Source organism: Camelus ferus, chromosome 27, assembly GCF_009834535.1.
Source record: "Camelus ferus isolate YT-003-E chromosome 27, BCGSAC_Cfer_1.0, whole genome shotgun sequence".
NCBI lineage: Eukaryota > Metazoa > Chordata > Mammalia > Artiodactyla > Camelidae > Camelus > Camelus ferus.
In genome coordinates this window covers 12,347,312-12,418,261 of record NC_045722.1, presented here as the reverse complement: position 1 = coordinate 12,418,261, position 70,950 = coordinate 12,347,312, and the positions used below count along the sequence as shown (strand labels likewise).

Here is a 70,950-nt window from a genome sequence, read left to right as displayed (position 1 = left end):
TTTCATCTCATCTTCAAAGATATTATTGTTGTCACCCTGGTTTTATAGATGATGACACTGAGGCTCAGAGAGTCCATATGTCACTGCTCAAGACTGAACAGTTACTCCCTGACAGCCTGGATTTTAATACAAGTCTGTCCCCCGGCAAAGCTCAGCACACAATAGTATCTCAGTAAATGCTGAGCCCCTTCCCTCTTTTCTTGGGTCCAGGAGTCAACCCTGGACTCCTGTCTGTCCTGGTCTGACTGCAGTGTCCCACCCAGAGGTCCTGCATAGCGCCCCCATCTCAGCCAGACCACTTCCTGTTGACAAGCCAGCCAGAAAACGCCAGCCAGTGTGTGGAGAGCTTAGAAAGGGACTGATTGGAACCTCTTCACCTTCTTTTGGCCCAGTCATCTCCATACAGGGATCTTGGGACAGGAGTCAGCCACATAGATGAGGACCACATGGATTGGCAGCTGGCACTGGCCCCAGCGGCAGGCAGGCAGGTGCCTGAAGCCACAGGAGAGAAGGGCCCCTCTTCGCTCCCCTCAAAGTTGCAGTGACGAAGGCTGGATCCATGATTTTTCCAAGAAGCTGATCCAGAGCCAGAGAATGGGACCATCTGTGCCCTGGGCTCTGTTCTGGACGCAGCTCAGGCCACCGTCTGGGGTGGTGTCAGCTGGAGTCATCCCTGCGTGGAGGAGGCCCTGGCTGGCCGGCTGATGAGGGACCTGCTGACCTCCCCCCTAGAGATGGGGAGCCCGGGGCCAGCAGGGGAGAAAGGGAAGGGCCTGAGGCTTGGGCCCTGGGGATCTTCTCCATCAATGGTGTGTGCTAAAGGGTTGGGGGGAGGCCCCGGCCACTCAGGCTCTCCCTGCCCAGACCCCTGGACCCAAGGCACCTCCCTTCCCTCTGACATGTAGACAGGCATTTGAGGGCATCTCTCAGCTCCTCCCCAGCCTGCCCATGCAGGCTGCAGGGAATGTGGAGATCAGCTGGGAAACTAACCCTTCCCCTTCTTCTTCATTTGGTGTATTTCTCAAACTTAAGTTTTATTTTCTAAAGCTGGTTTGAACATCTGCAGAGAGGGCTGTGTGATGCGGAGCTCAGCACCTCAGGAGGGAGGAAGTGGGGGTGGGCAGAGAAGGAAGAAGTCTCAGGGTCTTGATTGATCAAAGAAGGAAAATAGGAACAGGTGGACAGGAAACAGGCAGATGAGAAAACAAAGATGACCATGAAAGAGCCAAAGAGATAAATGGGGAAGGACATGAGAAGTGAGGAGAGGGGACAGGAAGAGGACAGCAGAAGACAGCAGAACTCAGTAAAGATACCTGTGGTTAGAAGAGGAATCAGGAGCCCCTCGGCCCATCCTTAGTCCCTACAAAAGCCTCTCGGGCCAAGTACACTGTGTCAGCCACGTAAAGCAGCAGGTTGATGGCTGTCAAGATGGTCACAGTCAGTTGTTGGTTCCAGATGCATGCCAAGGAGGTGAATTTATCACTCTAGCTCACATCGCTGGACCGCTGGGCCTGGCCGCCCAACTCCTCATGGAACTTGTAGAGAGGCCAGAGGATCACAGAGCAGGTGTAGAGGAGGACGGAGAGCACGGCCTGCCCCACCAGGAGATGGGAAGGGGATGTGCAGCCTTTTGTTGTCACAGTCAGACCCATTCACAGGAAGTTCACGGTCCCCAGGATGAAGCAGATGGAGTACACGGCCACACACCACACCAGGGCCTACTGGTCCTGGTACAGGTAGGGGCTGCTGATGAAGGCGAAGATGACACAGGCCACATAGTTCTCCAGCCTCCTGAGCATATCTGGCAAGGTGGGCACAAAGCAGTACATATCTCCAGGCCAGAAACAGACCCAGGCCACTTCAGTGGCATAAAGCACAGAACTGATGTAGAAGAATGCGGTGGCGGCGATGGTGTGGTTCTGGGTGAGGCCCTGAGTCAAGAACTAGACGTAGGTAGTGCTGAAAATGATGGAGGCTGAGAGGCAGATGAAGGCAGAGTGAAAGGCGTAGGCACAGAGAAAGCCGTCCCAGGAGAAGGGGAGGCGGGACTGGCAGAAGCACCAGACGAACATGCACCAGTTAATTATGCCCCCCTTCAAAGTGTCCCCCCTGGCCCCCAGTGAGAAGGGCATGCAGGGGGAGAGCAGCTGCAGCAGGCAGAAGAAGAAGCCCACGATGGCCATGGATCCCAGGCCTGAGGACGAGCACATGGCGGTTGTGATGCACAGGCAGGTCACTGTCACCGGTGTTTGTTTTACAACCAAAGACTTGTTCATAGCTCAACACAGCTCCAGGGTTTGATGGGCAGATTCTGTTTTGCTTTGCCTGTTTTGCTCCAATTCTGTCTTTGATCTTGTTTTTCCAGGAATATCTGACCACTGACCCCTGGAACAGATGTGCTGATCTGCACAATGTGACGACCACACTTAGGTTTAAAAGACAGCCAGGCGCCTCGGGACTGACTTATGTGTCTGGGAAAATAGATCAGCCAGCTCCCTGCAGGGGGCCTGGAGCTGTTTCCTGCTTTACTTCTTATATAAATCCTGCCTGAAACTTGAGGAGTTGGAAGTTGCTTCTTTCACACAGTTGCCCACCTTCTCCCCAGGTTGCCTGCTTCCTTAAGATAAAGCTACTTTTCTTTTACCCAACACTTGTCTCTCAGGATTGCCTTCTTCAGTGATGAGCTGCCAAGCCTCCTCTGGGTAACAAGTGTTGGCCAGCCAGGCAGGAGTCAAATCCCAGAGGCTCCTGGCCCCTCCTCCTCCTCTTGGGGTGAGGATGAGAGTGCGGCTGGGAAGGTCGGGGAGCCAGCTGCTCCGGGAGAGGATTTACAGGTATGTCCGAACAGCTGCTGAACTTGATAGTTTCCGGAACTTTCTCTGTCTCTCCCCACTCTTTGCCGACAGCCTACTTTCACTGTCTGTTGAAAGAAGGAAACTGGTCTCTGAAGGAGCAGATGTGCTCTGGACAAAGTCCCAGCGTGTGCACACCCTAGGATCAAGAAAAGAATGGGCTTTTATTGTAATACAGCCTGGTCCATGTATGTTTTTGATTCTGAAGAACAGAATGGGTTTCTCAGGTACTCTACTGTTTTGCAGTTAGAACTGTTTTGTCAGAGATCTGGCAAGCAGGACCGATTCCACACGCACTAGACTTCACGTTACTCTGTAATAAGGATACTTCCAACGAGGGCACTAAATTAATGGTACAAAAAGGGAAACTAGACTGTGAAAAGCCTACCGCTTTTACATATGAGTCTTTGCAGGCAAGGGAGGAAGAAGAGGGGGCGTCAGCTTCTTTGGGAATTCAGTCTACCCCAGCCAGCAGTGGTTCCTATCCTGATGCCTAAAGCAGTGGCTAACCAGGGTCTGAGGCCTCGCTCGCCTCCTTTCTCTGAAGGGAGGAGGACTTCAGGTGTACTGGGTGGAGCCTCAGCACCCCCACAGTACGAGGAAGAAACAAAGTCTGAAATAGTCTCTCCCTTTAAGAGGTGGCAGGGCACTCAGTTTGGCCAGGGTGTGTCCCTTACCAGAAGGGGAAGGGCGAATACAATTTCCACTAAGAGAATTCCCACCAGGAATTTTCAATGCACAAGGACAGCCAGTTGACTATTACTGGACTTACACTCCGTGTTCCACCTCAGCCCTACTAAACTGGAAAAACCCCCAACCTCCATGCTGAGATGATCCACAAAAAACGGTGGAAATGTTCGTTAGTATTTTTTTCAACCTACCACCCAACATGGGCTGATGTACAAGCCTTGATGATGGTTATGTTGACAGCCGATGAATGGCACCTTGTTCCAGACAAAGCCAGGAAAGCAGCCAGATGCCTCCACCAGGAGGACCCGGCCAACACCCCCCACCCAGCATTAGCAGTGCCATTAATAGAACCTGAAGGGGACCCCAGTGGGGACACATTTCTGCTGGAACATGACCATTGATGTGTTTTGGCATGTCTATGGAACGGAATCCCTAAGCAGCATAGTTTGAATAAAATCCAAGAGATGCAACTGGAGGCCAATGAAAACCCAGCCACTTGATTAGAAAGAGTGTATCAGGCATATAGAAAGTATTTAGATGTACACCCTGAGGCCCTGGAAAATCCTAGAAGGGTGAACTTGACATTTACAGGACAAAGTGCTCCTGATATCTAAAAGCAGCTCCCAAAGCTGGACGGAGCATTAGGGATGTACCCCTCCCAGCGGCTGGACATAGCTTAGCAGGTGTTCGATGCCCAGGAGACAAGTGGGGGGAAGCAAGGCACTGTGTCTGTTGACAGGGTACAGAGAGGTAAGAGGAAGGCCCCCCTGGGAAGGCCCCTCGGGGAAATTGGGGATCTCTTGGGGAAGATCAGTGAACCTATTGTAAAGAAGGCCATTGGAAAAAAGATGGCCCTAAGCATAAAGGGAACAAAGAAAGTAAGAGAGAAAAAGGAAGTCAGGAGAAGCTTACAAGACAAGTATTGGAACAGGGCTATGATTCAGATAGTAAGCGAAACTTTGACCTGTCCAATCCAACACCTGTTTCCCCAGAGGAGCCCCGGGTAGAACCGACGGTGGGGAACAAGACAGTAGACTTTCTGGTGGATACTGGGGCCACTTCCCGTGTCCTGTTTCACCTGCCTGGAGACTCCCAGCATGCAGCTGCCGTAGTGGGGGTCTCCGGGAAACTGGGGCAACACCCCTCCCTCCAGCCTGTGGAATGTAACCTGGGCAATTTGTCAGTAAGTCATAGTTTTCTCTAATGCCAGACTGCCCAGTTCCTCTACTGGCTCGGGATTCGCTGTGTAAACTAAATGCTCAAGTCACTTCTAAAAAGCAAGGACTTTAGATCCAAGTTCGCCCTGAGGGGGCCTTATGTCTGCAGACTGCTCTACGCCAACCCAAGAAAGAGAAGGAGGAGGTGTCCCCACCCCACCCAGGCCTGTAACCAAATGGGCGGATGGAATACCAGGGCGGGCAAGAAATGCAACTCCTGTTCTGATCAAGCTGAAAGAACGGCTGCCAACCCCAAGAAGAAAACAACACCCACTGAAGAAGGAAGCTTCAGAGGGAATACATGCAATTTTTCACAAATGTTTGAAATATGGTGTTATTAGGGCATGCCAATCTCCATGCAATAAATCAGGCCATCCTGCTACCTGAGGACGCCCCCATTGTTCATTGCCCAGGGCGCCAGTGCACCAAGTCTCCTGTGACAAAAGGGGATCGAGTGGCTAAAGAGGCACCCGGCAGGCAGAGCAAGGATATGAAGGAGTGGCGGCCTTCATACCCTCGCCTCGCAGGACTTGTCCCGCTTTACGCCCATTTATAACGAGAAAGATAAAGGAAGGGCTCCAGAGTGGGGATTCACTAACATGGCCCTCAGTCTTGTTGCAAGGTGAACGCCCACGACATGGTATTGTCACCGGAGGCCATCGTGTACCCGGTGCTAGACATTTACAGGGAGGATCCCATTATGGCTGGGACGCCTTATTCAACTTGACGTGGCCTTACCTCAAAGGGCCCGGTCTGCAGAAAACTGCTCAACGAATGGCCGGCGGTTGCCTGACTTGTGCTAACAATCCCCAAGCTGGAAAGCACCCTCCAAGGTCTGGAGCACAATATAAAGGACTTTGTCTCTTTGAAGACTGGTAGATAGACTTTCCCTGAAAGCCAGGAGCCTCAGGGAGCGTGAGATACCTGCTGGGTTTTGTAGACACATTTTCTGGATGGGTGGAGGCCTTTCCCAGGAGAACAGAGAGAGCATCGGAAGTGACTGGGGCTCAGTTAAAGGAGATCGTCCCTTCCTTGGGGCTGCCAGGTTCCATTCAGAGGGACAGAAGCGGTGGCTTTGGCGTTACAGCTCAGGGGTAGAGCATTTGATTGCAGAGTGGTAATGGCCCAGGTTTTGTGTCCAACACTGTTCAGAAGATGGGTGAGATCTTGCAAATTAGGTGAAAACTTTGCACTGCTTGGAGACCCCAATCGACCAGGAAAACAGAGAAGATGAATCATACACTGAGAAAGACAACAGCCAGGGTAAGTGGAGAGATAAATCTAAAATGGGATAAAGTCTTATCTACCACACTTCTCCTGGTAAGGGTGGTCCCCAGAAACAGGCTAAAATTAAGCCCTTTTGAAATTGTGTGTGGGAGACCCTTTCAGACCTCAGTAGTGGACATGTCCTCTCATGTGATGGAACAGGAAGGTTTAGTAAAACAGTATGTTCAACATCGAAGCCAGATCTTAACCACTCTTCACCAGTTTGCTCTTTCCAGGTCTACGTTTCCCTCAGATGAACTTCTGCATCTGTTTAACCTGGAGATCGGGTGCTTTCGAGGACCTGGAGGAATCAGGGAACTGATCAACAACTGGCAGATAGTGGGCAGGGCCCTAGGATGTACGGGAACCACCTGTACCTTCTTGAAGCTTGCAGGTGTAAAGCCTGGGGCCCATCACACTGGAATCAAGAAAGCACCTCCAGAGGATGAGGCCCCAGAACAGTGTGGGATGCCCCCCACAGGGAGCTCTTAAGCACCTCTTTACAAAAGGGCAAAGGGAGTCAGTGCCTATTTAGAAAGATGATTTGATTATGAATCTTAGGCACTTTTAACCTTCCTTCTGATGTTTGGTTAGAGAATGCTTTAGCGAGGATACCTCAGTCTGTCACTCTCCTGATATTTCACAGGGCTGGATCTGTCATCCAAAACCCTGATTAGTTCATGATCCTTCTGATCCTTTAGTGTTGCCTCTAGACAACTTCTCTAATCAGATACATCTCTTCTCCAAGAAGAATGAGATTGGTTCTCAAATCTACTCCCCTGGACCCCTCAGGAATTATGGGTGACCACCATATGCAGATCAACCACCCAGAGAACTGATACAGAGATGTCACTCTTAGATTCAGACTTCAAAATACTCAAAAGGAATATTTTTTAATACCATGTCAGGTCCTTCCATTCTAAGACCCTGTCACCACCGACTTTCAGCCTGAAGAAGTTACAGAAGGTGGACCTTGGCCCCTGTTCCATAGAAATGGAAAGAAAAACTGGCAGTGAGGACTTGGAACCGTGTTTGTTTTACAACCAAAGTTTTGTTAATAGTTAACACTGTTCAGGGGTTTGATGGACTGATTCTGTTTTGCTCTGTTTCTGTCTTTGTTCTTGTCCCTCCCACCCCAGAAATACATGACCATTAACTCCTAGAACAGACGTGCTGATGTGGACAATGTAAGGGTCACACTCACCATCTCATGCCAGCAAGGTGCCTCGTGATTAATGCACACAACTCTGAAATAGAAGAGCAGGCCACCTCCAGCACGTGGCCCGCAGCCCTGTCCTGCTTCCCTTCTTGCGTAACTCCTGGCTAAAACTTGAGAAGTTGGGAGTTGGTTCTTACGCACACTAGTCCACTTTCTCCCCACGTTGCCGGCTTCCTTAAGATAAAGCTACTTTTCCTTTACCCAACACTTGTCACTCAGTATTGCCTTCTTCAGCGGTGAGCCACTGAGCGTGACTCTGGTAACACTGCCACAGTTAAGGGGGCCTCCAGGAGCTAAAAGATGCAAGGAAAGACCCTGCCCTGGAGTGTTCAGAGAAAGCACGGCCCTGCTGACACCTTGACTCAGAATTCTGCTCTGGAACCATTAGAGAATACATTTCTATGGTTTTAAACCATCAAGCTTGTGATAATTTGTTTCATTTTAAATTGTTGGGGGGTGTGTAATTAGGTTATTTATCTATTTTAATGGCAGTTCTGGGGATCGAACCCAGGACCTCATGAATGCTGAGCTCACACTCTACCACTGAGCTATCCCCTCCCCTGAGCTTGTGATAATTTGTTGCAGTAACTCTATGAAACCAAGATGAATTTCCAGAAATGATAAAGATAGTCATTGTCATATATATTTTTTTAAGTTTCCAGAAAAGCTTGCTGACCTCTTGCTATAGAGCGCTTTGGTCTCAATGGATCCAAGGGCCCCTTGTCACAATCCTGTGGCCCCCAGTGTCTGAGACTCATAGAGGGAGGATCCACTGATCTCGAGAAGGGTGGTCAGTCCCGTGTCCACAGGAGCTGGGAGGGAAGGGAATAAGCAAAGCGGACGGAGAGGACTGAGCCCCCTGGAGAGGACCAGCTGCATCTGCAGGGGGTGGTGGAAAAGCACGATTCAGTGTGCGTGACATAATCTCATGTTTACAAACGGGGGAAAAAGATACAAATACCCTGACAAACACCTGTGCATCTAGGTACACACATGTCTAAATATAATTTCCGAGTGTGGGAAATGTGTTCAAGGCTGAATATTAAGTGGATGCTCCCTGGAGGAGGGGGAGGAACCTGAGCACATGTGATATGATCACAGTCCTGCTTTATGTCAGTTATATACGTGAATAAGAAAAATACACAAAACTAAACAAAATGAAGGAAGGAAAACAGTATAAATAAAGGAAGTACCAGCTGCTCAGCTCCAACACCCTCCCTTAAGGGAATGAAGGCCGAGTGACGCCAGCTTCAAAAGGAGCTGGAATTCTGGAGTTTTATGTGCAATTAAAGCACTGTGCAGCTATGAAACACTTAAGGAAGAAGAAACACCATTTCTACACCATCTTTCCCACAAAACACTGTGAGGGAAAACAAACACATCTGCAAGCCACCTCCTGCATGTAAGTGGTTTGCAACCCCCGACCTGGAGCAAATCCAGCTTGCATGTGCTTCTGTGCAGAGCGGGGCCAGGGCCTCTGCGCCCTCTCTGAGGGGTGGGGGAGGGGAGCAGGTGGCTGGCATGTGCTGAGTGTGCCACATACCCTGGCCTCTGATAAGCCCTTCATGTGCTTTTATTCATTTAACTGACACAAAGTAGGTGTGAAGCCCATTGCATAGATGGGGAGACTGAGGCTCTGATGAGTAACTTGCCAGGATCATCCAGCTATGAAGTGTCTCCTCCATGCCCCACAGCCTCCTGTATCTCTGAGTGTCCATCTCAGCTCCTCCTTCTCTGCCCTTCTTGCACCTCCTCCTTCCTTGCTTTGCCCCAGCCATGACCTTCCAGACTCACTACCTTCCAAGTCCAATGTGCCCAGCTGCTGGGCAGGCAGGGCTCAGCCAAGTCTAGGAAGTGCTCTGACACTTCCCTGCTCACAGATTAGGATGGAAGAGGGGCTGTTGAGGAAACTCAGGCAAACGTTTTGCTTTACAGGTGGGAGAAATGAGGCCCAGAGAGGGCACATGCCTCACCCAGGGTCACACAGCTGGAGTCCCCAGGCCCTCCCCCTCTGGCATCAAATGGATCCAGAGTTGTCTTTTGGCCTTAGGTGGAAATCCCAGGCTGAGTTTGGGGAGGTTGGTGGGAACAACCTGGGGGACAGACAGTGTGACACCCCTAGCCCCCCTCACAACCAGTGTCCCCACCTCGCCCCCAGCAGTGCCCACTGGAAGGCCAGCAGGCTCCTGGGCTCCTTGGACAACCAGGGCTGAAGGAGCTCTGTAAATTCAGGGAGATTCTTGGGGTTTGCTCTGTGTCTCCTTCCAGCCACAGCTGTTCCCAGGGTTGATTGTCAGCCAAGGTGACAAGGGCCCTCATGGCAGGAAGCCGGCTGCTGGCTCAGGGTACTGGCCCCAAAGCCCTGGGGGTGCCTCTCAGTCAATAGCGCCTTTGAAACAGGGCAGTGTCCCTGAGGAGGGAGCAGGCTGGGGACGAGCTCTCCCCCCGACACGTGGGGACCCCTTGGAGGAGGCCCCTGTGTGAGGCGGGACTGCAGCCCTGGCTGGAGGGACTGTCTTGGGCAGGCAACCTGGGCAATTCCATCTCCATTGTCCCTGTCACTCTGGCCACGTGTCCCCTGTCACCTCTGAATCCGCTTTAGGCCCCTGTTCTTCCCTCTCAGTTCCATTCCAGGCCCCTCCTACATGGGGAAGATGGCTCCACGCCTGTGTCCCCTTCTGGATCAGGAGACTCCTCCTTGGCTGCCTCAGGGCCACCCCGACCGTGGGAGTCCCCCCAGCCATCTCCACTCTGCCGCCCCCGCCCCGGCCCCAACCAGGTGCGTCCTCAGGGCTGCAATTCCCAGAAGTCCAGCAGGTACAGATCTCTCTCAGCTCCTGCCCTTAAAAGGGGGCCTATCACTGTCTCACTCCACCCCCTCCCCTGGGACGCCCTGAAGGCTCCACATCAGCACCCAGACACAACATCCCTGTTCATTTCCAATCCCTCTGCCCAGCTTGGAAGTTCTCACTAGTTTCCCACCCGAAAATCCTCGCTTAGGTAACACCACTCCTAGATCTTTCCAGACTTGCACCTGGATGGCTGCTTTGGAGCTTAGAAGTTAAACATAATATGTTTTTCTGTGGTTCCTCCATGACGCTCCATCTTGGAGTAATGCTGGGTTGGTGTCTCCTCCCAAACGGGCAAGAGTCACATGTTAAGGCAGAATTGGGGGGAGAATTCAAACAGTTTCTGCTTCACGTATCATCTTGTCACCACTGCCTTGCTCTACCCCATGGCTTGTCCCTGTTCACATTTGAAGCTGCCCTTCCCAGGGCAGGGCTGTGTCACCTCAGATGGCAGCTCCTTCTAGTGATGGCTGCAGGAAGGACAGGACAGACACCTGTCTCTTCAGGTGGCTGTGGAAGGAGGCCATAGCCCTGAAAGCCTGTCCTGGGTTCCCAGAGCCCCGAGCTTGGGTGCTGGGCTCCCACCCACAGGCCCTGCTGAAATGCTGGGCTGTAGAGCAAAGGGTTCACACCCACAGCTTTGGGATTTTTATCCAGGTTTCCCATTTCTTATCCATGCAACCTTAGGGGAGGTACTGGCTTCCCCCAGCATTAATTTTCTTATTTGTAAATCGGGGTTAGCAGTACCATCTGCAATCCCTTTTCAGAAAACCTTGGGGTCAGATGTGCTCCAGAATTCATAATTTTTCAGACCAGACATGTAACATGGTGCATACACGACATAACACCCCACTGGGCTCTGAAAATGCTTTGTAATCGAACACATTAGCATTTCTGCAGCTGCACTTTTAACATGCACAGTAAGTGACATGAATCACAACCATAAATTGTCTCATGTCTGTTCAGATCAAATTTTGTTACCAAAAAAATTTTTTTTTTAATTCTTATTCAATTTTTAGGCCCTTGAAGGTTTGGGATTGCAGGTAAGGACCATCCTAACTTGTGTCTTCGTAGATGATGGCACATAGTTCAGAGAGATGAAAAACATTCTTGGTTTGAGGCCAGACCACACCCAGCTGTGAGATTGGAGATAAGATTAGTCTCCTGACAAGGCCAAGGTGAAGAGTGGGGAGAGTCATCCGAAGGCAGTTGTGCTGTTACCCAGGTGTCTGAGTCATTGGTTCAAACTCCACATCCTGAGTCTCAGCCTTCACAGGCTGTTAAGCTGATTCCAGGTGCCTGACTTAGTCCTCGTCCAGAGCCGGATCTGTCTCTGGTGGGTCCTCAGCGAAGACCACTGCCAAGCAGGAACAGTGACCAGCATGACCACCACGGGAAACGAATTCACTTCGTTGCGGAACTTAGACGTTGGCGTCTGGACCAGAAGGGGCTGCTGCCTCCGCTTGCTGCAGGTACTGTCCACCTGCATTGCATTCTCACTAGTGGCCAGCATGGGCACTTGGAGGGGCGACATAGGTAACTTCTCTTTGTTCATCTGGTGCTTCTGCTTTGCTGTGACCCTCATCATCATCATAGTTGAGTGCTTTGATCTCCAGCGCCGGTTCCCTTTCTTCTGGTACAACATTCCCATCACCTTCGCCTGCTATTTTGCCCTCCTCTGCCTCTCGGCCTCCATCACCTACACAACCACCTTCGTCCAGTTCTTGCCTCTCAGCCCCAACCGAGACCGTGCCATCGCCGCCATCACATTCTCCTGCATCGCTTGTGTGCTTTATGGCATGGAAGTGGCCTGGATCTGGGACTGGTATGAGCTCGGCAGCAACCCCTGCTATGTGCACACTATACCCGGCCTGCTGAAGGTGCTGGAGACCCTCGTGGCCTGTGTCATCTTTGGCTTCATCAGCAACACCAACCTGTACCTGCACCAGCCGGCCTTGGTGTGGTGCGTGGCCGTCTACTCCATCTGCTTCATCCAGGCAGCCGTGGCCATCCCGCTGAAACTGTTCAAATTGAAATACACACTGCCCATCCCATTCCCCATTTTCCAGGTGGGGCTGACCCTGCTCTCCGTCATCTTCTACTCCAGTGCTGTGGTTCTCTGGCCTCTCTACCAGTTTGATGAGAAGTTGGGTGGCCAGGCCCAGCGGTCCAGCGATGGGAGCTGCAGAGATGATCTCACATACTACGTGTGCGCCTGGGACCAACGACTGGCTGTGGCCATTTTGACAGCCATCAACCTGCTGGCTTACATGGCTGACCTGGTGTACTGGACTCGCCAGGTTTTTGTCAAGGACTGAGGGTCTGCCGAGGGTCTCCCAATTCCCTTTTCAAATAGAGTTCTGATGTCCTTTGCTGCCCTCTTACTGGACCCCTGACTCCCTTCCTCATTCATCTCACTCTTCTCTGTTTCCTTCCCTCCTCTGCTCTGTCTCCCTTTCTGTTTTCCTTGGGTGCCCACATCCTGTTTTGCCTCTTTCTCTTTCCACTCTCTTCTTTTCTACTTTTTCTGCTTTTTGCTCTTTCAGACATTCTTTGCTTTCTCATCTGCTTCTGTCCTGACCACCTCGTCCCATTTTTCTTCTTCTGATCATTCAGAAGTCTGAGACTTCTTCCTTCTCTGCCCACTGCCCCCTCCCTGCTCCTAAGGTGCTGAACTCCACATCACACAGCCCTCTCTGCAGATGCTCATACTCTGGGCCTCTGGAGGGGCCTCACTGCCAGAGCAAGCCTGTCCCCTGGCTGTGCCTTAGTTGGTGTATGTGTGGCGGTTTTGGGGATTGTGGGTGGGTAGCTAGGGACTGGGACTGCTTTTTCCTAGTGGAGTAGGATGTACAGCATGCCTCCCCTTTAAGTTAGACAAAAATCTCTGGAGATCAATAATTTCCAGTAGGCGGGAGGCTGAAAGCAGAGACCCTGGGTCCTGAGGCCCCACCTGGTGCTCAGCCCCACCAAGACTGGCTCCAGAACTTTTGCAGACTCAATAAAGCCCACTGCCTAGAGGCCACCTTAGAGGAAGCACGGGGTGGATGCCTTCCAGCCCAACTACTCTCTGGAGAATCAAAAAAGGAGCTGGCGAAGAACCACATATTCTTGAAGACAACTGTCTGAAGTGTTTGTGGGGGGCAGCGATGTGCCCCTCCTGCCTCAGTGTCCAAAGTAACATGTCCTGCCTTTGCAGGGACAAGAACATGGCCACTGCCAGCCTTAAAGGTCATGTTAGCCTGGGGTTCTTTCCTTTTCTTGTTTCTGGTCAGGGCATCAGAAATTGCTGCGTGGTCCTATTCTTAACGAAGTTTCCTTTCAAATTTTTCCGGGGCTGTGTGCTGTTGGGTAAGAATTGCCGCTGCCACAGTATAAGAAACTGCATTGCTTGACTGTGCGGTGCGCACACACGCGCTCCTGCATGGCAGTTCCCTTTTGCTGCAGCTTCCTGCCTCTCTGGGACTCACACATAATGTGATCTATTTAAGTATACATATATGTATAAAAAATGTCGCCCCAAGCCTTCTTCCTGTCTTGCTGTCAGCCACAAAGGCTCAGAGCCCGGCATCCTCTGTGTCACCAGGGCCAGAGGGGCCAGGCAAGCAGAGCTGTCGGGGAGGGGCAGGGAAGGCCCCGCACTGCTGCCACTCATTCCTGTCCTGGGATGAAGCGTCTGTTCTTCACCCAGTGTCAGACTGGGTGGATGGGGAGGGTTCCCAGAAGATGGTCCCCATGGCAGGAAAACCTTAAGAAATAGTTTAATAAAATTCTCATTTTAAGGTAAGACAAGAAAAATTTAAACAAAACTTTTCTCTGCCTGTGTAGGCCTCCTCCCTCCCCTCTAGTGTGCATTGTGCATCTGAATTATTTTTAACCAGCCCTCCCCAAGGGCAGAAATACCTGCTCTTCCATAAAGATCAGTTTTTCTTCTGGTTCTAGTCATGCTACTCCTTAGAAAATACCACTGCTTGCTTGTGACCTGATTGATGTCACCAGCTACATGACTTGTATTCTGCTCATTTTACAAGATTGTTTCTTGTGTTAACAAATGTGTGATAAAAAATAATGGAGACTATGTGACCTGAAATGACTGACATGATAAATAGTTTCATAAAATTAATGACTGTGACAGTGTGACTCTAGATATGGGAAGAAGCAACAAGTGGGACTCACACCCTGGACAGGACAGACTAGCAGGACAGGTGGTGCTGAGGTTTTTGCTACTGTTAACAGGGCCTAGATGAGTAATAGCCCTTGAGTGGCCTCTCAGGGAACCCCTTGCCTGGTTTGGGAATGACATTCTTAGCACCCTGGAACAAGTCGGTCAAAAATGCCTCCCAAATCTTAGTCTAAATTAAGACTAAAAAGGAGAAGATTGTGTGATAAAGAATGTTGCCCACCATCCAGTCCTGCAAGAATAAAGTCATTAGTCACTGCAGTCACTGACCTACAATACATCGTGAAAGGAATTCCCAGGGCGAAGATCAGGATGAGGCATTTTGTGCTCTGGGAAAAGCGCCAGAACCAGCCCTCAGATAGTTAGATATTTTAGGGAGAAATTTTTATGAACCCAGTTTCTTGTATCTTCCCATAATCAGAAAAGCACTAAAACCATTAACTGAGATAACTGTTCTTCACAAAGAGCACTCATCTTCTACCAGACTGTGTGCTTGACTGCATCTACCCCTCCTTGCAAATCGCGTGCATCCTGGCCTCCCCCCGTAACCTCTTTGGAACAGTTCGCAGAGCTTTCTGAAAGACTGTCTCCCAGCTTATAATCTTCAAGTTGGTTCGAATTTTCCATTTATTTCTTGGATTGATTGTTGATTAATATCCATGAATAGAAGCAAGTATGAATTGACCTCCTCAAGTCTGGGTGCAAGGAATTCTTATATTCTTACATTTTCCTGAATCAAGTGGAACCCAGCCCTGAGACCTAACTTCTCAGGAGGATGGAAATCCTCTGTGGCTTAGTAAAAGAATTGCCAAGGAATAGGCTCCCCTGAGCTGCTCACTGTCTAAGCCCTCGTGGTTCATGAGGACGGCAGCTCCATCCCTCCTGTCTGGTGGGGGTTAAAGGTCATTTGTCATAATTCCGAGGCAAGTTCCAGTCCCCTCACTTTGGAGCTCAAAAGAAATTGTAAAAGTCCTCTGCTTAGTCCAACCCTCTTGTCATAGATGAGGTGCACCTGGACCCAGGGAGGTGGCAGGACTTGTCCAGAGTCACTCTGTATGGCTGAGTCAAAGATAGGACCCTGGTTTCCTGGTCCCAGGCTGGCTATCTTTCCACTGCCCCAAGCTGCCTGTTACAAGTGTGGCAGCAGCATCCCCCAGGCTGAGGTTAATGCCCCATCCATCCTAGTTCTGCCACAAACCTGCCATGTGACCCCGAGGAGGTCACTCACTGCTGGTTGAGTCAGGGTCCTCAGCTACAGGATGGGGGAGGGGGTCCCATTGACCCCTGGTCCCCTTCCAACCCTGCCTCTTCCCAGTGCCCCTGGCTGCACCTGTCTTGGAGACAATGACGTGGAGATGGAAGCCGGCCTCCCTCTGCTCTGTGCTATCTGCTTGTTTTCCCTGTTGGCTTGTACAATATATAGTTTGCTATATTTTATGTAATAAAAGGGGGAGAAATAAAAATAAACTTCTGTGTCCTGTTTGTTGGTTGCATCCTTCCTGATTAGATAGACCCTCCTTCCCCACAACTTTTCCTTGCTGCTAAACACATTTTTCTTTCATATCATGTGTTTCCTCAGACACTCACCAGTGATCCAACCCTCCAGTGATTTTTTTCGAAAACACAAACTGCTTCCAGTGACTTCACAGTCTGATCTCTCCCAGATTCCCCTGTTCCTGCACATCCTTTACTTTCCTCCTTTTCAGACTCCAGCTCAGCAGCCCCAAATCTCTCGCCCTGGTTAGGGAGCTCACGTTCCCTTTAGTGAACACAGAGCCCTTTCTTCTGGGAGGACAGAGGGGCTGATCCCTAAGCAGTGGAAGAGGAAACAGAAGCCCAGAGTGAGAGAGGCAGAGCCGGTCCACAGTCACATCTGCTCCTGACTAAGGTCAGGTGGCCCCACAGTCCTTGTCGGGTCCCCCTGGGGATGAAACATGGGTAATCGGGCCAGCAGAGCCCAGGAGATCAGGTTTCTAGTTCCATTTCTGCCACAGGATATTTCATGGCCACAGATGAGTCTCGGCCCTGTTCTGAGCCTCATTCTCCCATGTATAAAATGCATGGAGTCAGATATGCTCCACTCAGAACTTTTCAACTTCAGACACGTGACACGGTGCATATTCTCTGTACGACGTAACACTCCACAGGGCTCTGAAGCACCTTGTAATCAAGCACATTAGTGTTTCTGCAACTGTATGTTTGAACATTGACACCAAGTGAAGTAAATAAAGGCCATAAATTGTCTCCTGTCCTTTCAGTTCAAATTTTGTAAGCAAAGGAATTTTATTAGAATTCTTTTTCAATTTTCAGAGTCTTGAAGTTTTGGGATTGCAGATAAGGGCCACCCTATCCTGCATCTCCACAGATGACGGCACACAGCTCAGGGAGATCAGAAACGGTCACGGTTTGAGGCCAGAACACACCCAGCTGTGAGGCTGGGGATAAGACCAGTCTCCTGACAAGGCCAAGGGTGACGGGTGGAGAGAGTCACCCTGGAGCGGCTGCACTGTTACCCAGGTGTCTGGGCCATTGGTTCAGACTCCACATCCTGAGCTTCAGCTGCCCTGGCCCTTAAGCCGATTCCAGGCATCTGACTTAATCCACCCCCTGAGTCAGATCTTTCTCTGGTGCGTCCTCAGCGAAGACCACTGCCATATCGGTGACGGTGACCTGCACGACCATACCACCTCCACGTGTTCTTTTCATACATGGATGTGGAAACCTTCTGTTTATGCTTCTTCCGCCTGATGCAGCTGCTCTCCACCTGCGTGCCCTTCTCACTGATGGCCAGCATGGGCACTGGGAGTGTTGTCGTAGGAAACTGGTCCATGTTCATCTGGGGCTTCTGCTTCACCGTGACCCTCGTCATCCTCATAGTTGAGTTCTGTCACATCAGGGACCACTTACCTTTCTCCTGGTATGGCTTCCTCACCATCCACGCCTGCTATGCCACCCTCTTCTGCCTCTTGACCTCCATCCTCTACCCCACCACCTACATCGAGTTCTTCCCTTCTGGCCCACACCGGGACTATGCCATGATCTCCACCACATTCTCCTGTATTGCTTTAGTCCTTTATGCCTTGGAACTGCTCGTTCTCTGGAATTGGTACCAGGGCAAGGGAGGCAGGATCGCTCGCTACATGTACACCACGCAGGGTCTGCTCAAGCTGCTGGAGACCTCCCTGGCCTGTGTCATCTTCGGCTTCATCAGCAACACCAACCTGTACCTGCACCAGCCGGCCCTGGTGTGGTGCGGGGCCGTCTACTCCATCTGCTTCGTCCTGTCCTCCGTGGCCATCCTGCTGAACCTGGGCAAATGCGACAACAGGCTTCTCATCCCCTTGCCCACATTCCTGTTGGGGCTGACCATGCTCTCCATCCTCCTCTACACCAGCGCTCTGGTCCTCTGGCCTCTCTACCAGTTTGTCGAGAAGCTGGGTGGCCAGCCCCAGCGGTCCAGCGATGTGAGCTGCGGCGATAGACTCACCTACTTGGTGTGCACCTGGGACCAAGGACTGGCTGTGACCATCTTGACAGTCATCAACCTGCTGATCTACATGGCTGACTTGGTGACCTTGGCCCGCCTGGTTTTTGTAAGGATAGAGGATCAGCCCACGGTCAGCTGATTCCCTCTTTTCAGTGGAGGTTTCTACATCAAGTTCTGATGTCCTCTTCCTGTCCCCGCTCTCCCCTCCTCACATCCTCCCCAATTCACTTCTCTTCTCACTCTCTTCTCTGTTTCCTTCCCTCCTTTTGCTGTGTCTTCCTTCCAGTTTTCGTTGGTTGCCCACATCCTGTTTTGCCTCTTTCTCTTTCCTCCTCTTCTTTTCTACATTTTCTGCTTTTGGGGCCTTTTCTGGTTGTCCTTTGTTTTCTCTTCTCCTGTGTCCCAGCCACCTGTTCCCATTTTCTACTTCTGATCAGTTGGGATCCTGAGACTTCTTCTGTCTCTGCCTACTACTGGTGTATGTGTGTGGGTTTGGGGGATGGGGTGCGTAGCTAGGGACTGGGACTGCTTTTTCCTAGTGGAGTAGGATGTACAGCATGCCTCCCCTTTAAGTTAGACAAAAATCTCTGGAGATCAATAATTTCCAGTAGGCGGGAGGCTGAAAGCAGAGACCCTGGGTCCTGAGGCCCCACCTGGTGCTCAGCCCCACCAAGACTGGCTCCAGAACTTTTGCAGACTCAATAAAGCCCACTGCCTAGAGGCCACCTTAGAGGAAGCACGGGGTGGATGCCTTCCAGCCCAACTACTCTCTGGAGAATCAAAAAAGGAGCTGGCGAAGAACCACATATTCTTGAAGACAACTGTCTGAAGTGTTTGTGGGGGGCAGCGATGTGGCCCCTCCTGCCTCAGTGTCCAAAGTAACATGTCCTGCCTTTGCAGGGACAAGAACATGGCCACTGCCAGCCTTAAAGGTCATGTTAGCCTGGGGTTCTTTCCTTTTCTTGTTTCTGGTCAGGGCATCAGAAATTGCTGCGTGGTCCTATTCTTAACGAAGTTTCCTTTCAAATTTTTCCGGGGCTGTGTGCTGTTGGGTAAGAATTGCCGCTGCCACAGTATAAGAAACTGCATTGCTTGACTGTGCGGTGCGCACACACGCGCTCCTGCATGGCAGTTCCCTTTTGCTGCAGCTTCCTGCCTCTCTGGGACTCACACATAATGTGATCTATTTAAGTATACATATATGTATAAAAAATGTCGCCCCAAGCCTTCTTCCTGTCTTGCTGTCAGCCACAAAGGCTCAGAGCCCGGCATCCTCTGTGTCACCAGGGCCAGAGGGGCCAGGCAAGCAGAGCTGTGGGGGAGCGGCAGGGAAGGCCCCGCACTGCTGCCACTCATTCCTGTCCTGGGATGAAGCGCGTGTTCTTCACCCAGTGTCAGACTGGGTGGATGGGGAGGGTTCCCAGAAGATGGTCCCCATGGCAGGAAAACCTTAAGAAATAGTTTAATAAAATTCTCATTTTAAGGCAAGAAAGAAAGACTTAAACATACACTTTTTTCTGCCAGTTTGGGCCTCCTCCCTCCTCTCTAGTGTGCATTGTGCATCTGAATTATTTTTAACCAGCCCTCCCCAAGGGCAGAAATACCTGCTCCACCACAATGATCAGTATTTCTATTCTGGCTCCAGTCATGTAACTCCTTAGAAGACCGTATTATTGTCACTAGCTATCTTACTTCTGTTCTGCCTATTTGACGAGATCCTGTTTCTTGCATTAACATTGTGTGATTGAGTCTCCGATAATAATATTAATGACAAGGCGACTTGAAACGATTGACATGATGTATAGTTTTATAAGATCCAGAGTGTGACTTTAGACATGGGCAGGAAGTAACAAGAGGGAAGCAGTTCCTGAACCACGACAGACTAGTAAGACAGGTGGTCCAGAGGATTGTGGCTACTGTTACCAGGACTAGGTGACCAGTAGCACTTTGAGCGGCCTATCAATGAAATCCTTGATTGATCTGGAGTGCGCATTCATAATGCGCTGGGACAAACTGATCAAAAATGTCTCCCAAATCTTGGTTGAAATTAAGACCAAAAGGGAGGGGATTGGGAAATAAAGAGGGTTGCCCACCACCCATCCACTCTACAAGAATCTAATAATTAGCCACTACAGTCACTGACCTACAGTCCACCCTGAAGGGAATTCAGGGTGAAGATCAGGATGAGGCTCTCTGGGTTCTGGGGAAACTGGCAGAACTGGCCCTCAGATAGGTATTTTCAGGTGAAATTTTTTTTTCAGGAGAAATTTTTATGAACCCAGTTTCTCGCATCTTCCCATTCTTAGAAAAGCACTAAAACCATTAACTCAGATATCTGTTCCTGGTGAGTAACAAGGATGTGTGCTTGATTGCCTGTCCCCCTTGCCCTAAGTCACATCCATCCTGGCTCCCCCATCTTACCTCTTCAGAACAGTTCTCAGAGCTTTCTGAAAGATTCTCTATTGGGTTATAAACCTCAGGTTGGCTAGAAAAACATTTTCTACTTCTTTCTTTTTAAAATTTTATTTATGACTGTGGGAGGAACAGCCTTGGTAACAAAAAGAAAAATTCCTCTTAATCAGAGTGCCGGCAATTTGGTGGACCCCGTGTCATCCCAGAACCATCAAGGTGTGGGAGACTTCAGCTTTTCTACAAACAAGAGGCAGGGGTTGGAGGAGCTGCCCCACAGGGGCCTGTGAGGTATCAAAACCAGGTGGCCGTTGTGGGCAGGATTTCAGACATGTTCCGCATGGTTGAAAACTTGAATTTTCTGAGCTGTGTCAGACTCAGGACACTACATGCCATTCTCAAAACAGTGTCTGCTGGCTGATAGCTCAAGTGGTAGAGCACATGCTTAGCATTCATGAGGTCCTTGGTTCAATCCCCAGTACCTCCTCTAAGAATAAATAAATAAATAGACCTAATTACCTCCCTTGACCCACATTTGGTAGTGTGTGTGTGTGTGTGTGTGTGTGTGATCACCAGCAATGTTGCCCTACCTGAGCATTCTCTCCATGCAGATTTCACTTCATCATCCCTCCTATCCATTTTCCCCTTTGCCACCACTTCGTTCACTTCCTTTTTTTTAAATCTTTGCTGTTTATATATTTTTGTAAACTGCTTTGTATCCTGTTTGTCTTTAATAAGGCAAGACATACATAAATTAAGCTTCTTGGTGCCTTTTTCCCTGAGCGCAGCCGCGGAGGGATGGGTAGCCCACAGGATGGGCAGAGCCCTGCCTTCAAGAGATCGGTCCTGTGAGCGAGCCTGGGGGCCTGGCCTTCCCTCCAGGACTCTAAAGTCCTCCAAAGACTCCAGAGCAAATATTTGGCCCCAAAGGCGCTCTGCCTCCCTGTCGTCCTGAGAGGCTGTGTGCTGTGAGGGGGCAGGTCTTTGCTGCGGCTTCCCCAGAAGGCGTGCAGGGAGTTTACCTGCAGGTGACCCAGGAAGCGCTGGTGGAGTGAGGGTGAGTGTGAGGAAGGGAAGGCACCAAATCAAGGCGTTTTTGTTTGTTTTAGAAATCACACCAGTTGCCCTGTGGATAACAAAGCTTAATCCACTGGCCTCACTCCAGGAAACAGTGTAGAACACAGAGCTCCGATTTATCCTGGAGCCCCAGTGTTTACACACAACTACCATCGGGCTGCAAGTGCACCTGCGACCACACCTGCAAAGCAGGTTCCCAGGGCTCCAGGAGGGGCAGGCATGTGCTGGGGCGGGGGTTCACCCAGGTGGAAGGGCCCAGGGAGGCGGGCTGGATACCAGGCGCTGCAGCTACACGTAGGCCCTTCCAGGTCAACAGATACTTGTTTAGCATCTGCCCTGGGCCAGGCTGGACCAGACGCTGAGGACATGGAGTGAGCAAGGCCCGGCCAGTCCCTGGAAAACTCCTGGTGGAAGGAGGCTGGCCCAAGTCCAGACCATCTGCATATCTGAGGGGCATGTCCGACAGAGGGGAGAGCTGATGTCCTGGAGCGGGGACCTAGGATGGGTGGCAGGCAGGCAACCAGGTCTGAATGGAGTTTGAAAGATTTGTCTTAGTGGAGGAGGGAGGGAGAGGGGGTGCCAGGGAGGGACAGCCAGAGCCCCAGTCTGAGGACTACAGGTCAGCTTAGTGGGGAGTAGGAATGTGTAGGAGGCAGGGGGTGGGCCTGAGTTTGGGCCCCTTCGTTGGCCTGTGGCAGCAGGGACTGAGGACAGAGCGGTCAGCACCTCAATTCACTGAAAGACTCTTCTCAACGTGCTGAGCAAGGAGCCCTTTAGAAACATCTTTTGTACATTTTCCTCAGTGCCCTGAAGCTCCTGTGCGAACTGCTTCAGCCCCTCTGTGCCTGAGGGCAAGTCTGCAGCGCCCCTGCCCCCACCAGGCTGTCAGCACTGCGAGGGCAGAGCCTGGCTCTCAGGATGCTGGACTTTGTGGCGGCCATGCCTGGGCCTAGTGCTAATGGGTGAGGCCAGGCCTGCTCCAGCCACCTGCTGAGTCCAGGGTGTCGGAGGCCTGGAGAGACTCACGCACTGACCCACGTTGGGCCCTGGAAGTCAGGTGTGAGCAGGGGAGGCCTGGTCCCACGGGGTGCCTGGATGCAGCCCTGCCCCGACATCCCCACTCTGTGCCTGTGTCTGCAGGACAGGTGGTTGGGTCACAACTCCATGGAGGACGCCAGGGCCACGATGGAGCTCTACCGAATCTCCCGGCGAATTCGAGAGCAGTGAGGGCTCCGCCTGGTGGTAACCAGCCCCCTCCCCACGGACTAGAGGCCTTCGTCTCTTCAGGACAGCTTTTTGTAAAATGCATCTATTTTTTTTACACTAAAAAAAAAATGAAGTACAATGTTCTGTTTATTGTTTTTGTAAATTTATTGATTTACAATGTTGTGTTAGTTTCTGGTGTACAGCATAGTGATGTAGTTATACATTTGTATACATATTCTTTTTCATTACAGGTTACTACAAGCCATTGAATATAGTCCCCTGTGTTATACAGTAGGATCTTATTGTTTATCTGTTCTGTACGTAGTAGTCTGTATCTGCCAATCCCAAACTCCCAATTTATCCCTTCCTCTCCCTTCCCCTTCAAGTAACCATAAATGTGTTTTCTATGTCTGTGAGTCTCTTTCTGTCTTGTAAATAAATTCATTTGTGTCATTTTTTAAGATTCCATATATAGGTGATACATGATGTTTGTCTTTCTCTGTCTGACTTACTTCACTTAGTATGATCATCTCTAGGTCCATCCATGTTGCTGCAAATGGCATTATTTCATTTTTTATGGCTGAGTAGTGTTCCACTGTATATATACCAAAACTTCTTTATCCAGTCAACTGATGATAGACATTTGGGTTTTTTCCCTGTCTTGACTATTGTAAATAGTGACATTGTGAACATTGGGGTGCATGTACCTTTTCAATTAGAGTTCCCTTTTGATATATGCCCAGGAGTGTGATTGCTGAATTATATGGTAACTTTTTTTTAGTTTTTAAAGGAACCCCATACTATTTTCCTTGGTGGCTGTACCAGACTACATTCTCACTAACAGTGTAGGAGGGCTCCCTTTTCTCCCCACCCTCTCCAGCATTTATTGTTTGCAGACTTTTGAATGATGGCCATTCTGACCAGTGTGAGGTGGTACCTCATAGTAGTTTTGATTTGCATTTCTCAGATAATTAGTGGTATTTTTCATGTGCCTATTGGCTATTTGTATGTCTTTATTGGAGAATCGCTTGTGTAGGTCTTCTGCTTGTTTTTGGTTTGGGTTCTTTGCTTTTTGTTATTAAGTTATATGAGCTGTTTATATAGTCTGGAAATTAAGCCCTTGTCAGTCCCATCATTCACAAATATTTTCTCCCATTTCATAGGTCATTGTTTTGTTTTGCTTATGGTTTCATTTGCTGTGCAAAAGCTTATGTTTAATTAGGTCCCATTTGTTTATTTTTGCATTTATTTCTATTGCCTGGGTAGACTGTCCTAGGAGAAAATTGCTAAGATTTATGTCAGAAAATACTTTTCTTATGTTTTCTTCTAGGAAGTTTATAATGTCCTATTTTACATTTAAGTCTTTAAGACATTTTGAGTTTATTTTTGTGAATGGTGTTAGGGAAGGTTCTAATTTTGTTGATTTACATGAGGCTGTCTAATTTTCCCAACACCACTTGCAAAGGGACTGTCTTTTCTCCATTGTACATTCTTGCCTCCTTTGTTGAAGATTAATTAACTGTAAGTCTATGGGTTTATTTCTGATATACTTTCTATTGAGCTGTAAAAGTAGGGGGACTGGACCTTGCTTTGGAATTGTGACAAATGATCTTTAACTTCCACCAAACAGGAGATGGATAGAGCCACTGCCCTCATGATACATGAAGACTTGGACAGTGAATGCCTCACGTGAGCCCATTCCTTGGCAATTATTTTATTAAACCACAGAGGCATTTCCATCCTCCTGAGAAGTGAGGCCCCTGGGTGGGGTTCCATTTGATTTAGGAAAATAGAAGAATATGAGATTCCTTGTACCCAGACTTGTGTGGGTCAATGCTTACTTGTTTTTGTTGTTGAAAAATTAATGAATAGTCAATCTAAGAAAGAAATGGGGATTTTTATTCAGCCAACGTGAGGATTATAACCAGGGAGACAGTCTTTCAGAAAACTCCAAAAACTGTTCTGAAGAGGTGAAGAGGTAAGGAGGGGAGGCCAAGATGTATGTGATTTGGGGAAAACGTTCATACAATCCAGCACACTGTTCAGTAGAAGGTTACTGCCTTTCCAGAGAAACAAGAACATTAGTTAATGATTTTAGTGCTTTTCTAAGTATGGGAAGATGCAATAAACTGGATTTATAACAATTTCTCCTGAATATATCTAACTCTGAGGGCCAGTTCTGCCAGTTTTCCCACGGCACAAAATGCCTTAACCTGATCTTTGCCCTGAATCTCTTCCAGGGTGGATTGTAGGTCAGCGACTGCAGTGACTAATGACTTGATCTCTTAGAACTGGATGGTGGGCCACATTCCTTATTTCACAGTCCCCTCCCTTTTAGTCTTAATGTTGACCAATGTTTGTGAGGCATTTGGTGACCACTTTGTCGCAGGCGCTAAGAAAGCTCATTCTCAGGTCAGGAGAGGATTTCATTGATAGGCCACTCAATGTGCTATTATTTATTCACCTAGTCCTGGTAACAGAAGCCCAGAGCATCTGGACCACCTGTCTTCCTGGTCTGTCATGGTTCAGGAAAGTCTTCCCTCTTGTTGCTTCTTCCCACACCTAGAGTCACACTCTTACAATCATTGATTTTATAGAACTATGTATTATGTCAATTGTTCCAAGTCGTCTAGTCATCATTATCTTTATCAGAGGCTCAATGACAAATTTGGTACTCAAGAAGGAATAATCTTGTAAAATGGGTAGAATAAAAATAATACAGCTAGTGACATTACGAAGGCCGTAAGTGAGCAGTATTAATCACCTAAGGAGTTACATGGCTGAAGAACAGAAAAATCGATCTTTATGGAGGAGCAGGTATTTCTGCCCCTGGGGGTCTGGTTAAAGATAACGCAGATGCACAACGCACACTAGAGGGGAGAGAGGAGCCATAAATGGGCAGAGACAATTTTTACATTAAATTTTCATGTCTTGCCTTAGAATATGAATTTTACTACATTACTTCTTAAGATTTCCCTGCCATGGGGACCGTATGCTGGGAGACTTCCCCATCCACCCAACTTGCCATCAGGTGAAGAACATGTGCTTCATCCTAAGACAGGAATGAGTGGCAGCAGTGCAGGTCCTTCCTTGCCCCTCCCCACAGCTCTGCTATCTGGCTGCTCTGGCGCTGGTGACACAGAAGATGCTGGGCTCTGAGGCTGTGTGGCTGAAAGCAGGCCAGGGAGAAGGCTTATGGTGCCTTTATAGCCACCAGTTACTGTAGAGGGCTGTTGGTCCCAATGCGGGAGTGCACACGGATACACGCATGCACATACGCACACAAACACACACTGAGCAGACACACAGGTATACATCGTTAAAGAGAGGCATCCAGAGCTGGCATGGCCCCTTTAAGAGGCAAGGCACAGGATATGGACATTTGGGTGGGGCTCAATCTCTCCCTTCCTAAGACTGGACCACTCCTTAGGCTCTGGGAGAAGTGGGAGTTGGGAGACAGTGGGAGGGGCTTGCAGAGACAGTGGTTTGGGTGAAGATGGAAATATGCTAGGCTGCTTCTGAGCTCTAGGCAAATTTGGGGCAATGATGATCTGTTGATTCTGTGTTTAAAAAAAAACTTTTATGTTTAAAAGTTAAGAAAAACATTATGGATGTGGGAGAAGGAACACGTCTTTTCTATGATTGACAGAAGCAGCTGATAGGATCCAAAGCTCTGGGAGATTTTTTAAAAATTACATACATTTATAGAAATAATGTTATTCCTGAGCCCCAGAGAAGCAGGAAGAATCTGCAGAGGGCAACTGGCACAGAGAAACACAACTGTGTGTGCACTACAAACTCAAACAATGCATTGCTTTGACTGGCAGCAGCAATCCCATTCACCCAATCCACCCCACCAAAAATAAATCAAAAAGAAACTTGCTCTATTCAGTAATTTTTGCCCTCCTGACCAGAAAAAAGGAAAAAAAAAAAAAAAACCCCAAGCTAACATAACCTTTAAAGCTGGCAGTGTCTGTTTTCTTGTCGCTGCAAAGACAGGACGTGCTATTTTGAACACTGAGGCAGAAGGGCCACAACACTGCCCCCCACAAAGGCTTCAGACTGTTGTCTTCAAAACTTGCTGTTCTTCAGCAGCTCCTTTTTTGAGTTCCCAGACAGTAGCTGGGCTGGAAGGCATCCACCCCATGCTTCCTCTAAGGTGGCCTCTAGGCAGGGATTTTAGTGAGCCTGCAAAACTTCTGGAGCCAGTCTCAGTGGGGCTGAGCACCAGGTGGGGCCTCAGGACCCAGGATTTCTGCTTTCAGCCTCCTGCCCACCGGAAATGATTGACCTCCAGAGATTTTTTTTTTCTTTTAACTTAAGGGAGAAGTGAAATGTTCATCCCCCTCCACTGCGAGGAAGGGGGCCCAAACCCGAGCTACTCACTCCCATTTCCCCATCCTCTCCTCCACCCCCAACATACACCCCCAACCGAGGCAGGGTCAGGGCCAGAAGGCATGCTCTGGCAGTGAGGCCCCTCTGGAGGCCCAGAATGTGGGCAACCAAAGAAAACAGGAAGGGAGACAGAGCAGAAGGAGGGAAGGAAACAGAAGAGCAAGATGAATGGAGAAGGATATGAGAAGGGAGAGAGCAGACAGGAAGAGGCCAGCAGGGAACATCAGAACTCGGTAAAGATACCTCTGGTTCGAAGAGGAATCGGGACTCATGTGCAGAGCCTCACCCTACAAAAACCAGGGCCAAGTATGCTGTGTCAGCCATGTAAAGCAGCAGATTGATGGCTGCCAAGGTGGTCACAGCCAGTTGCTGATTCCACATGCACGCCAAGGAGCTGAGTCTATCCCTGCAGCTCACATCGCTGGACTGCTGGGGTTGGCCTGCCCAACTCCTCATGGAACTAGTAGAGAGGCCAGAGGACCACTGCGCTGGTGTAGAGGAGGACCGAGAGCACGGTCTGCCCCACCAGGAAACGGGGGAAGGGGATGGGCAGCCTTTGGTCATTGTCACAATCACAATTGTTCACCAGGAAGTTCACGGCCCCCAGGATGAAGCAGATAGAGTAGACAGCCACGCACCACACCAGGGCTGGCTGGTCCTGATACAGGTCAGTGTTACTGATGAAAGCAAGATGACATAGGCCACGAAGCACTCCAGCCTCCTGAGGACTCCTGGCAAGGTGGACACAAAGCAGTATACATCTCCAGGCCGGACACAGACCCAGGCCACTTCGGTGGCATAAAGCACAGAAGCCAAGCAGGAGAATGCAGTGGCGGCAATGGCGTGGTCCCACGTGGAGCCATGAGGCAAGTACTGGATGTAGGCGGTGCCGATGATGATGAAGGCTGAGAGGCAGAAGAAAGTGAAGTAGGAGGCACAGATGTAGAGAAAGCCATCCTAGGAGAAGGGGAGGCGGAACTGGAGCCCAAATAACTCAACTGTAAGAATGATGAGGGTCACAGCAAAGCAGAAGCACCAGATGAACACGCACCAGTTGTTTTAGCCCCCTCTCAAAGTGTCCTTACTGGCCACCAGTGAGAAGGGCACACAGGTAGAGAGCAGCTGCAGCAGACGGAGGACAAGGCTCAGGATGGTCCCAGAGCTCAGGACAGAGGAAGAGAACATGGTGGTTATGGTGGTCCTGATGGTCACTCTCCCTGGTTGCCAGTGGTCTTCACTGAGGACCCACCAGAGAAAGATCCAGATCTGGAGGTAGATGAAGTCAGACACCTGGAAACAGCTCAAGGGCCAGGGGCGGCTGAGGCTCAGGATGTGGAGTTTGAACCAATGGCCCAGACACTTGGGTAACAGCGCGGCCGCTCCAGGATGACTCTCCCCACCCATCACCCTTGGCCTTGTCAGAAGACTAGTCTTATCTCCAATCTCACAGGTGGGTGTGGTCTGGCCTCAAATACATAAACATTTTTTATCTCTCTGAGCTGTGTGTCATCATCTAAGGAGACACAGGGTCGGATGGTCTTTATCTGCAATCCCAAGCCTTCAAGGCTTTGAAAATTGTAAAAGAACTTTTAAAAAATTGTTTGGTAACAAAATTTCACTTGAGCACACAGGAGACCATTTATGGTCTTAGTTTATTTCACTTAGTGTGACTGTTCAAAAGTGCAGTTGCCAAAATAATAATATATTTGATTACAAGGTACTTTCAGAGCCCAGTGGGGTGTTATGTCATACAGAGTATGTGCACCATGGTATGTGTCTGAAGCTGAAAAATTCTGAATTCTGGAGCATATCTGATTCCAAAGGCTTCAAAGGGATTGTGGGTAGTACTGCTAACCCCATTTTACAGATGACAAAACTAAGGCTTAGAGATTCAAGTATCTTCCCTAAGATCCCATGGATAAGATTGGAAACCCCGGATAAAAATCCCAAAGCTGTGGGTGTGAACCCTTTGCTCTACAGCCCAGCATTTCAGCAGGGGTCCTGGGTAGGAGCCCAGGACCAAAGCTCGGGGCTCTGGGAACCCAGGACAGGCCATCAGGGCCATGGCCTCCTTCCACAGCCACCTGAAGGGACAGGTGTCTGTCTTGTTCTCCCTGCAGCCATCACTAGGAGAAGCTGCCATCTGAGGTGACACAGCCCCACCTGGAGGAGGGCAGCTTCAGACGTGAACAGAGACAAGCCATGGGGTGAGAGCAAGGCAGCGATGACAAGATGATACGTGAAGTGGGAACTTTTCTGAGTCCCTCCCCTCCACTATTTTGCTTTAACATGCAACCCTTCCCTGTTTGAGAAGAGAGACACCCACCCAGCATTACTCCAAGGTGGAGCGTCATGGAGGACACAGAATAAAATAGTACAGTGTTTGGCTTTTAAACTCCAAAGCTGGCATCCAGTCTAGAAAGACCTAGGAGTACTACCTGAGTGAGGATTTTCTGGCCTCAGAGACTGGTTAACAGCTTCCAAACTGGGGAAAAAGGGATTGGAAATGAACAGGGATGTTGTGTCTGGGTGCTGTAGTGGAGCCTTCAGGGTGTCCCGGGGCGAGGGTGGAGCATGGACGGTGATAGGCCCCCTGTTGAGAGCAGGAACTGAAAGAGAATGGCCCCTGCTGAGGAAGGAGAAGGCGCAACCAGGTAAAGAAAAATTTTATGTTTAAACTTTTCTCCTCTTGCCATTAAAATATGAATTTTAGTTCATATCAGTCAGTGTGTTTCAACTGAGTAAAATCTTCCTAGTGTCTTTCAACTGAGGATAACCCAGGGACTGCTCCTTGAAACCAAGTTTGAAGGGATGCCTCCTCCTTCAGGGAAGAGTTTAGTAGCACCAAATAAAACCTAGCATCACCACCCAATAACAGGAGACCTGAGACTTGCCGAAAAGCAAGCCTCTGTACCCCGAAAACGAGATTGAGGCTTGGAGGCAGAGTTTTGGGAAAATCAGAAAAGAACAGCTTTACTGCTTTGCCAGGCAAAGGGGAGGCACAGTAGGCTCATGCCTTGGAGACTGCGAATCCATTTTGGGGTTGGGGTGTTGAGGTTTTATAGAAAAACTGGATGAACAGAAAAGATGATGATCAGGACGTTTTACAGGGTGCTACTTTCCTCTTAACTCCAACGAATTTTCCTGGTGTCATGGAGGAACCCCAAAGTGTCTGTCCATTCTTCTGGGGTTATCGGCCCATTGCCTCCTTCCTGGAGCGTGGCCTCTGGGTTAAAGCTCTCCTCCGTGGAGAATGCACAGGGGAGGGCATAATGGCAGGGAAGCCAGTTTTTTTAGTTTGTTTTCTACTCCTTCAAATCCCCACTGTTAGTTCTATGGAAATAGGGAAACAGGTGTCCTTCTCTAGCTGCTTCCTGCTGAATTGGGGCCGGATTCAAATGGAAGGAACACACACATGGTCAGTTTTGTAGATTTAAAATTATTCTAAAATTTTAAAGTTTATTTTAAAAAGTCAACTTATCATACTCTGAAACAGTCTATAGTCTGTTCATAGGGTTGTTGGGAGTGTTTTTTACTTTGAGACTTTGTTTTTCTGATTAAATAATGTGTAAAGAGATTATTCTTGCTTTGGAAAAATGAGAGAAAATCAAGATGGAAGAAGTCGATGTCCCAATGAAGCCAATATTTTATTTGGTGAAGGGTAGTGAGGAGACGCAATCAATGAGGAAATCCATAAAAGACACATACACTTAGGCAAAAATATCATGCAAATCTAAAAATTATGTTGAAATTGAAAGTCAGCGAGATGATTTTTAAAAAAAGATTTATTCCTTTGTTATACATCTTAACTCTCTAAAGCTGATGTCTTGTTTTTCTCAATCCTGAATTGCCGTCAGGCTGCACCACTGGAGGCCCGCTGCTGTGGCTGAAAGCTTAATGGCTGGCAACTTTCATCATTTACAGAAATGGCAGGCAACTTTTTTTGTCTGCATGGCAGCTAGGCAGCGGGCTGTAGTAAACCTGCAAAAATTCTGGAGAAAATCTCGGGTGGGGCTGAGCACCAGGTGGGGCCTAGGGACCCAGGGTCTGTGCTTCAAGCCTCCTGCCACTGGAAAAATCCAGAGATTTTTGTTTATCTTTAAGGAAAGTTGCATTGTACACCCCCCTCCACTAGGATAAAGGGGGCTCAATGCTTAGCAACTCACCCCCACACTCCCAAATACACACACACAGCCAGGGCAACAGGCTTGCCTTGGAAATGAGGCCCCTCTGGAGGCCCAGGGTATGTGTGTGATGTGGAGCTTGGCACCTTAGGAGTGGGGAGGGGAGGGGGGCAGAGAAGGAAGAAGTTTCAGGGCTCCCAATTCATCAGAAGAAGGGAAATGGGAAGAGGCGGTCAGGAAACAAGCAGATGAGAAAACGAAGGAGGACCAGAAAAGGGCCAAGGAGCATAAAATGTAGGAGAGAGCAGAAAGGGAAAGAGGCAAAACAAGATATGAGCCACTGAAGAAAACAGAAAGGGAGACAGAGCAGAAGAAGGGAAGGAAACAGAGAAGAGTGAATGCAAGGTGAACTGGGGAGGATGTGAGGAGGGGAGAGCGGAGACAGGAAGAGGACATCAGAACCTGGTGTAGAAACATCCACTGAAAAGAGGGAATCAGGAGACCGTGGGCTGATCCTCTATCTCTACAAAATACAGGCGGGCCAAGTTCACCAGGTCAGCCACATAAATCAGCAGGTTGACAGCTGTCAAGATGGCCACAGCCAGTCGTTGGTCCCAGGCACACACATAGTTGGTGAGCCCATCACTGCAGCTCACGTCGCTTGACCGCTGGGGCTGGCCACCGAACTTCTCATCAAACTGGTAGAGAGACCAGAGGACCAGAGCGCTGGCATAGAAGAGGATGGAGAGCAGGGTCAGTCCCAAAAGGAAAGGGGAGAAGGAGGTGGGCAGCCTGTTCTCACAGTCAACCAGGTTCAGCAGGATGACCACAGCTCCCAGGATGAAGCAGATGGAGTAGACAGCCACGCACCACATCAGGGCCGGCTGGTGCTGGTACAGGTCGGTGTTGCTGATGAAGGCGAAGATGACATAAGCCACCAAGTTCTCCAGCACCTTGAGTAGGCCTGTCACACTGCCCAAATAGCCAGAGAAATCACCAGTCCGGGGCCAGGACCAGATCCAGATTGCTTCTGCAGCATAAACCATAGAGGAAATGAAGCAGAAAGCAGAGGCGGTGATGGCTTGGTCCCAGTGGGGGCCGCAGGGGAAGAACTGGACGTAGGTGGTGGCAAAAATGATGGAGGCCGAAAGAGAGAAGAGGGTAAAGTAACAGGCCCAGGTGATGAGGAAGTTGCCCCAATGAAAGGGGAAGCGGTACTGTAGCTCACATAACTCGACTATGAAGATGATGAGAGTCACGACAAAGCAGAAGCAAAAGATGAACGTAGACCAGTTACTTGTGGTTGCCCTCCAGTTGCCCACACTGGCCATCAGCGAGAAGGCCACACAGGTGGAGAAAAGCTGCAGCAGGCGGAAGAAGTAGCCCATGATGGTCACAGAGCCCAGGCCTGAGGACGGTCATGTGGAGGTCCTGCTGGTCCTGCAGGTCACTGTCACCAATATTGCAGTGCTCTTCCCTGAGGACCCACCAGAGAAAGATGTGGGTCTGGAGGCGGATTAAGTCAGAAGCCTGGAATCATCTCAAGGGCCTGTGGTGGCTGAGGCTCAGGATGTGGTGTTTGAAACTGACACAGGGAACAGCACATCTGCTCCAGGATGACCCTCCTCACCCGTCACCCTTGGCCTTGTCAGGAGACTGGTCTTATCCCCCGCCTCACAGCTGGGTGTGGTCTGGCCTCAGAGCCATGAACTTTTGGATCTCTCTGAGCTGTGTGCCATCATCTATGGAGATACAGGGTCGGATGGTCCTTATCTGCAATCCCAAGCCTTCAAGGCTCTGAAAATTGAAAAGTATTTTACAAAATTTATTTGGTAACAAAATTTGACCTGCATGGACATGAGACAATTTATGCTCTTTATGTATTTCCCTTAGTGTGATGCTCAAAACTTCAGTTGCAGAAATAATCACTTTCAGAGCCCAAATGAGTGTTATGTCATATAGAACATATGTTACATGATTACTCAGGTGACATTTCAGCTGAGAACTGAAAGACAAGAAAGAGGTGACCTTGTCCCCGGTTAGGAAACAGCTTGTGCAAAGGCCTTGAGGTGGGAACAAGCTGGCTATCCCAAGATCATGTGTAAGAAAGTTGTGGGATTTGGAGAGTTGTATCCAAGGAACAAGGGGCACTGGTGACTGACTGTCTCAAGAAATATGGGAGCCAATGTGGGTGGTCCGCAGCTCATCAAGGCAGGCAGGCAGGACGGTGGAAGATCCAAAGGTAGGGTGCAGTTGAGGTGTGCATGAATTAGGGGAGGCGCTACTCATTTCTGTTCTACACAACTATTTACCACGTGTTTACTGTGTGCTGGGCCCCGCAGATCCCATAGCAAGGCCCAATTTCTGCCCTGAAAGTGTACCTGGCTTAATGCAGAGACATTCAGTCTGTAGGATGTGAGGACAGGAGATTCAAGGACACATGAGAATTTTTCAGAGGTCTCTCCAGAAGAGTCAAGACTGGGATTTTTCCATGCAACTCCAAATGCCCCAGGGAACTGAAGCTGTCCCAAATGAGATGCGCTTCCGTGGGAGGTGACGTTGTTGGACACATTCGAGCCAGCACTGGGTTAACCCCTTATGGGGGAGTCGGTGGACTGGTGGTTCCGGAAGGGTATTCTCAGAAACATGGAGACCAAGGTGCTCCATGAAAATAACATTTCTTTTACTGTTTTCTTTTTGAGGGGGGAGGTAATTAGGCTTACCGATTTATTTATTTTTAGAGGAGGTACTGGATATTGAACCCGGGACCTCGTGCATGCCAAGCATCCACTCTGCCACTTGAGCTATACCCTCCCCCGCCGATCGTATAAGTTTGGGAAACTCGTCCTGCTATACATCGCTTTGGTAATTTTATAGTGCACACTACTCTATGCATGTCCCCCAAAATCCTGCAATAAAGAAATCTGTTTATCTTTTAAATTCAGGTTTCAGTGTATTTGGCTATGCAACCTCTCTGTGCAGGATGACTGTTAACATCCTGTGGGACTTTTGTGCTGAGAGTTTGAGTTTCTCAAACTATCTGTGATGAAAGATTAGGGGTTTGCTTGCCTGTTTTCCGCCTATCATGGACCTATACATTTTTAAAGACATTAAAAATGAATTACTAGAAAAACGAAATAAAATAAAGACATAAAACACAACAAATCCAGATTTTTTATTAGATTTGATGAACATAAGAATTATGTTTCAACAAATATAATAAGAACAAAAATAATACATAAAAATAATCACAAAACTATACCTATTGTCCATTGAAAGTGTGTGTTTAGACAATTGCTACAGAGAATTGCTGTTCTGTTCATGCCTTTTTGTTGTTCCACAGTCACAGTGAAGCAACAGGTTTTGATAAGAGTCGCACTTACATGGTCAGTTGATTTTCTACAAAAGTGGCAATGTAATTCAATGAGGGAAGAGAAGTCTCTTCAATAAATGGTGCTGGAACAACTGGATGTTCGTATGGAAAGAAAAAACCTCAGCCCTTTCCCCATACCATACACAAAAATGAGTTCAAGATGTATGACAGAACTAAATGCAAATACCCGAACGGCAAAGCTCTCAGAAGAGATGCGAGAGAATGTACTGAGATGCAAGCGTAGGTAGAGGACGCAGACAGCAATAACCATAGAAGAAGAAAACACTGAGAGATTAGATTTCATTAAACGCGAAAGCTTCTACCCGTAAAAATACACTCTTAAGAAAATGAATAAGCAAGCCACGGACTGGAGAAAATTATCTGTAAAACATATATCTGACACCGGCTGGTATCTAGAATATAGAAAGAATGCCTGCAACTCAAATAATAAATAGACCAACAACCCAATGAAAAAATGGTCAAATGTCCTGAGATATTTTAGTATCTCTCTCTTTTTCACACCTTGGGTTTTTTTTTTTTTTAGCTATCTTTTTTAAAAAGTAAGCTATCTTGTCCTTTTTTATGTATATATATATATATATGTGTATACATATATATTTATTGAAGTATAGCCAGTTTACAATGTATCAATGTCTGGTGTACAGCACAATGCTTCAGTTATACATGAACATACATATATTGATTTTCATATTCTTTTTCACCATAAGTTACAACAAGATATTGAATATAGTTCCCTGTGCTATACAGTATGAACTTGTTTGTCAATTAGTATACCTTGCTGATTTAAATGTGACAATAATTTTTTATATTTCCTCAGCTAATATAGACTTGTAATTCTCAAATTTTAATTTGTTATTTTACCCTCTGTTCAATTTTAAGTCTTGATCCAGGGGTTCTGGGTCTATGAGAAAGGCTGCTGTTTTAGAGAAATGAAAATTAATGTAAGAGATAAATGATTTAGATGCATTAAATTTAGCTAATCAATAATTGTGCTGTTTCAGAAAAATACATAAATTGTGCCAATCAATAGTTCTGCTATATTGAAGAAATAAGAGTTGATATAAGAAATAAATGATTTAGTTTAAATGACATAGTTTGATGGGAAAAACACAGGCTGAAATATTTTGCAAAGACAGCTGCTATATCGATGATGGGTAAACACAAGGAAAACTGCTCAAAGTTATTATTATTCATAGAAATGCCAATTATAACCCCACTGAGATATCACTATACACCCAACAGAATGGCTGAAATTAATAAGACTGATAATACAAAGGGTTAGTGATCATCTGGAGTAACTCGGACGGTCCGACATTTCTTATGCGAGTGTAAAAGATACAATCACTTTAGGGTCTGACAGTTTCTTTACAATTAAGCATAAACCACTCTGTGACCCAGTAATTTCACTCCTAGGTATTTTCTTAGCAGAAATGAAAGCATACTGTACAAGACTTGAGTAAGCATGTTCATAGCAGATTTCTCACAATAACCCATAATGGCAGTGCCTCCCATTTGCACCACTGACCTCTGGGAACCTGATCTGGGAGTGCAGTGCGGTGATGTGCAGTGTCACTTCTAGGGTTCTCTCCTGTCCTGTCTCCCCTGTTGCAGGGTTCTGACCTCTGCTGTTACGAATCTTGTTAGGACTTTCATGAATCTTGGAAGCTGCTGGGTGCAGCTGTGCCTGGCAGTGACTGGCCACCAGGGGGCGTGCTAGGGCCGTCTATCCACCAGGCTACCCAGCAGACAGAAGCAGCCTGAGGGACATTCTGGTGTGAATTGTGAAGGAATGAGTCTTTAAAAACTGTTAAGAGCCTGCCCCAGGGACTCTCTAGATGCCTTCACTCAGCCACTGAGCTGAGGCTCGGAGGGGCCAGGGCAGTGGTGCAGCCTGGCCTGGAAGGTGACCCCAAGCTCCCTGACTCCCAGGGGCCCAACATTCCTTCCAGGGCTTCAGGCTTCCTTGAAAGGACAGGAACCAGATTCCCAAAAGAAAAGCATTCCCAAAGGAAATCTCTAACCCGACTTCCTGCTTCCGGCTCTAGGCCTGGATGCCCCCAGGGGAGAGAAAGCTGGGCTGTGCCCTCTACATCCCAGGTGGGCCCCTGGGTGAGGACCCCAGAGGGCAGCCTGTGCTATGCTCCAGCCCCACCCCGGGCTTCCTGCCTCCTGCACAGACAGCTTCTCAGGGAGTGAAGCATACAGTACGTGGCAGCACCGAGGTTGGGGGCTCTAGGGGGACCACCAGCTGCAGCCAGCTCACCTGGCTTGAGTGGCTCCCTCTGTGAGGCACAGGGACCCCGCCCATCACAAGGGCTGGGGCGGGGGGGTATTGAGATCTCATAGATCTCATAGGCAGGGTGCCCAGGGCTGAGGTGGGGGTTGCGGGGACCCACAGACAGCACTGTCACCACTGAGCCTAATCGAAGTGGGGAGCTGCCCTTGCTGCCCCTCTAGACCCGGCCTGCCTGGGTCCCGACACAGCTGGACTGATGTCTGCAAACGCTGGTTTTATTCACTGAGGTTGTAAGGATGGAGGACGGGAAGGTGCTGCCTTGTGACTAGTTCTGTGCTCGGGGCTTCACACACGTCATCTTACACAGTCCTCCGGTGTCCCTGCCTGGGGTGGGGGGAGTTATTTCCCGTCTTACCAAGTAGGAAACCAAGCTTGGCTTCTCAGCCCAAGCTCTGTCATCCCCAGCAGACCCTCTCCCGGTGGCCTGGAGCAGCTCCTCAGAAAGCAGAGCTGGAAAACACCCAGGAGCCCTCTGTTACCTAGCGACCCCACTCATCCCCGGCAATTCCTGCCTCAGGCTTCAACTCTGTAAAATGGGGATATTAGTCCCAACTCTCACAGCTACCATGGAAACTTATGGGACCACGATGACACCTGCCCAGCCTGCTCAGGCATCAGGTGGAACTCTCTCTCCATGGAGGCTACTCCCTCCTGGTCTTCTGCCCTCAATTCTGGAAAGTGCAAGTCAGGGTCCACCCCAGGCCCACGGGGAGAAGGCAGAGCAGGGCAGCTCAGCACCACCGGGCCCTCCAGCCTCTTCTTCCCGAGCCGTTTAGCTTCCCCACTGTGCTTCCCAGGTTAGTGTCCAGCCCCCTTTCCCCCTAGTCCACCCCCACCTCTCCCCAGACCCACTGCTGCCTGCGTCCTCCCTGGGCCGTCCTCCTGGACCAGGGGGAGGGCGCACGTCCTCACCTCGTCCTTCGTCTCAACTCACATGTACCTGCCCTGGTGCCCTTCCCAGGCCCTCAGCACCCAGGGGATGGTCTCTGTTCCAGGACAGGAGGCCTGGTGAGTGACTCTGTTGGCCTGGGTGGGAAGAACTGGTCCCTGGAGACCATGAGAGACCCGGGCAGGATGGCAGGGTGAGGAGGTGGAGGAGGAGCAGGCAGGGGGCTGGTCTCCAGCCGGGTGGGTCTATCCGGCATCGCAGCCGTGGCAGGACACTCACGCCCTGTGCTCTCACCTGAGCCCATGGCAACATACTGCCGCCGCCTCCTCCTGCCCCAGGTGGGCCTGCAGGTGATCCCGAGATGGGAAGAAGGTGACAAGTGCGGGCAGGGCCTCTGCTCCAAGGTTTGCAATGTCAGTGCAGGAACAAATGAGTGATCCTAGGCCTGATGTTTGTCAGAACCAGGAGTGCAGGGCTGGCTGCACTGGGCAGAGCCACCTGGCCCTAGCTAACTGTGGCTGTACACAAACGCTCGCCCATGGGAATGTCTTCACGGCTGTGTCTGGACCGTGTGGCACCAGTTGGAGGCCTGAGTTCTAATCCACCTCCCACCTGTTACCTGACTCCTTTCTCCTGAGGGCCATGTACCCTTGGCCTGGATATGTCCAAGGACAAAGGACTCACAGTCTCAAAAACACTACTCAGAAGGTTGGGGTCCCTAATTTTTACATGCAGGGCTTTCCCCACTGAAATTTCCACCCAGGATAAATCCTGGGTGACCTGTCACCCATCTTCACATCATCTTCATGTCTCCCATCTCAATCCTGAGTTTTTGAATTTCCAGGTTAAATGTCCCCAATTTCATCCATGTTTTCTCTTTATGAGGAGTCAGACCCACTTCCCCTCTGCCCCACCACCAGCCATAACACCCTGGCCTCCCCGTCTCTCTCCCCTCCATTCTTAGGGGATTCTCATCAAATGAGGAAAGACGGGAAGAGAGCCGGGACTCAGTTGAGTCAAAGGGACCAGCTCGTTATCCAGCCCAGGCTGGCTTTGGAAAGCCCTGTCTGTTCATGGGCCCCTGGCAGAGTGAAATAGGACACCAAGGACAGGGTCACCTCCTGCCACCTAACTCTGACAGCATCAAGGAGAATTTGAGGGTGTCTGGAAAGGACAGTCTAAAAATAGCGCTTCCTCACTGAGCACACCTGAGTCACCTCTGACTCAGATCTGTCTGCTGCTGGTGTCAGGGGATTGGAAAGGGCCCCTGCCCCACTCAAACCCCTTAGCCTTTCTCTCTCCCTCCCTCCTCTATGCCAGCCCAGCCCAAATGGAGAGATGTGCTTCTATTCAGGGAAAGGATTCTACCCCCTGGCCTGCCCACTGCTTTCAGGCACACGCCCGGGCCCTGCTTCCCAGCTGCCCATCCCCATCCAGAGGCCCAGTTGTCTCCAGGCGTGAGGAACCAGCCCAGCCTGGTTCCAAAAGTGGTAGCGAACGCTGCCTGCTTCCTGCTCAGTGCGCTGTGGGCTGGGCCGGACTCAGCGGCCAAGAAGCTTACTCACTCGTGGAACTATTCCTTCTCTATATGGAAAGAACATATGCTTTTCCTGCTGAGGGATGAGAGTCTGAGTAGCTTTGCCGAGATGTGGCCTGGCCCCAGCACCCTGATGTCAAGCAATGTGCTGTATTTCCAGGCAGAAGACGCTGTCCTCTGCTCCCAGGTCTAGGGGAGGCCCAGGCAATACTGGTCGGGACCTTAGATTTAGAACACTGAGGTGGACCATCAGCAAGACTGGATGTCCTCATCTCTTCATTGCCCTGTTCCGTCCCTGAGTGTTTTGGGCTCAGACAGAAGGGGAGGGATACAGACTCAGCTCTGCCAGCCAGTCCCAGCTCTGACCCCAGCTGTGTCCTCCAGTGGAGTCTGGAGCAGTTCTGCTTGAGGGACATTCACCCAAGATTCTCCATCAGGAGGAAGAGCTTGGGCTGAGGGGGAGCTGGTAGGGCCTGGCAGTTCAGATCTAGCTGCACCCAGGACTAACCTCAGTCTACAGAAACAAGGGGGGATTTTTACAGAAATTCTTTCTATGTGAGCTAGCATCTTTCCTCTAAGGGACAGGAAAAGACTGGAAGACAGCAACCACAGCTGAAGCTCTCCTGCAAGGAGAAAACCCCAGAATCCTGGCCCGTGGTACAACTGCAGGAAGGCCTGGACCTGGCAGGCAGAGGGCTGGAGGCCAGCCTCGCTCAGTGGTTTCTGGGCTGGAAGGTCTTGAACAGTGGCCCCTCTGAGGCCCTGGTTCCTGATCTGTAGGTTGGGGGTAAAAATCACCCTCTCAGGATTACTGCAAGTGTCAGAGACAATGAGGTGGAGGGCTGGGGACAGGGGCAGTGCCCAACGAAACGTGGCCTTGAACAAAGATGCACCAAGGATTTGTTCTGGTGGGATGGGGGGAGGTGGCTGGCTGTCGGCGAGAGTCGGGGATGGCACCTGGTCTGGACACACCTGGTGGACTGGCTGTTTCTGGGTCCTCCAGGAAGATGACACCTTTTGTCCCAGCTCTGTCATGCCTGCCCCTTAAACTATGATGGAAAGAAACACTCAATTCAACAAATTGTCCTCCTGGGTGTATTGCCAGGACTCAGTGTTTCAGTAGTTTGGGCTGCTACACCAGAACATCCTGGACTGCGCAGCTTAAATAACAGACATTTACTTCTCACAGTTCTGCATCAAGTTCAAGATTGAAGTGCCAGCAGAGCTGACACCTGGTGAGGGCTCTCTTCCTGTTTGCAGACCACCATCTTCTTGCAGTGTCCTCATGTGATAAAGAGGAAGGCAGATCATCTTTCTTATTTCTTCTTATAAGGGCACTAATTCCATTCATAAGGACTCCACCCTCATGACCTGATTACCTCCTAAAAGCCCCACCTCCAAATTCCATCACACTGGGGATTTAGGCTTCAACATACGAATTTTGGAGGGACACAACCATTCCATCCACAGCCCTCTGCATTAAGAAAAAAGTCACTGTTGAGTTTTAAATTCTGGTTAAGTTTTAAAATCTTTTGAACTCGGAGTTCCCTTTCCCTTTACCCACAGGTGCAGGAGCCAGGACATGAACCAAAAATGATCAGAGTTTTGGGTCAGATTCTGCTGATAAACAATTCTTTGACTCTAGACAAGTCAGTTCACCTCTCTGAGTTCATCTCAGGCAGGCAGAAGCTCTGAGAGCCTCTCCAGACTTTACAGCCCTCTAGCGTGGAACTAAGAGTGGCTACGTCAGAGAGGGTCGTGGGGATGAAATGACTTACCAGTGCCTGGCTCATAGCAAGTGCTCGAAACACAATAGCCACGTGTTAAGACGAATGCTGGTCTTCATTCAATACATAGTTATTGAGTGTCCCTGTGTGCTGAGGGCTATCCTAGGTCCTGGGAATCAAGGAGTTGTGCCGGCTGGATTTCTTTCTCTCCTCCTCTCCTGTGAGATCCTTGAGGTCAGGGCTGCTCCACTGGTCATCTCATTATTCCCAGGACTTGCCACAGGCCCTGGTGCTCTGACAGGGAGTGAAGAGATGGATGGAGTGATGGAAGGATGGAAGAACAGAGGGAGCCTTACCCAGCATTGGAGTAAGAGGTCTTGTGTCTGACAACATAATGCCATTTGCAGCAACATGGATGTCCCTGGAGAATGTCATTCTAAGTGAAGTAAGCCAGAAAGAGAAAGGAAAATACCATATGAGATCACTCATATGTGGAATCTAAAAAAAAAAAAAAAAAAAAAAAAGACCTAAACATTCTTTCCTTTTCTCCTTAACATCCCCCGTCTGACAGAGTCCCTTTCCTTGCCTGAGCGTGCACGCGTCCACAGACCAGCACAGCGCCAGGCACAAGCAACGGGGGCCGACATGTACCGAGGGCCTGCTCAGCACCAGGCACTGTTCTAAGTGCTTCACGTGTATCATCTCACGTGTAATAGGTACAATTACCCGCTTATTCTAGGATAAGGATGCTGAGGTACAGAGAGGTGAAGTACCTCGGCCAAAGTCATACAGGGGTTAAGTGGCACATCTGGGACTGGAATTCATATCACAGGAAAAGCAGCTTGGGACCTCCTCCCCATGTAGGGAGCTGCCACATCAGATCCCTTCGTCTGTAGCAGCACAAACCCATTCCCTGCTTGGAAAGGAGAGTGCCCCAGGCCAGTGGCAGAGCAAGGGTCAGCACTCAGAGGTCCTAGATTTCAGCACCAGCACTGGAAAATGGAATTTAACTAACATTAATTGGCATCTGCTGCTTTGTGCAAGGTGGACTGTAGCATCTCCCTGTTTAAAACAAACAAAAGAAAACCCTGGCTCCTGCACTCTCCCAGCTACTGCCCTTGCACCCTTTCTCCACAAGCATCTTGAACACGATCTACACCCCTCTCTCCATTTTCTTGCCTCTCATTTGCTCTGAACCCCTCTCTGCCTCCCGTTCCCACCTCTCCATGGAAACAGTTCTCACCATGTCACCAGTGAGCACCACGTGGCAACGCAAGATACATTTAGTGCTCATCACTAGATGCCTCAGCATAATTCACCTGAGTCAGGAAACTCTTCTCTGGAGTGACTCTCCTCCTCCTGCTCAGCCTCACTGCCATCTTTCTGTCTCCCCCTCCTCCTCTCCCATCGCCTGAGTGTTTCAGTCCTCAGGACGTGGGCCTAGCCCACATCTGCCAAGTGCCGGACCCTCTTCTCAGCACTGGGAATACATCAGTGAATAAAGGAGACGATACCTCTACTTGGTGGATCTGTATTCTGGCGCCAATCTTTGAAGCCTCATGTTTTACTTAAAAGTGGTGCAGAGTTTTGCATTCTACTTATAATAGGACCATATAATATACCTGTAACACATTGGGGCTTGTTTCAATCCAAAATTAATGGCTTCCGACGAAGGGGCTGGTGGCTGCCCTGCTCTGTGTGCTTGAAGATACAGAAAACCCTGCTTATGTGCCTATATTTGAGCCAGTTGTGGTTGCCACCAAGAGCAAAGCTTAAACTGAGTTTGTGGGCGGGGAGAAGAGACAGCTGGGGTGCACAAACCCTTGAGAGTGGAGCAGAGGGCGAGAGAGATGCTGGAAGAAACTGGGGTCCTGCTAGCCTCTGCAAGGGTCCAGTAACAGAATATTCTAGATGTCCCTCCTTTTCTCTGAAGCACCAGAAAGAACCACAGACTTTCTTTTAAGAGATATGCGCAAGAAGCGGTCCCAGAGTAGCAACAAGAGTGTTACTGGGGGGCAGTGGTCTGGGCCGATGGGCAGCTGGCGCCGGCTCAGCATGGACTTGGACCACTCTGGTCATCAGGTGGTTGAGGGAGGGTGTGCAGTTGGCAGAAGTGGGCAGCCCGGAACCCAAGGGGCAGGCCGGCTACAGCCGGGACAAAGGGAGTGACTTCACTTGGTAGGAGAACTAAGGAGGTGTCATTGGCCCTAAGGTTTGCCAGGGACAAGGCAGGGAGGGAAGGAGGCCCAGAGCAACCCATCCACCTTATGAGCAGCTGGTTGACCAGATAGGTTGGAAACTTTGTTGCCCAAGGAAGTTTGTAGTCCTTTGCAGGCAAACCACTGGAAGGGATCTATGGAAAACAGATGCTGGTTGGAGTCGGGGTAAGGGGATGGGCTTGAACTGAGCTTTGCCCTCCACCTCCACACTCCTGGTCAGAAGCAGACCCAGAAAAGACCACCTCGGGCAAACCCTGACCAGCCCAGCCTGGCACGGGAAGGGGCCTCAGATTACAGCTCACACGTGTTGTCAGCTAAGAAAGGTCCACGAGGACTGGGGCTGCAGCCAGGTTGCAGACACAGCGATGACAGGAGGTGACACACATAGGGCTCACTGCACGCCCGGCACTGCTCTAGACTCACTGGTCCCTCCCAGCAGCCTGGGGACTGCGTACTCACTGTCCCCGTGCTCACAGCACGGAGGGGTTAACTGGCCAACATCACACAGGGATTAAGTGCAGAGCTGGGATCTGAACCCAGGTACTTGGGTTCAGGATCTTTTTTTTCTTAGAAGAATTCATGTTGTGAGGAACATCAGAAATGGGGTCTCAGTAGGGCTGGAGGTGGGTCAATATCGCTTATTTATGCATTTCACATCCCCCCTTTAGAATAATTTTTTGGGGGGTGTTCAGGATCTTAAACTCTGCCTGGCATTGACTTTGTAACTTAGACCCAAGAAAGCTAGAGTAGCCAATATTTTTTTCAGGACCAACTGTCTGGCTAGGTGACTTATTACCTCTATTTCATTTCATCTTCAGGGATATTATTATTCTTATCCTCATTTTATAGATGATGAAACTGAGGTTCAGAGAGTACATTATGTCATTTGCTCAAGGTCACATAGTTACCCCTGGCAGAGCCTGGATTTGAGTACACATCTGTCTCCCTGAAAAGCTCAGCACAGAATATTATCTCAGTAAATGTTGAGCTCCTTCCCTCTTTTCTTGGGTCCAGGAGTCATCCCTGGACTCCTGTCTGTCCTGGTCTGACTGCAGTGCCCCACCCAGAGGTCCTGCACAGCGTCCCTTATCTGAGCCAAACCACTTCCCTTTGGCAAGCCAGCCAGAAAATGAAAGAGAGTGTGAAGACTTTAAGCAGGGCTGACTGGAGCCTCTCCACCCTCTTTTGACCCGCCCACCTTTGTAGACAGACCATCAGACAGGAGCAGACTCACAGACTAGAGCGCCATGGATTGGCTGCCAGCGGTGCCCCTCCCCACCAGGAAAGAGGGGCCCCTCTTCCCTCCCCTCAAAGGTGGAGTGAGGAAGGCCGGCTCTGTGATTTTTCCAAGATGCTGCTCCAAAGCCAGAGAATGGGACCATCTGTGCCCTGGGCTCTGTTCTGGACGCAGCTCAGGCCACAGTCTGGGGCGGCGTCACCTGCGGGGAGGAGGCCCTGGCTGGCCAGCTGATGAGGGACCTGCTGACCTCCCCGTAGAGACAGGGAGCCCAGGGCCAGCAGGGGAGCAAGGGAAGGGCTGAGGCTTGGGCCCTGGGGATCTTATCCATCAATTGTGTGTGCTAAAGGGCTGGGGGAGGCCCCGGCCACCCAGCAGGTGGGCTTGGGGGACACATCTCGCCCTCCCCAGACCCCTGGACCCAAGGCACCTCCCTTCCCTCTGACATGTAGACAGACATTTGCGGGCATCTCTCATCTCCTCCCCAGCCTGCCCATGTGGGCTGCAGGGAATGTGGAGATCAGCTAGGAAACTAACCCTTTCCCTGACCGTCTCCAATTAGTAATTTCTCAAACTTAAATTTTATTTTCTAAAAATGGTAATGTATTATCTGATTCAAAATCCAAATGCTCTAAAACACCTCATAGTGAGAAACCTCGCTTCCACCTGCGGCTGCATCCACTCTCCCCTCAGACCCCTCCCCCACCAGCACCAGGTCACTGCCCCGTTGCTCTCCCGGGAGTCCTTCCTGTGCTTCTTGATGCAAATCAAGCATCTACAGGTACATTTCTTTATTACATAAAAAATAGAATATTATACATCATTCTATACTTTACTGATTTTACTTAATATATCCTGGAGACATTTTCCTACCATTATTTTGAAAGCATCCTTTTTTCCAGCTGTACAGCATTCTCTCTTGTGACTGTACCATGTTTAATACCCAGCATCTGAAAGGTGAGCACGTGGGTTGTTTCCAATCTTTCCAATCTATTTTCACATGAGATTACAAGTGGGAGCTTGATCCACGCTGCTCTGGTAAGAGAAAGTGGTGGGTGAGGCCAATATCCTGCGTGCAATCCCCCCCACCTCACCGGAACCCTAGGGCTTCAGAGTCACAGCTCGAAAACTATGATTTTAACCCAATTATGCATGTTTTATACATGGGAAAATGAGGATTAAATCAGAGACAAGACTCATCCGTGGTCACGAGATATCCTGTGGCAGAACTGGAACTAGAAACCTGATCTCTTGGGCTCTGCTGGCCCGACTACTCATGTCTCATCTCTGGGGGACCCGACCAGGGCTGTGGGGCCACTTGACCTTAGTCAGGAGCAGATGTGACTGTGGACCCAGCTGAGGCTTGAGGCTTGAGGCTTGGGCCTCGGGGATCTTCTCCATCAACTGTGTGTGCTGAAGGGCTGGGGGAAGCCCTGGCCACCAGGTTCTGGACCTGGTTCTGCCTCTCTCTCACTCTGGGCTTCTGATTCCTCTTCCACTGCTTGGGATCAGCCCCTCTGTCCTGAAGAAAGGGCTCTGTGTTCACTAAAGGAAACGTGAGCTCCCCAAACAGAGCGAGAGCGTTCGGGCTGCTGAGCTGGAGTCTGAAGAGTTAGAAAGTCAAGGATGTGCAGGAACAGGGGGATCTGGGAGAGATCAGACTGTGGAGTCACTGGAAGAAACTTATGCTTTTGAAAAGGATCGCTGGAGAGTTGGATCACTGGTGAGTGACTGAGGAAACACATGTTATGAGAGAGAAACATGTTTACCGCCAAGCAAAAGTTGTGGGGAGGGAGGGCCTGTCTAATCAGGAAGGATGTAACCAATAAACAGGAGCCCAGCAGCCAAGAGGGAAACAAGCAGAGAGGGTGGACAGAGCACAGGGAGGCCGGCTTCCATCTCCACATCTGAGTCTCCAAGACTGATGCAGCCAGGGGCACCGGGAAGAGGGGGGGCTGGGAGGGGACCAGGGGTCAAGGGGATCCCCTTCCCCATCCTGCAGCTGAGGACCCTGACTCAACCAGCAGTGAGTGACCTCCTCGGGGTCACACGGCAGGTTTGTGGCAGAACTAGGGTGGACGGGGCATTAACCCCAGCCTGGGGGACGCTGCTGCCACACTTGTAACAGGCAGCTTGGGGCTGTGGAAAGATAGCCAGCCTGGGACCAGGAAACCTGGGTCCTATCTTTGGCTCAGCCACACACAGGGTGTCTCTGGACAAGTCCTGCCACCTCCCTGGGTCCAGCTGCACTTCCTCTATGACAAGAGGGCTCGACTTAGTAGAGGACCTTTACACTTTCTTTTGAGCTCCAAAGTGAGGGGACTGGAACTTGCCCCCAATTGTGACAAATGACCTTTAACCCCCACCAGACAGGAGGGATGGAGCTGCCGTCCTCATGAACCACAAGGGCTTGGACAGTGAGCAGTTCAGGTGAGCCCATTCCTTGGCAATTCTTTTACTAAACCACAGAGGATTTCCATCCTCCTTAGAAGTGAGGTCTCAAGTTTGGGTTCAATTTGATTCAGGAAAATATAACAGTATGAGAACTCCGTGCACTCAGACTTGTGGAGGTCAATGCATTCGTGATTTTGTAGATGAAAAGTTAATCAGTAGTCAATCTAAGAAAGAAACGGGAGATTTTATTCCAGGCAACCTGAGAATTATAACTGGAGAGACAGTCTTTCAGGAAGCTCTGAGAACTGTTCTGAAGAGGTAAGGGCGGGAGGCCAGGATGGATGTGACTTTGGTGAAGGGTTCATGCAATCCAGCACACAGCTTGGTAGACGATTACTCCTATTCGTGGGGAACAGGCATCTCAGTTAACAGTTTTCGTGCTTTTCTAAGAGTGGTAAGCTCCAAGAAGCTGGGTTCATAAAAATTTCTCCTGAAAGACTCTCACTGTTTGAGGGCCAGTTCTGCCAGTTTTCCCAAATGACAAAGAGCCTCATCCAGATCTTCGCCCTGAATTCCTTTCAGGGTGGACTGTAGGTTGACTGCAGTGGCAAATGACTTAATTCTTGCAGAATTGATGGGTGGTGGGCAGCATTCTTTATTTCACAATCCTCCCCCTTTTGGTCTTAATTTTGACCAAGGTTTGGGGGGCATTTTCCATCAATTTGTCCCAGGGAGCTAGGCATGCCCATTCCAGATCAGCCAAGGACTTCACCGACAGGCCACACATGGTATGGATACTCATCTAGCCCTGGTAACGGCAGCCTCTGCCCCACCTGTCTTACTAGTCTGTCACCTGCAGAAAATGGTACCCTCTTGTTGCTTCTTCCCATCTCTAGATCACACTGTTACAATCATTGATCTATACATCAGGTCAGTTGTTTTAAGGCACCTGGTCATCATTATTTTTATCAAAGTCTCAATCACACACCGGTAATGCAAGAAACAGTACAGCAATAAGTAAGTAACGCTATCTTCTAAGGAGTTACACGGATGCAGCCAGAAGAAGAAAAGTTGATCTTTCTAGCATAGCAGGAATTTCTGCCCTTGGAAAGGTCTAGTTAATGCATAGTACAGACGCTCTGTGCACACCAGAGGGGAGGGAGGAGGCCCAAGGGAGCGGAGAACAATTTCATGGTTAGAATTGTTTTGTCTTGCCTTAGAATATGAATTTTATTACATTACATTTTACGATTTTCTTGCCTTGGGGACCACCTCCTGGGAGCCCTCCCCCATCCACCCAGCCTGCCAGGTAAAGGACACGTGCTTCATCGCAGGACAGGAATAAACAGCAGCAGTGCGGGTCCTTCCCTGCCCCTCCCCCACAGCTCTGCTTGCCTGGCCGCCCTGGCCCTGGTGACACAGAGGTGCTGGGCTCTGAGGCTGTGTGGCTGACAGCAAGAGAGGAAGGAGGCTTGTGGCACCTTTACAGCCACCAGTTACTGTAAAGCGCTGCCGGTCCCGATGCGGGAGTGCACACGGACACATACACACACAGACACTGCGCAGGCACAAGGGCACACATCTTTAAAGAGAGGCCTCCAGGAGCTGGGAGGGCCCTTTTAAGATTTAGGGGACAGGATGTTGGGCACTGGGGCGGGGCCAACCTCTAGTTTCCCAAGGCTGGGCCACTGGGGTGGAGAGGCAGTGGGAAGGGCTTACAGAGAGGGTAGTTTGGTTCAGAAGAAAAGTCTAGTAGGCTGCTTCTGAGCTCTAGTCAAATTTGGGGCAATTAGGATCTGTGGATCTTTGGGGTGTTTTGCTTTTTTTCTTTAACTTTATACTGAGGTTAAAAATAAAGTACATTATGTATGTGAGAGAAGGTACAAGGCTTCTCTCTATGCCTGACAGCAGGGGCTAATGGGAACCATAAGCTCCTGGGAATAAATATATACGTTTATATTTCTACATTTATATAGATCATATCATTCATGAGTCCCAGAGAAGCAGGAAGCAGCAGCAGAAAGCAACTGACACGCAGAAGCACGCGTGTGCACGCATGCTCAAGCACGGCAATTCATTTCCCCATGGCAGAGGCAGTCCCCACCCTCCAAGCCCACCCCTCTGAAAAGCAAAAAAACGAGAAGAAACTTCTTCTTTAACAATAGGGTGACCCAGTAATTTTTTGCCCTCCTGACCAGAAAAAAAGAAAACAAAAACAAAAACCCAGGCTAACATCAGCTTTAAGGCTGACAGTTGCCATAGGCCTTGCCTTGCAAAGGCAGGACGTGCTATTTTGAACACTGAGGCAGGAGGGCCTCGTCACCCCCCCTCACAATTACTTCAGACAGTTGTCTTCAAGACTGTATGGCTCTTCACCAGCTCCTTTTTTGATTCTCCAAAGAGTAAATAATTGGGCTGGAAGGCATCCACCCCTTGCTTCCTCTAAGGTGGCCTCTAGGCAGTGGGCTTTAGTGAGCCTGCAAAACTTCTAGAGCCAATCTCAAGGTGGGAGCTGAGCACCAGGTGGGGCCTAGGGACCCAGGGCCTCTGCTTTCAGGCTCCTGCTGACGGGAAATTATTGACCTCCAGAGATTTTTTTAAACATAAATGGGAGGTACACTTTACACCCACCTCCACTGGGTAAAAGGGGTCTAGATATCCACCCCCATGCCCCAAAGCCACACACATACACCAACTAAGGCACAGCCGAGGGGACAGTCATGCTTCGGGAGCAAGGCAAAGAAACTTCTAGTGACAAGAGGGAATTGGGACCCCTGGGCAGAGCCTCAGAACCGGGTAAGAAAAAAATGCGGGCCAAGTTCACAAGGTCGACCACGTAAATCAGCAGGTTGACGGCTGTCAGGATGGCCACAGCAAGTCGTTGGTCCCAGATGCACACCACGCTGGGGAGTCTGTTGCTACAGCTCACATCGCTGGACCGCTGGGGCTGGCCGCCCAACTTCTCATTGAACTGGTAGAGCGATCAGAGGACCACAGTGCTGGTGTAGAGGAGGACGGAGAGCAGAGTCAGTCCCAACTGGAAAACGGAGAAGGGAATGGGCAGCCTGTTGTCACAGTCACACCAGTTTAGCAAGAGAGCTACGGCCCCCAGAAGGAAGCAGATGGCTGTACATGGCCACGCACCACACCAGGGCTGGCCGGTGCAGGTACTGGTAAGGGCTGCTGATGAAGGCGAAGATGACACAGGTCACGAAGATCTCCAGCCTCTTAAACAGGTCTGGCAAGGTGAACAAATAGCAAGGTAAGTCACCAGTCATGGCCCAGGTCCAGGCAACCTCAGTGGCATAAGCCATGGAAGCAATGCAGGAAAATGCAATGGTGGCGATGGCTTGGACCTGGGAAGCGCTACGCGGGAAGAGCTGGATGTAGGTGATGGCAAAGATGATGGAGGCTGAGAGGCAGAAGAGTGTGGCGTAGCAGGCGCAGGTGATGAGAAAGCTGTTCCAGGAGAGGTGGAGGCGGGACTGGAGCCCAAATAACTCGACTATGAGGATGATGAGGGTCATGAAGAAGCAGAAGCACCAGACGAACGTGGACCAGTTAACTGCGGCCCCCCTCCAAGTGCTCATGCTGGCCACCAGTGAGAAGGCCACACAGGTGGAGAAAAGCAGCAGCAGACGGAGGAAGTAGCCCATGATGGTCACAGAGCCCAGGCCTGAGGACGATCTCGTGGAGGCCCTACTGGTCATGCTGGTCACCGTCACCAATATTGCTGTGGTCTTCCCTGAGGGCCCATCACGGAAAGATGCGGGTCTGGAGGTGGATTAAGTCAGAAGCCTGGAATCATCTCAAGGGCCTGTGGCAGCTAAATTGTGGAGTTTGAAACAGACGCGGGTAACAGCACAGCCACTCCAGGATGACTCTCCCCACCTGTCACCCTTGGCCTTGTCAGGAGACTGGTCGTATCCCCAGCCTCACAGCTGGGTGTGGTCTGGCCTCAAAAACGTGACATTTTGGATCTCTCTGAGCTGTGTGCCATTATCTACAGAGACACAGGGTAGGATGGTCCTTATCTGCAATCCCAACCATTCAACACTCTGAAAATTATAACAGAATTAAAAGAAAATTCATCTGGTCACAAAATTTGGCTTGAGCAGACATGAGACAATTTATGGCCTTTATTTATTTCACTTAGTGTGAATGTTCAAAATTCAAAATGTTGCAGAAATAATATGTTTGATAGTAAGGTGCTTTCAGAGCCCTGTGGAGTGTTATGTCATGTAGAGTATATGCACCATGCTATGTGATTGCAGCTGAAAATTCTGAATTCTGGAGCGTATCTGATCCCAAGAGTTTCAGAAGAGGGATTGTGGATACTACTGCTAACCTCATTTTCCAGATGAGAAACTAAGGCTGTGGGAATTAAATACCTTCCCTAAGATCACAAGGCTAGAAAGTGGGAACCTCAGATAAAAATCCCAAAGCTGTGAGTGTGAATGCTTTGCTCTACAGCCCAGCATTTCAGCAGGGCCCGTGGGTGGGAGCCCAGGACCCAAGCTCAGGGATCTGGGAACCGAGGACATTCCTTCAGGGACATGGCCTCCTTCCACAGCCACCTGAAGAGACAGGCGTCTGTCCTGTCCTTCTTGCAGCCATCGCTAGAAGGAGCTGCCATCTGAGGTGACACAGCCCTGCCTGGTGGAGGGCAGCCTCAGACGTGAACAGGGACAAGCCATGGGGTAGAGCAAGGCAGTGGTGACGAGATGATACGTGAAGCAGGAACTGTTTGAATTCTCCCCCCAATTCTGCCTTAACATGTGACTGTTGCCCATTTGGGAGGAGACACCAACCCAGCATTACTCCGGGGTGAAGCGTCATGGAGGACACAGAATACAGGAATGCAATGTTTGGCTTTTAAGCTCCAAACCAGCAAACCTGGTGGGGAAAATCTAGGAGCAGTACTGGCTGAGCAAGGATTTTCTGGTGGGAAACTAGTCAGTAGATTCCAAGCTGGGCAGAGGATTGGAAATGAACAGGGATGTTGTGTCTGGGTGCTGATGTGGAGCCTTCAGGGCATCCCAGGGGAGGGGGTGGAGTATGGACGGTAATAGGCCCCCTTTTAAGGGCAGGAGCTGAGAGAGGTCTGTACCTGCAGGACCTCTGGGAGGTGCAGCCCTGAGGACGCACCTGGACTGGAGCCAGGGCGGGGGCGGCAGAGTGGAGATGGCTGGGGGGACTCCCACGGTCGAGTGGCCCTGAGGCAGCCAAGGAGGAGTCTGATCCAAAAGGAACACTGGCATGGAGCCACCTTCCCCATGTAGGAGGGGCCTGGGATGGAACTGAGAGGGAAGAACAGGGGCCTAAAGCGAATTCAGAGGTGACAGGGGACACGTGGCCAGAGTGGCAGGGACAATGGAGACCAAGGAATTGCCCAGGTCATCTGCCCAAGACAGTCCCTCCAGCTAGGGCTGCAGTCCCGCCTCACACAGGGGCCTCCTCCAAGGGGTCCCCACGTGTCAGGGGGAGAGCTCATCCCCAGCCTGCTCCCTCCTCAGGGACACTGCCCTGTTTCAAAGGCGCTATTGACTGAGAGGCACCCCCAGGGCTTCAGGGCCAGCACCCTGAGCCAGCAGCCAGCTTCCTGCCATGAGGGCCCTTGTCACCTTGGCTGACAGTCAACCCTGGGAACAGCTGTGGCTGGAAAGAGACACAGAGCAAACCCCAAGAATCTCCCTGAATTTACAGAGCTCCTTCAGCCCTGGTTGTCCAAGGAGCCCAGGAGCCTGCTGGCCTTCCAGTGGGCACTGCTGGGGGCGAGGTGGGGACACTGGTTGTGAGGGGGGCTAGGGGTGTCACACTGTCTGTCCCCCAGGTTGTTCCCACCAACCTCCCCAAACTCAGCCTGGGATTTCCACCTAAGGCCAAAAGACAACTCTGGATCCATTTGATGCCAGAGGGGGAGGGCCTGGGGACTCCAGCTGTGTGACCCTGGGTGAGGCATGTGCCCTCTCTGGGCCTCATTTCTCCCACCTGTAAAGCAAAACGTTTGCCTGAGTTTCCTCAACAGCCCCTCTTCCATCCTAATCTGTGAGCAGGGAAGTGTCAGAGCACTTCCTAGACTTGGCTGAGCCCTGCCTGCCCAGCAGCCGGGCACATTGGACTTGGAAGGTAGTGAGTCTGGAAGGTCATGCCTGGGGCAAAGCAAGGAAGGAGGAGGTGCAAGAAGGGCAGAGAAGGAGGAGCTGAGATGGACACTCAGAGATACAGGAGGCTGTGGGGCTTGGAGGAGACACTTCATAGCTGGATGATCCTGGTAAGTTACTCATCAGAGCCTCAGTCTCCCCATCTATGCAATGGGCTTCACACTTACTTTATGTCAGTTAAATGAATAAAAGCACATGAAGGTCTTATCAGAGGGCCTGGCACGTGGAACACACAGCAAATGCCAGCCACCTTCTCCCCTCTCTTCTCCTCAGAGTGGGCGCAGAGGCCCTGGCCCTGCTCTGCACAGAAGCACATGCAAGCTGGATTTGCTCCAGGTCAGGGGGTTGCAAACCAGTATTTACTGGAGGTGGCTCGCAGATGTGTTTGGTTTGCCTTCACAGTGTTTTCAGGGAGTGATGGTGTAGAATTGGTCCTATTTCTTCCTTAAGTGTTTCATAGCTGCAGTGTTTTAATTTCCGTGAAACTACAGATTTCCAGCTCTTTGTGAAGCATCAGGAGATCTGGTGTCACCTGGACTGCGTTCCCTTGCGGGGGCGGGGAGTGGGGGCCACGTCTGGAGCAGAGCAGCTGCAACACCCTTTACATTGTTTTCTATTCTTCATTTTTGTTTAGCTTTATTTATTTTTCTTATTCACATGTATAATTGACAGAAAGCAGGACTATGATCATATCACATGTGCCCGGTTCCCCTCTTCCACTTGGCCAGCCTTCCTGCCTGTTCATGGGAACGTGCACCCCTCTGTCCAGGGAGCATCTGTGCCATCAACGTAACATACAGCATTCAGCACATTTCTCATGCTCTGAAATCATATTTAGACATATGTGTGCATATACAAACATGTTTGTAGGTGGTAACTGTAGATTTTTTTTTCCCTTTTTATAAACATGAGACTATGTCATGCACACCGCATCTTGCTTTTCCACCGCCCCCTACTGATGCAGCTGGTCCTCTCCAGGGGGCTCAGTCCTCTCCGTCCGCTTTGCTTGTTCCCTTCCCTCCTGGCTCTTGTGGACACTGGACTGACCACCCTTCTCTAGATCAGTGGTTCTTTCCCTGTGAGTCTCAGACACTGGGGGCCACAGGATTGTGACAGGGGGCCCTTGGATCCATTGAGACCACTGTGCTCTACAACAGGAGGTCGGCAAGCTTTTCTGGAAACTTTAAAAAAATATGACACAAGATCTTGTATATATTTCCCTGTGCTATACAGTATAATCTTGTTTATCTATAAAAGAATGTGACAATGAATATATGTATATTTATGTATAACTGAATAATTATGCTCTATGCTGGAAATTGACTCAACATTGCAAAATGACTATAACTCGATAAAATAAAATTTAAAAAAATTTTTTAAAAATACAAAATATGACAAAGGTGCTATTTTTCATTTCTAGGAATTCATCTTGATGTCATAGGTTTACTGCAACAAATTATCACAAGTTTGGTGGCTAAAAACCACAGCAATTATTCCCTCACAGTCCTGGGGCCAGAGGTCTGCCGTCAAGTGTGGGCAGGGCCACGGCCTCTCTGATGCCCCAGAGTAGGGCCCTTCTCTGCCTCCTTTAGCTTCTGGAGGCCCCGTAGCTTAACCCCATCTCTGCCTCCACCTTCAGGAGGTCATCTTCTCTCACCTTTGTGTGTGCAAATCTCCCTCTCCTTTCTCTCATAGAGAGACCAGTCATTGGATGCAGGCCCACCCTCCATCCAGGATGATTTCCCCTCAAAATTCTTAACTAAGTATGTCTGCAAAGACCCTATTTCTAAACGAGACCACATCGTGGGGTTCTGAGTACACATGAGTTGTGGGGGACACTCTGCCATCCATTGCGGTTCTCTCTCTAATGTTCCTGTCCTTTTTTCATGATAACTTTTCCCAATGTGTTTATCGTATTAAGTGTATTTCTTTGCTGTCTCTTTCAGATTAGTGCTATTTTGTTGGAGCTCTTGTGACTCACAGTGGTTGTTTCCTCGTGCACTTTGTCATTTAAACTCTGAGCCCAGATTGAGCAGGACCCTTTTGTCCCGTGAGGAGCCTCATTGCCTGGATTGGGGGCCGTAACCCAGGACAGCTGCACCTCTCCCTGCTCAGGACACTCAAGGCCAGTTGCCTGTTGGGCACCAATTGTGTTCATTTCCCAGGTTGGAGTTGTTGGACCTCAGAGATCATGTGCATTTGGGCCCAAAGCCACAAGAAGAGAAAACCTGAGATTTTGATTTCTCCTGTGGAGACTTAAAAATACAATCCAAAACTCCTACAGAGGGAGGTATCACATTGTCCTTCCCTCTTGCTGAAGAGCATGGTTTTTTTCTTGTCTACCTTTGCTCAGAGGCTGCAGGCCATGTGGTGCTGGAAGTGTCTCAGCTCCAATCCCTTACCTTGTGCCATCCCAAAGCCTTATTCCTCACCCAAGTGGGCATAAAGATCAGTCTCCAGTTGGCCATGCTCAATTCTCCCTTCTCCCTCCCCCTTCCCATAACCCTGCCACTGAAGATTCATGAGATCCTTGAGGAAATCACTTAATCCTAAAACGTCATCTTTTCTTCTTTGCCTTTTTAACCCTATCTTGTCCTTGACCTTCAAATCACCTCCTCAAGGAAGCCTTCCTGGATCCCACTAGCTCCGTATCCCATTGCTCTGATTGACACATCCCAGTCTTTGCCCTTCTGTCCAGCAGAATGTTGTGGCAGGACAGCACAAGCTGCTGGGTCTTACCTGAGTGGAACAATTGAGGTGGGGAGGAAGGGAGATGTTGCAGGAGCAAAAGATAGGGCACAACTTTGATGGGCCTGAATGCCAGGAAAAGAAGTTTGATTCTGGCTGTAAGTGATGATGCCTCACTTACATTCTCTAAGGATGAGTCCGTCAGTCACGTGCCCACTGGGAACTGTCACTCCGGCTGTTAGGAGGAAAATGGAATGGAGGCTGGCCAAGAAGCTGAGTGGCGAGTTTGGAGGCTAAATCCACAGTCCGATTGTATGATGATGGGTCTTGAGCAAAGACACTTCAGGAGTGGAGGGTGGGGTAAATTTATGAAATACATAGGAAGCAAACATTCAACAAGAATGATGATGCCGAGGGCCCATGAGTGTTAGAGAGTTGATACCCCAGGGGCAGCTGGAACCCCACCTCTCCCTCCGGTTCCCTTAACCATCTCAGACCCTGTCCCAGGTGCTCCCAGCGCCCCACTCCCACCCTTTGAGGGGGTCCAAGAAAGGGGTGCACCAGCCAGAGCGTCAGGGAGGCAGACTGGGCTCCTGCCTCTGTCGTCTCCTTGAAGAGCCTCCGGAATATGTGTGTTCATCCTTCTACCTGCACTCGGATGCTTGGCTTGTGTGTTTCAAGATGGCTTGAAGTTTTCCAAGATGGCTTGAAGTTTTTCAAGATGGTTTGAAGTTTTTCAAGAAATGAGAATTCTCTGCCAGGCAAGCCCATCCCGGTGAAGGAGCACACCATGAACGTGACACGGGTCTGTCACAGGCCCAACTGCACGGAGCTAGCCAGGCAGCTGGAGGCGGTTCTTGGTAAATCAGCCTCTGTTAGTGACTCAAAGCCTGGCTCTGCCCCAGGAGTCTGACTGAGGAGTGCCAGGAGCACTTTACAATGAGATGTGGAAGGAGGATCTGTATTGTCTTGTATGACAAGACCCCATGATTGATTTTTTTACATATGTGTTTCTTTGTAATTTATGGACACAAAAACATTTTTACATGATTATAATTGTAATATCTTGTAAGATCTTGTCTTTTTAAACATTATATTCACTTTTCCATGTTACCTTGTGGGCTTCTTAACTACCTTTTTATTTTATTAAAAAAACATTTTATTAAGGTATAATTGATAATATATTTATGGTTTACAACAGGATGAGTTTGAGGATAAATACGCACCCACAAAGCCATCACCACTATCCAGGCCATAAACATATTCATCACCTCCAAAGTGTGCTTCCACCCCCTTTATTATAATTAATATTTTGTGTCTATGTGATAAGAACTTACCCTCCCGCCAGTAGTTACTGATTTTAGGTCTTCATTTGTCCAAAACATGCTGTGTTCATGTCCTGCCAGGGACTGACTTGGCCCAGAGACCCAGTGCTGACAGCAGAGACTAGACACCTGTCCCCGTGGGGCTAAGCTCCAGCAGGGGCATCAGATAATAAAGCCATAAACTTGTCAAATACTTTAACAAGGTAACTTCAAGTAGTGACAGACACAGTGAAAAAAACACAACATGGTCCTGGAAGGAACATGATGGGCAGATGTTCTTTTGGAAGATCTTTCCACGCAGGTGAATTTAAGTTGAGAACTGAAGGACGAGAAGAAGTGGCCACGTCCCAGGCAGAGGAAACAGCTCGTGCAAAGGCCTTGAGTTGGGAACAAGTTGGCTGTCATGAGGTGATGTATAAGAGGGTTTTAGGATTTGGAGAGTTACGTGTCCAAGGAACAAGGAGCACTGGAGACTGACTGTCACAGAAGATGTGGGCGCCAGCATGGGTGGTCCACAGCTCATCAGCGCAGGCAGCCAGGATGGTGGAAGTTCTGGAGATTGGGGAAAAGTCAAGGTGCACATGAGAGAGCTGGGGGAGGCACTATTCTTTTCTGTTCTGCTCAAATACTACCACGTGTTTACTGTGTGCTGGGCGCTGCAGGTCCCACAGCAAAGCCCAGTTACTGCCCCGAGAGAGCACCAGGCTTGATGCAGAGACGTTCAGTCTGAGGGATGTGAGGAGAGGCGACCAAGGACACCTGAGAACTTTTCAGAGCTCCTCCAGGCGAGTAGGGGTTGGGACTCTCTGTGCAACGGCAGAGAGTAGGGCAGGCGTGCTTTGCTTCACCTAAGGAAGTACAGCTGCCCTCAGAGGAGATGGATCATCATGAGAAGTGATTTTGTTAGAGTTTCAAGTCAATGCTTTTGAACCACTCTAGGGGAGAACAAAGTGACTGGTGGTTCCCAAAGGGTATTCCATGGAACACTAGTCTATGATGCGTCATGAAAAAAAAAATGTTCCCTGATCATATAAGTTTGGGAAACACTTCCTGCTACCTCTTTTGGTAATTTTATAGTGTCTACTACACTATTCAAGGCCCTAGGAAGTCCTGCCTTAAGGAAATCTGTTTAACTTTTTACCCAGTGTTAGAATGTATTTGGTCAAATAAATTTGTCTTGTTTTGCCTAAGAATATGAATTTTATTACATTACTCCTTAGTATTTTCTTGCCATGGGGATCAACTCCTGGGAGCCCTCTACGTCCACTCAACCAGCCACTGGGTGAAGAACACGTGCTTCATCCCAGGACAGGAATGAGTGGCAGCAGTGTGTGTCCTTCCCTGCCCCTCCCCCACAGCTCTGCTTGCCTGGCCCCTCTGGCCCTGGTGACACAGAGGATGCCAGGCTCTGAGGCTGTGTGGCTGAGAGCAGGCGAGTAAGAAAGCTTGTGGTACTTTCCTGACCAATGGTTATATAAAGGGCTCCTGATCTTAAGGCATGCCTGCCCATGGGCACACAACACACACATACACATACAAACACACACACTCAGTATGCACACAGCACACACCTTCAAAGAGAAGCATCCAGATGCTAGCAATGATCCTTTAAGAATAGCCTGCTTCTGAGCTCTGGTCAAATTTGGGACAATTAGGATCCATGGATTTTGTTGGCTTCATTTCTATTTTGTTTTCTTTTTCTTTTATCTTTATATTGAAGTTTTAAAAAAGAACATTATGGATGTGGAGGAAAGGACAATAATTCTCTGTATGACTGACAGCAGGAGCTGACAGGAATCAGAAGCTTCAGGGAATTAAAAACAAATACATACACACATATGTGTACATTTAAATAGATCGTGTTCTGCGTGAGTCTCAGAGAAGCAGGAAGCAGCAGCAGAAAGCAACTGACATACAGAAACACACGTGTGTGCAGCACGCACTCAAGCACCGCAGTTCCTTTGGCTGTGGCAGCAGAAATACCCACCTACTCAACCCACCTTCCCCACAAAAAAGTGAAAAGAAACTTCCCCTTTAAGAAGAAGGCCATCCAGTAATTTTTACCCTGCTGACCAGAAAAAAAAAGAAGAAAAGAAAAAAACAGGGTAATATTACCTTTAAGGCTGGCTGTGGCCATGTTCTTGTCCCTGCAAAGGCAGGACATGTTATTTTGGACACTGAGGCAGGAGGGCCACATCACCGCCCCCACAAACACTTCAGACAGTTGTCCTCAAGAATATGCTGTTCTTCACCAGCTCCATTTTTTGATTCCCCAGAGAGTAGTTGGGCTGGAAGGCATCCACCCCTTGCTTCCTCTAAGGTAGTGTCTAGGCAGTGGGCTTTAGTGAGGCTGCAAAATTTCTGGAGCCAATGTCAGTGGGGCTGAGCACCAGGTGGGGCCTCAGGATCCAGGGTCTCTGCTTTCAGCCTCCCGCCCACTGGAAATTATTGACCTCCAGAGATTTTTTTCCCCTTAAATAGGAGGTGCACTGTACACCCCCCTTTACTGGGAGAAAGGGGTCCCAAACCCTAGCTACTTCCCACCCCCTAAACCCACACACATACACCAACTAAGGCACAGCCTGGGGGACAAGCATGCTTTGGCAGTGAGGCCCCTCTGGAGGTCCAAGATATGAACAGCTGCTAAAGGACTGTGTGATATGGAGCTCAGCACCCTAGGAGGGGGGACGGGGTGGTGGGGCAGAGAATGAAGAAGTCTCAGGGCTTTAAGCGATCATAAGAAGGAAAATGGGAAAAGGTGGTCAGGATACAGGAGATGAGAAAACAAAGGATGACCATAAAAGGGCCAAAAAGCAGAAAATGCAGGACAGAAGAGAACAGAAAGAGAAAGAGTCAAAAAAGATGTGGGCAACCAAAGAAAACAGGAAAGGAGACAGAGCAGAAGGAGAGAAGGAAACAGAAGAGCGAGATGAATGGGGAGGAAGTGAGAAGGGAGAGAGGGGAGCCAGGAAGGGGGCACTGGGGACATCAGAACTCGGTAAAGAAACCGCCAGTGAGAATAGGAACCGGGAGCCCCTAGGCAGAGCCTCAGACCCTGACAAAATCCAAGCGAGCAGAGATCACCAGGTCAGTCACGTAAATCAGCAGGTTGATGGCTGTCAAGATGGTCACAGCCAGTCGTTGGTCCCAGATGCACACCAAGTAGGTGAGTCTATCGCTGCAGCTCACATTTCTGGGCCGCTGGGGCTGGCCGCCCAACTTCTCGTGGAACTGATAGAGAGGCCAGAGGACCACAGCGCTGGTGTAGAGGAGGACGGAGAGCAGAGTCTGCCCCACCAGGAAACGGGGGAAGGGGATGGGCAGCCTGTTGTCGCATTTACCCAGGTTTAGCAAGATGACCACGGAGGACAGGAGGAAGCAGACAGAGTACACGGCCACGCACCACACCAGGGCCGGCTGCTGCTGATAGACATAGGGGCTGCTGATGAAGAGGAAGATGACACAGGCCACAACAGTCTGCAGTGCCTTGAGCAGGCCTGGTACGGTGGCCATGTGGCCTGTGGTCCTGCCGGCCTGGGTCCTCGTCCCAGCCACCTCCATGGCATAAGCCACAGAAGCAATACAGGAGAATGCAGTGGCAGCGATGGCGTGGCCCCGGTAGCTGCTGTCTGGCAAGAACTGGAGGTAGGAGGTGGGGTAGACAATGGAGGCTGAAAAGCAGAGGAGGGCGGAGTAGCAGTTGTAGGTGATGAGAAAGTTGTCCCAGAAAGGGAAGTGGTCCTGCAACTCACATAACTCGACCACGAGGATGACGAGTGTCACAGCAAAGCAGAAGCACCAGATGAACATGGACCAGTTACCTATGGCCCCCCTCCAAGTGCCCACGCTGGCCCCCAGTGAGAAGGCCATGCAGGTGGAGAGCAGCTGCAGCCGTCGGAGGAAGCAGCCCATGATGGATGGGGAGCCCCGGCCTGACGACGATCATGTGGAGGTCCTGCTGGTCATGTTGGTCACTGCCACCAGCTTGTTATGGTCTTCACTGAGGACCCATCAGAGAAAGATCCAAATCTGGCGGTAGATGAAGTCAGGCACCTGGAATCAGCTCAAGGGCCAGGGGTGGCTGAGGCTCAGGATGTGGAGTTTGAACCAATGGCCCAGACACTTGGGTAGCAGCGCAGCCTCTCAAGATGACTCTCCCCACCCGTCACCCTTGGCCTTGTCAGGAGACTGGTCTTATCCCCAACCTCACAGCTGGGTTTAGTCTGGCCTCGAAAACATGACTTTTTAAAATCTATTCGAGCTGTGTGCTATTATCTATGGAGGCACAGGGTGGCATGGTCATTATCTGAAATCCCAAACATTCAAGACTCTGAACACTGAACAGGAATTAAAAAAGAATTTTTTTGCAACAAAATTTGACCTGAAGGGACATGAAACAATTTATGGTCTTTATTTCATTGAGTGTGAATGTTCAAAAGTGCAGTTGCCGAGATAATAATACGTTTGATAGTAAGGTGCTTTCAGAGCCCTGTGGAGTGTTATGTCACGTAGAGTATATGCACCATGCTATGTGATTGCAGCTGAAAATTCTGAATTCTGGAGCATATCTGATCCAAGTACTGTAAATTCCATTTTACAGATGACAAAACTAAGGCTTACAGAATCAAGTGTCTTCCCTAAGGTTGCATGGATATAAGTGGGAACCCCGGAGAAAAAATCCCAAAGCTGTGGGTGTGAACCTTTTGCTCTACAGCCCAGCATTTCAGCAGAGCCCATAGGTGGGAGCCCAGGACCCAAGCTCGGGGCTCTGGGAACCCAGGACAGGCTTCAGGGCCGTGGCTTCTTTCCACAGCCACCTGAAGAGACAGGTGTCTGTTCTGTCCTCCCTGCAGCCATTGCTAGGAGGAGCTGCCATCTGAGGTGACACAGCCCTGCCCAGGGGAGGGCAGCTTCAGACGTGAACAGGGACAAGCCATGGGGTGAGAGCAAGGTGATGATATGTGAAGCAGGAACGCTATGAATTCTCCTCCCAGTTTTGCTTTAACATGTGACTCTTCCCCATTTGGGAAGAGAGACACCCATCCAGCATTACCCGAAGGTGGAGGAACTACAGAATAAATTAACACGTTTGGCTTTTAAGCTCCAAAGCAGCCATCCAGGTGCAAGTCTGGAAAGATCTAGGAGTAATACTAGCTGAGGGAGGATTTTTCTGGCCTGGGAGACTGGTTAGTAGCTTCCAAGCTGGGAAAAAGGAATTGGAAATGAACAAGGGAGTTATGCCTGGCAGCTGAGGTGGAACTTTTCATGGAACCCCTTTCTGCAGAATGTCTATTAACATCCTACAGAATTTGTGTTATGAGAATTTGAGAATTTCCCAAACTATCTGGGATGAAAGATCAGGGGTTTGTTTGCTTGTTTTCCACCTTTCACAGACCTATATATTACATTTTCAAAGACAATAAAAATTAATTACTGGAAAAATGAAATAAAACCAAAATACAACAAATCCAGGTTTTTATTATTAGATTTGATTAACATAAAAATTACATTTCAACAAATGGAAGAAGAAAAAAAATTACATTCTTAAAAAATTACAAAACTATACCTATAGTCCATTGAAAGTGTGCGTTTACACAATCATTACAGACAATTGCTATTCTCATCATATCTTTTTGTTGTTCCACAATCACAATGAAGCACCAAGTTTTCATAGGACTCACACTTAAATGGTCAATCGATTTTCAACAAACATGCCAATGTAATTCAACATGGAAAGAGAAATCTTTTCAGCACATGATACTGGAACAACTGGATGTTCACCTGGAAAAAAGGAAACCTTGCCCCTTACCCCATACCACACACAAAAATTAGTTCAAGATATATCATAGAATTAAATGTAAATGCAAACTGTAAAGCTTCCAGAAGAGATACAAAGGAACATACTCATGATTCAGGAGTAGCCAGAGGACACAGACAGCAATAACCATAAAAGAAAAAAATTGATAGACTAGATTTGGTTAAAATCAAAAGCTTCTATTCATAAAAAGACACTGAAGAAAATGAACAGCAAGCCACAGACTGGAGAAAAGTATCTTCATAACATGCATCTGACAAGGACGGCCATCTAGACTGTAAAATGACTTCCTACAACTGAAATAATAAATAGACAAATAATACAATTAAAAAGTGGCCAAGCTTCCTAAGATATTTTAGTATATCTCCTGATTTAAATGTGACAATAATTTTTTAATATTTTCTCAGCTAACATAGGATCAGTAATTTTCAAATTTTAATTTGTTTTTCTACCTTCTGTTCAACTTTAAGACTTGCTCCAGGGGTTCTGAGTGTATGAAAATGGCTGTTGTTTTAGGAAAATGAAAATTAATGTAAGAGATAAATGACTTAGATGTATTAAATTCAGCTAGTCAGTTATTTTGTTGTTTTGGAAAAAAATGTATAAATGGTGCCAATCAATATTTATCTCTATATTGGAAAAATGAGAGTTACTATAAGAAATAAATGATTTAGTTTAAATAACAATTTGACTGAAAAAAATTAGGCTGAAACAGATGTATGAATGGTGGGTAAACACATAAAAAGTGTTCCAAATCATTAGTCATCAGGGAAATGCAAATTATAACCCAAATGAGATTTTATTACATGCTGAACAAAATGCCTAAAGTTTAATAGACTGACAACACAAAGTGCAGTGATCACATGGAGCTATTGAAACTCTGGTACGTTTGTGGGAAGATAAAAGATACAACCACATTAGGGTCTGATAGTTTCTTATACAATTAAACATCAAACCACCCTATGACCCAGCAAACCATTCCTAGGTATTTTCTCAACATAGATGAAAGTGTACTCTACAAGACTTGTACAAGAATGTTCAGAGCAGCTTTCTCATATCAACCCCACACTGGAAAAAAGCCAGTATGTCAGTCAACAGGAGAATAAACAAATGGTGATATATTCAAAGACAGCATATTACTCAACAATACAAAGAAATGAACTATATATACATATACACAAAACATGGATGCATCTCGAAAAATTTATGCTGAGTGAAAGAAATCAGACACAAGAGTGTATTCTGTATGATTCCAGGAAACGCTAAACTTATCTACAGTTGGAAAAAAATCAGAAGTGGGGTGGGGGCATGGATTGACTCAGAACAAACATGGGGAATCTTTCTGAGATGATTATATTGCTCTAAATTTTGAGATTGGTTTGCAACACATTTGTCAAAACTCATTGATTGGTACTCTTAAGACTTGTGTATGTCACTGTATATAAATTTTCCCTGAAGCAATGAAAAAGAACCATGAACAAATACTGCAATCTAGTTAGTGCTAGGAATTCTGAAGTACTCAGGGCTGACGTGAAACATACTAAAACTTGCAGTTTACTTTTCAGTGCATTTTTAAAATGTGGATTAATGGATGGAGAGAGACATGGATAGATATGAGATGGAGTAATTACATATGTTAATTGAAGAATCTAGGTGATGAGTATATGCATTTCACTGTATAATTCTTTCAAATTTGAAAATTTTCATTCCACATATTAATCCCCAGAATACACAGTTTGAACAAAAATCTTATCCATTTAGATTGGATTTATGACAATGCTAGTCACAGGACACGAAGTATCTCTACTTTGTTTCTATGTTTTGCTTTAATAACAGAAACCAGTCTTACAGGAGTATAATAGGGATGGCAGAGAGATTTTTTTAAAAATTTCATCAAGCTCAGGATATTTATTTCTAACTATTATCCAAAGCAAGGTAACTGATGAGGTTTTTTTTTTTAATTCATCTTCAGTGCTTCCTCAGTAGTCAGTTTCAACAATTATCCTGTAAAATTATAGTTAAATTTAAATAAACTTTTTCAGTGTACAAAATGGATTCTGGATTCTTGAATTTTCTGTGCCTGGGTTTTCTTTGGATGGAAAATAAAATTCAAAATATTCTATCATCTGTAAAGTAGTTGATAACTTTTCACAAATATGCAGTATCCAGATATACATATGCTACCTTGATAATGTTTTAAATTATGGAACACATTATAGACATCTGTGGAGACTCTATTTTTCCAAACTTCTAATTTTTTTGCCCTTTCATATTATCTGATATTAAAAGGCATGATGATACAGAAACAACCTGAGTGTCCATCGATGCATGATTGGAATAAAAAATTTACACACACACACACACACACACACAGGAATATTATTCGGCCCTACGAAAGACAGAGGTCCTGACATTTGCAACAAAATAAATGAACCTAGAGGACATTATGCTAAACGAAATAAGGGAAACATAGAAAGAAAAAAGCCCTGCATGTTCTCACTTACATGTGGAATCTGAAAAAACCAAATTCATAGAAGCAGTAAGCAGAACCATGGTTACCAGGGGCAGGGAGTTGGGGGAAATGGGAAGATGTTGTCAAAGGATACAAAGTTTCAGTTTGATAGAATGGTAAATCTAGAGATCCAGTGCACAGCATGATGAGGATGTTCAATACTGTGTTGAATACTAGACATTTGTTAAGAGAGTAGATTCCAGGTGCTCTCATCACACACACAAAAGGTAACTATGATGATATGTTGATCATAGTAACTATTAATGTATATGTATATCAAATCATCATGTTGCCCTTCTTAAATATATACAATTTTTATTTAAAAAAGGTGGGCACTAAGTTTGGAAACACGAATCAGTGCAGTTGTAGAGGATCTTATTGTCACATGGAGAAGTTTGAATTTTTTTTAAATGTTTGAGAGTTTTGAGAAGTATAATGACATGATTTATGAAATAAAGTTTCAGGATTGCTGGTGAGGGATGGAGAAGAGAGAGCCCTTGCACACCGTTGGTGGGAATGTAAATTGGTGCAAGCACTATGGAAAACAGTATGGAAGTCCCACAAAAAATAGAGCTACCATAAGATCCAGGAATTCCACTCTTGGGTGGAGTCTGGGAAAAAAGAAAACACTAATTCAGAAAGATACATATACCCCAATGTTCACAGCAGCACTATTTACAACAGCCAAGACATGGAAGCAACTCAAGTGCCCATCAATAGATGATTAGATTAAGGAGATGTCTCTCACACACACACACTACACACACACACACACACACACACACACACACACACACACAAACACAGTGGATTACTACTCAGTCATAAAAAAGAATGAAATATTGCCATTTGCAGCAATGTGGATGGACCTAGAGAATATTATGTTTAATGAAATAAGTCAGACAGAGAAAGACAAATACTGTGTGATATCACTTATATGTGGAATCTAAAAAGTAATACAAATGAAGGTATATGCAAAGCAGAAACCGACTCACAAATAAAACAAACTTGTGGTTACCAAAGTGGAGAAGAAAGTGGGGAGGGACAAATTAGGGGCATAGGATTAATAGGTGCAAACTGCTATGTGTAAAATATGTAACCAACAAGGACGTACTGCATAGCACAAGGAATTAGAGCCATTCTCTTGCAATGATCTATAATGCAGCATAAACTGCAAAAATACTAAATCACTACACTATACACCTAAAACTAACACAATATTTTAAATCAACTATACTTCAATTAAATGTACACAAAATGGCTAATTTAATTTAAATGATAAAACACGAAAAAAATTTCTTCTCCATACTGTTTTTCTGCAGTTTGGGAAGGAGACAATCTGGGGCAATTATATGCTCAAAGGCTACCAAGTATTACTGAACATGCTTCTCCTGATGCCAAGGAAGTCATTGCTCCAGACGGCCCAGCCAAAGAGAATCTTAAATCCACGCTCCCTCACTTACTCTGTTTGAATCAGCAATATTAGGAAACCCTGCTTCTTTGGGGGTTATGAGAGGGCTGCTTGGAAACTCTTAATCTTTTCTGGCACACAGATCCCTTTGAGAATATGACTAATCCAGAAATAGGCGAGCACAGACACTTAAAATACTACATTCAGTTACAGGACTTTTATAGACCTATAATCCACCAGGACATTCAGTGGACGCATGGATCTCAGGGTAGGAAGCTTGCCTTGGAGGAATGAGTTAGTTTTTCTGGCACTACCTCTCCCCCAGGTGTGGGTGAACAGAGTCCTGGACTCATACTCAGGGCTACCCCTGTGGTGCCCCCCAAATTTGGAGACCTCGAAATAGGCAAGAGAGCCCCCTGGAGGCAAGGAGAGGAGTCTGCATCCTAACAGTGATGTTGCACGGTCTCTTTTCCTCATATGACTCAGGTGTATATGGAAACCCACCATCTGACCCTATAGAAGCCTTTGGGGAAGGTGGATTGCTGTTGTGTTCTCCAATATTCGGATTAAAACCCTTTGCAGAGAGTTGATTGTGATCTGAAGTGTGTGTCCTGAGGACGTGAGGGGCTCCTGAAGCAGGGCTCTGCTGGTGGGGGAGGGGGGTCACTTGTCACAGCAAGGAGGAGACACTAGGGGCAGGGAGAAACTGAGCAATACTTACGTGAGAGACAGAGAGAGCGCAAGCTGTGGAATCTGGCAGGGACAGGCATTCACAGCCTTGCATACTTTGTTAAGCATTTGGGACTCCGTGGGAAGCCATTGTTGAGTTGTAATCAGGAGACTAAGGTTCCCTTACAGAGAAGCCTCTGGGGTTTCCCCTCAGAATGACAAAGTGGCAGATACCCAAAGAGAGGTGTTTCAGAAAGTGAGGGAGGGACCCTGAGCTCAAGCGCATGTCTACTGTAAACGGGTTATAGAGCTGCAACCTGAGAAAGAAGAGTTACTCATTTTAACTTCACTGTGACTGAGATGGGGGACATAAACGTGTGTGTGTGTGTGTGTGTGTGTGTGTGTGTGTGTGTGTGTGTGTTTCAGCAACAGAGGAAGTTGCCTTGGCCACCCTTGGGAGACCATTTGTGAAGCACGTGTACAGTGGGGGGAAACGATCCAGTTGCGTGGGGTCAGGACAAGGGCTCAGCAGCCTGCTCCCCAGGAATGCTGTGTCTCAAGAGTCGGAAGGGAAATCTCGATGGCCCTGTGTGAGAGGCCCCAGGGAGGGGAAGGGAGGAGTGACTCCCAGGGCTCATGGGCAGTCCACCAGAGCAGGGTCGCTTATAATCACTCTGCCCAAATTGATTTCCTGACCCCGGCTAATGGGTCACAACCTGTCGTGTATGCAGACTCAGGCCGAGTCCTGCCTCCACCCTTTTCAGTGGGATTAGGTGACTTGCTCAAGAGTATGCAGTCACTTAAGAGTCGGGACCAGAACCTGGGCTTCAAACGTCCAACCCATTGCCCCATCTCTTCTTGCACCTCCGGGAGCCCCAGAAAAGTCCTCTCTGTTCCCAAGGAGTGATGTCCTGCATTTGTAGGGAAGAGGCACCTGAGCCAATCATGGCTAAAGCGGCAATCACAGCTCAGGCACACACGCAAAGACAAGGCAAGCTCAACCCCTTGGCGATACAAGGGCAGAGCAGATGCCCAGGGATCCTGCAAACATCCAGCATCCAGCTCAGCCCAGGGCAACTGGATGCAAGATGAGCGTGCGCCCAAATAAGAGGACCTTTGTCCCCTCTTCATAGGCACTGGGATCTGATTGGTAATAAGATAAACATGCATTTGCATGGCAGAGAACTCACCCTTCAGGGGATCCCATGAAAGCCTCTACATGTCTGAAATGCTAGTAGGTGGGAGACCGTGGACGTGTCCCTGGACAGGGAAGTGCCCCTTGCACCATCTCGCCTCATGCCCCAACGTTTGGCTCCTTTGCCTGGTCACAGAGTCTCCCATGGCACCACGCACCCTTGGGAATCCCTTACAGACATGACAGAGCCAGCCTGGCCTCCGAGACACAGTGGTGTGAAGGACTCATGCCAGAGCTCTTACTCAAACAAACCACCAATCTGAGGCCAGAATAGCAGCAATTATTTAAATACCCTTGGAAACGCCAAAATTTTCTTTCTTTTAGTTTGTACAAATTTTTTCCTCTGGGCTTCAGAACAGACGTGTAATTGTCAGCAAAACAGCATAACCTCTCTCAGTCCACCCTCCCTTCCCCAAGACACTACACACACACACACACACACACACACACACACACACACACACACACATGCACAGAGAGAGAGAGAGAGAGACCCATGCAGGCAGGCTTTTCTGTGAGTTTATGGAAGCCCAAGATCCCAGAACGTGAGCCCTTCCTCTGTGACACCGAGTCAGTGCGGCAGACCCTAGCTCCCCTGCAGGATGCAGTGGCTGGAGAAGCCACAGTTGGTGGAGGGGGACGTTGTTAAGGAGGCACTGGAGAAAAGGCTCCTCTTCAAACAGTTCAAACTCCTGGAGAAGCGGCCCAGCGTATTTAGCTAGATACCCTTTCGTTGCCCACAGTGGATCCAGAGAGCCCCTTGATCTCCGTGGCCAGTAGGCGGCGCCCTTGTATGTGTTACCCAGCTTGGAGACAGAGGCTTATACCTCTCCCTGAGCCCTGTCACTCAGGTGTCTCCCTTACAGTGGCCCCTGATGACCGGAAGCTGCCACCTAGAACCAGGTGCTGCAGAAGCAGCAGCCCCACTTCTCTCCATCACCAAACAAGAAGAATGCTCAGTTGGCAATGTCAACAGTCACCAGGCTTTTACCTGGGGTCTCCAGTGACATCACTTCCTCCCCCTCACTCACCCATTTTCCAGTAATTGTGCCCAGAGCACCAGAGCTAATTGAAACAAGACATGGACTTTCATGTTAAAGTAGCCCTCAGCTGGGAGGCCAGGGCTGCTTCTGGAAAATGTTAATGCTTTCCTGTTGGATGCCAAACCAGCTTGGAACTAAGCTTCAAACAAAACCTCATCTGTAAAATGAGAGGGTTGGATGATCCCAAAGAGCCATTCTGGCTCTGACAGTTTATGCTACTGTGAATAAGACCCCAATTGAGCCCTGGGTTGGGGAGCCAAGGGATACTTCTGGTTGGCAATAGTGTTGTTACAAATAAAGTGGTTGTGAATCAGTTTTTATTTTAGGCCCTGCAGCTGATAGATTAATTTCTATTTTGTGGGCCATACTCTGCAAAATTCCAAGAAAATCACTCCATCAGAGGCTCCACTGACATCACCAACCACCAGATAGGAGGCCCCCAGTGTGCAAACCTCAGACTGAGTTGCTGTTCGAAGACCTGGCTCAAGGTGGATAAAAGGTTTATGGTTGGGACCCTCAGTTGCCATGGAGACCAAGTTTCTCCCTTGCCATCCACCTTCAGAAGGTGTGAACTTCAGAGGGTTCCCCACCTACTCATGCCCAGAACTGAATTTAATAGGTCCAATCTTGGGTCAGGCAAATCCAACATCCCTGAAGAGATATGAAAGACAGACAAAAGCTCTGTTTCCTGGACAGCCAGACAACCTGAATTTGGGGTGTGTGGCCTTTACTGCCATATAAGTTTGGCTTAGGGTTTATTGTTTGTTTGTTTGTTTGTTAACTTAATTATTTCTTATGGAATTTAGCTATGTGGATGCAGTCTTCCCAAGACCTCCTAATCTCTTTATTTGGAAACAAAAAAATAAATCCTTTTTTTTTTTAAGAGAGAGAAAGGAGGTTTATAGTCATTTCAGTTGGAAGGCCAGAACCACTGAAAAGAGAAATGTGTTTAGAGGAGACTAGCCAGGAATGAGATGAACCACAGCTAAGAACCAGCAGACGGTTTCTAAATTGACAAAGCAAGGAGCTTTCTCTTCACTCCAACACTAAATTCTTCAGAATTTCAGAATCGCCACACTGAAAGAGATCTCAGAAGGCGCCTAGTGTGTCCATCCAGCCTATGGCATTCTGCTTTTCTCCATCCTTGGCAACTGTCACCCACTCCTTGCTTCCCTGGGCAGTCAATTCTATATTCCTAAAACTTGGTTGAAAAAACCTTCTGAAGTTCTTAGAATGAACTGAAATCAGCGTCTCTGTAGCTTACGTCTGCCAGTTGCAGGTTTGTTCTCAGGAGGCCCATGGAGAGAAAGTACAAACTTTAGTCCAAGTTGGCTTGAACTGACACCATTAGCAACAACTTTTCAAATATTCGCAACAGCTCTCATGTCTCCTTCTTTTCTGGATAATACCCCCTAGTTCTTTTAACCACTCCTCATTTTCAGTCATTTGCAGACTCTTCACCCT

At 48.6% G+C, this 70,950-nt stretch overlaps 4 protein-coding genes and 2 pseudogenes across 4 annotated transcripts; 2 read left to right on the top strand and 4 right to left on the bottom strand.

Annotated features, from left to right (window-relative positions):
* The first annotated feature begins 11,491 nt into the window (after positions 1–11,491).
* Positions 11,492–12,566, top strand: LOC116660183 (myeloid-associated differentiation marker-like). The gene has a single exon (XM_032468923.1). It carries the CDS (start codon positions 11,605–11,607, stop codon positions 12,409–12,411), a length of 807 nt encoding a protein of 268 aa, XP_032324814.1. The 5' UTR covers positions 11,492–11,604; the 3' UTR covers positions 12,412–12,566.
* Positions 12,567–16,981: 4,415 nt separating this feature from the next.
* On the top strand, positions 16,982–22,473 carry LOC102513544 (myeloid-associated differentiation marker). The gene is made up of 2 exons (XM_032468862.1): positions 16,982–17,890; positions 22,387–22,473. The coding sequence occupies exons 1-2, from the start codon at positions 16,982–16,984 to the stop codon at positions 22,471–22,473; spliced, it is 996 nt and encodes a 331-aa protein (XP_032324753.1).
* Positions 22,474–27,129: 4,656 nt separating this feature from the next.
* LOC102513306 lies at positions 27,130–28,251 on the bottom strand (annotated as a pseudogene).
* Positions 28,252–31,465: 3,214 nt separating this feature from the next.
* LOC102513052 (myeloid-associated differentiation marker-like) lies at positions 31,466–37,854 on the bottom strand. The gene is given in 2 exon segments (XM_014565425.2): positions 31,466–32,448; positions 37,845–37,854. Coding segments are annotated over 2 exon segments (993 nt in total).
* Positions 37,855–49,359: 11,505 nt separating this feature from the next.
* Positions 49,360–51,925, bottom strand: LOC102512816 (annotated as a pseudogene).
* Positions 51,926–59,889: 7,964 nt separating this feature from the next.
* On the bottom strand, positions 59,890–60,807 carry LOC102514035 (myeloid-associated differentiation marker). Its single transcript, XM_006192010.2, is given in 1 exon segment — positions 59,890–60,807. A coding segment is annotated over 1 exon segment (918 nt).
* Between the last annotated feature and the right edge of the window lie 10,143 nt (positions 60,808–70,950).

Excerpts from the sequence above, each read along its gene's own strand:
- LOC116660183 (XM_032468923.1), top strand. The coding sequence starts at position 11,605 with ATGGGCACTTGGAGGGGCGACATAGGTAACTTCTCTTTGTTCATCTGG.
- LOC102513544 (XM_032468862.1), top strand. The coding sequence starts at position 16,982 with ATGGATGTGGAAACCTTCTGTTTATGCTTCTTCCGCCTGATGCAGCTG. Across the intron at positions 17,891-22,386 it reads GGATAGAGGATCAGCCCACG|GACAGGTGGTTGGGTCACAA; the intron begins GTCAGCTGATTC and ends CTGTGTCTGCAG.